The sequence below is a fragment of the Mustela putorius genome, unplaced genomic scaffold (genome assembly GCF_011764305.1).
Source record: "Mustela putorius furo isolate JIRA1106 unplaced genomic scaffold, ASM1176430v1.1 tig00000281_pilon_pilon_pilon, whole genome shotgun sequence".
Lineage (NCBI taxonomy): Eukaryota > Metazoa > Chordata > Mammalia > Carnivora > Mustelidae > Mustela > Mustela putorius.
The window spans coordinates 28822939-28892606 of NW_025421343.1; the positions used below are offsets into that span (position 1 = coordinate 28822939).

The 69668-nt window shown below is 52.1% G+C and overlaps 1 protein-coding gene across 1 annotated transcript; it reads left to right on the plus strand.

Annotated features, from left to right (window-relative positions):
• The first annotated feature begins 4367 nt into the window (after positions 1-4367).
• On the plus strand, positions 4368-29892 carry EHD3 (EH domain containing 3). Its single transcript, XM_004777918.2, has 6 exons — positions 4368-4620; positions 13585-13761; positions 16966-17063; positions 23803-24215; positions 24863-25027; positions 27721-29892. Exons 1-6 carry the CDS (start codon positions 4394-4396, stop codon positions 28246-28248), a joined length of 1608 nt encoding a protein of 535 aa, XP_004777975.2. The 5' UTR covers positions 4368-4393; the 3' UTR covers positions 28249-29892.
• The last annotated feature ends 39776 nt before the right edge of the window (positions 29893-69668 follow it).

Sequence of the window (69668 nt, forward strand, 5' to 3'; positions counted from 1 at the left end):
TTTTTTGGCCACATCAGCGAGTGTCAAGTGTTATCAAATGGTGGCGTGCATGGCGCTTCTGTAACTACTAATAAGGTCTTATGTATTGTAAATATCTTTTCTCTTTCTTTTTCTATTCAGATGGGCACGGATGCTTACGCTTACCAATGCCGAATTTATTAATCTTTTCGTTTGCAGTTTACGCTTTCGGTGTCTTGCTGAAAACATTCTTCCTGACCTTGTAGCCGTATCTATGGGATATCTATCGCAATTTTTCTGTATATCGGGTTTTCACATTGGCTGGCTCTTTTACGGTGTCTTTGTTCTATTGGTCTTTCTCTGCACCAAAACCACACCATCTTAACCACTGCAGCTTGATAATGACGCCCCTTAGGGCAAGCTCCCTTCACCTAGTTGTTTCTACTGGTGTTACTGTTTTCTCCTTCACCCTCCCCTTCTTTCTTCTCTCCCCCCCCCCCCCAGTTCCTCCTCCTCCTCTTCCTTCTTCTTCAATATCTTAGCTATTCTTGGAGTATTGTTAGAATCGCCTTGTTAACTTCCAGGGAAAATCCTATTCGGATTTTAATTTAAATCTTATCAATTATTGAATCTAGCAATTATGTTGTAAAAAATTCTCATCTTTGAGACCCAGAATCTCTCCATAATTAAACATGGTATGACTCTCCCATTGACTGAAAACTTCTTTAACATCTTTCCATTAAATTTTATCATTTTCTTGATTTCTAGATTTATCCCTAAGGTTTTTTGCTTTTTGTAAACCATATCTTTGAAAAATTCTTTTTTATAACTATTGCTAGTATGTAGGAATGCTGAACTATTACTCGGTTCCTTTCCAAAGAACGCTTCAGGACTGAGAGCCAGAGTTAGATGTGTCAAGAGGCACTCCATAAGTTTGACACTCGGGGCTGACATTCAGTGATACACAATACCACAGCTGTACTGGTTCCTAAAATATTAACATATTTCCATAATGGAATCCCCTAATTTCTTCCTTGACACTCTGGCCATCCTGGCCTCTCCCCTCAGACAGACCCAGACTTCCACAAGTTCCTCCCCAAGTTCCAGATACTACTACTGAGGTTTAAGATCTTTTCTGATGTCTATAAGATATTCATGTCAACACTTTTGTAGGAGTAATTTTTGTGTCTTCTGGCATTTTTCTTCTATTGGCTTTTCTATTGGAATGTTTTCCTTTTTCTTACAGATGTACAGTCATTAATTATGTATTTTGGAAGCTGTTTTGTTGGCTTTATGTACCGTAATATTTTCCCTCTTTTTTGTATCTCTACACCCAGCATAACATGGGGTCTTAGGCCCAATGTCCTGGGAAGGCAGGTGTCTGTTCTGATGGCTCCATTTCCAGGCCATGTGAGCTGTTATTTCAAATGTTACCTCTTGTGCTCAGACGACGGTGCTAACATAAACACCAAGGGTGAAATATGTATATATATTTTTTGAAAGAGAGAGAGAATGTGCTTATGCTCATGTGTGATAGGGAAGGGGGAAAGGAAGAGGGAGAGAGAGAATCTTAAGTAGGCACCACACCCAGTGCAAAGCCGGACACGGGGCTCGATCTCATGATCCTGAGATCATGACCTGAGCTGAAACCAAGAGTTGGATGCTTAACCAACTGAGCCACCTAGGCGCCCAACACCAAAGGTGAATATTAATCCGAGTGGTTACTCCAGCAGGAGTGTGAAGAGCTCAGAAAGAAGCAATCAGTTCCGGGGTTGAAAGAGGAAGTCAAGAGTTCTGAGCTGTAGGTATGGAGATTCTAGCCAGCACCCATGTCCAACAATCCCTACCCAAATCCCTGTACTTAACCACATGGAGCTCCCACAGCTCTCTCCACCACCACGTTTCAGACTGAACACATCGTCTGTATTTATTTTCATCGTTATTCTTTTGTTGTGGAAGTATAATTAATATCCAGGGTTATAGCATCTTCAGGTGCACAATATAATGGTTTCACAATTCGATACACTACTCAGAGCTCACCACGGGAAGTACAGTCACATGAAAAGTTGCTCCACATCACTAATCATGGAGAAACGCAAATCGAAACCACAATGAGCTACTACCTTACACCTGTTAGAATGGCTAGAATCAAAAGGGAAGAAATAACAAGTGTTGGTGAGGATGTGGAAAAAAGGGAACCCTCATGCACCAATGGTAGGAATGCAAACTGGTTCAACCACTGTGGAAAATGGTATGGTGGGTCCTTGAAAAATTAAATATAGATATACCATATAATCCAGGAATTGAACACATCATCTTTAAATGCTAAATCTGCCCTCTTCCTGGCTCCACTGACTGGCGGACCAGTGTCTCCAACCATCTTGTCTCCTGCAGTAGAAAATTCAGAATTATCCTAGACTCTGCCTAACCTTCATTTCCTCTTTCTTATTGCTTACCAGGATCTGTCAGTTCTATGCCATAAAAAGTCTTGAACACTGCCTTTTCCTCATCCTAATTGCCGCTGTCTTGTAAATGTTTCAACAGTTTCCTAACCGTTCTCTTGGCCGCCCGCCCCTTTTGCCTCTCCAGCCCCTCCCTGTCTGCTCCCAGCATCAGGGGTCCAGCCTGGACCATGTGCATACTGTGTCCTCCTCTCTGGAAGGTGGTGCACAGGAGCCATCCACCGTTGTGGGGAGGAGTTTATCACTGGCACAGTTTAGAATGCTAACATAAAGCGGATTGACTTTGAGTTGGTTTTATTATTGTGTTTAAATTCCCCACAGACGATGCCACCTACACATGGCCAACTGTTCCCACCTTGTTCTCCTTGGTGCTGCGCTGGAAAGAATATGGTCTGCCTCAGAGCTGTCGTGAAGGGTGACAGGAACACGCTTCCCAAAAGCTTAGCCCAGCCGCCTGCATCTACTGAGCGCTTGGTTAATGTCAGCAGTTACCAGTAATTAGTGCTATTGATTCCTTATTTCCTATATGACTCCTGCTCTGGCAAGCAAAGCCTTTTGCACTGGCCTTGCTCACTCCCTTCCATCCTCCCAAACCCTATACTCTAGCTACAGAAATTGTTTACTCTTCTTCCATCTTCCAAGCCTTTGCAAATGCCCAGTACGCGACCTAGAACATCTTCCCTGCTTTTCTAAGAAGTGATCATTTCAGATCCAGCACATTGTCATGCTTTCTGGGAAGCCTTGTACAGACCAAAAGAATGCCTCCTCCTCCCCACTCTGCCCTCCCCGATGCACGCATGGCCCTCTTCTCCTGGTTCTTCCCTAGGGCTCACCCAGAAAGGAGCTTCTGGAAGGGAAGGTGTGTGTGCTCATCCTTGTGATTTACTTTGTATCCACAGTCACCATAATTGTGTCTGCCCCATAATACCCATTCACCATTGTGGGAGTTTGCTTGTTTTGTCTTGTTTTACTGGAAGAAATGGACCAATGAACGAATGAATGAATGGGAATGGTTTTGACTTCACCCTAGATCAAGCAAAAAGCTTGGGTCGTGACAGTTCTGGTCATTTTGTGAGAGTCCTGTTATTGGACTCTTCTCTCCATGCCCCGAGGAAAATGTTCCCAGATGCTAGAGCACCTGTCTTCCTTAGGAACCGGCCTCAGTAACTTAAAGGAAAAGCCATTTAAAAGCAAGAGGGCGGAGTGGGTCAGCTCTGTCTTCACAGCTGTCCCTGAGAGGGCGCTGTTCCCAAACCAAACCTCCAGAGGCCGGGAGGGAAATACCCGAGCGCTCCCACGGACTCAGCATCCCTCCCTCCCAGGCTGCGGGCGCCGGTCCCCAGCGCAGCGCCTGCCCACACACATGGCGGCGCCCTGCTCAGCTTCCCGGCGCCGGGTCCAACGGGCCGGGCCGGCCTTGCCAGTACTCGGGGACTTCCTCCGCCAGTCCGCTTCCTGCACGGCTGGCATTTAAACCGGCGCCTGGGGCTGCGGGCTGCGGCTGCGGGTGCTGAGCTGTCCGCGGGCCGGGCGACGCCGCCGCCTCTCCCGAGCCGGCCGGCCGCGCAGGAGCCGAGCCGCAGCATCCCCTCGCGGCACCCGGGCCGGGGCTGGAGAGGTCGGCGGGGGAAGGTCGGGGACCCGGCATCGCACGCCGGCGTCTGGCACTTTAACTGCAGGTTTGACTTGAATTTCCAGCTCGCAGCCCTTCTGCCCTCCTCCCCACCCCGCCTCGGCGGCTGCTCCCGGCGGGGCGCCGGGCCCGGGCCCCGGGAGCTCGGGCGGGGCGCGTTCCCGCCGCCCCAGGGACCCCCCGCGCCGCGCGCCCGGCCATGGTGCGGCCGAGCCGGGCGCTCGGGTGAGGCGGCGGCGCGGCTCGGAGCGGCGGGCCGGCCCTGCGGGGCCCCTTCCCCTCCCCGGGAGCCGAGGGCGCGGGCCGCGGGGCTGCGCGCGGGGGGCGAGCGGCGGCCGCGATGTTCAGCTGGCTGGGCTCCGACGACCGCCGGCGGAAGGACCCCGAGGTCTTCCAGACGGTGAGCGACGGGCTCAAGAAACTCTACAAGACCAAGCTGCTGCCCCTGGAAGAGCATTACCGCTTCCACGAGTTTCACTCGCCCGCCCTGGAGGATGCTGATTTCGACAACAAGCCCATGGTCCTGCTGGTGGGCCAGTACTCCACTGGGAAGACCACCTTCATCAGGTGAGCCGGCCCAGGGCCCTGGCAGCCCACCCCGCCGCCCAGCGCACAGGGCCTCCGTTCAGTCCCAGTGGCCCCTCCTGCCTGGGGACACATGGGAAGCCTTCCGTGGGGGGCGCTGAAGACATTCCGGTGTTTGTGTGTCCAAAGCTTACCCCACCATCTCACTGCTGGTCCCATCCCCCACTTCCTACCTAGTGCCTCTCTGCTGGGCTTAGCGCTTGGCTCCAGAGGTCCGTTCGAAGCGTGCAAGTTCAGAGCCGTCCGTATTCTCCCCATTTTATGGATGATGAAACTGAGGCCCAGGAGGCCCGGTGAGAAAGCTCCAGGTCACAAGAGCACCTGAAACTGGTTGGGGATGCCTCACATCCTCGCTTTTTAGGAGCAAGCCGTTCATGGCCAGGACCACTTCCCTTGTCTTTTCAAAGGCCCAGCCACTCACATGGAGGCTTTTGCAGCAGAGGAGGTGGGCTAGGGCAGTGCCATGTGTCTTTCTTTTTATCCGTTTCCTGCTCTGACCAGAGCTCCTACTTACAGACTGGACAGAAGCAGTGTCAGAAGCAGAATGCTTTTTTCTTCTCCCTTGTTTGATCTTAATGTCTCAGTAATAACATTAACTAGTCTTTCAGCGGTGGAAGGGACATGGGCAGATTGTGTCAGCCGGCCCCTTGACTTGGCAGGTGAGATGACTGAGGTGGAGTGGGGTTGAGTGACTGTCCAAAGCCGTGTAACTGAGGAGGATGCCCACCTGGGATGCTGAGATGCATGGGAGGAGATGCTTGGCTAAATGCCCATGGTGCTGAGCGTGAGTCATCTATTCCCGGGAATAATGGAATCCTAGGGCTAAAGGGATCCTCAAGGGGTCAGCTTGCCCACCCTGCACTCAGAGAGGTCCGTACATCGTCCACCGGAGTGAAGACCATCTTTCCCATCTTTTCAGGACAGGCCTCTCTCCAGTCCTTAGTCCCACACGACCCTCAAGGCCAGGCAGTTTCCTCTGGCCTCATTCAAAGCCATTGCCAAGCCGCTGCAGGTGCTCCGTGGCCCTCTGTGGAGTCAGACTCCTGTAGTGTGGCAATGGGGGCGGTGGCCCCCCAAAATCAGTGGTGCGCGTCTCCGGCAGAAGGTTTTGTGCAGTGCGCTCTTGTTTCCATTCAAATCAAATCTTGTTTCCATTCTGGTCAAATATTGACGAGCTGAGCACCTGTGACATGCAAAGCTCTGTGCTTTGTTTGGCAAGGGGAGGGGGAAAGTTAACAGTCTGGTTACTGATTTTCTAGATACTAATTTTCTCTAACACCAAGCTTGTACCCAAGCCGCCTGAGAGCAGGGCTTGCGTCATGCTAACATGTCATGTCTGAACAGAACACCAGATCGGTTTTGCCTTTGTGGGGTGGACAGCCTTGGACTCAGCAGCTATGAGGGGTTGAGTGATTTCTAAAGAAGTTAGGGACTGGCGGGGAGGAGTGGGGAGCTACTGGCTTTGGATACCTTATGTTGTAAGAACGACAAGGGCTCTAATGGATCTAAAAGGTTCATATATCCTTCGAAAAATCTTGAAAATCTGTCAAAAGCTGTGGCCCTATCTTTAGAAAAATACACGTCCATATACACAAAAATGCACAAATATACATGGAATCTTAGAGCAAGAAGCCCTGATTGAATCCGTTTCCCTTAATTCATTAGGCACCCGTCGCTGCCAAAGGCACTTCTGAATTCCCTAGGTTCTGTACAAGGTTTCCTTTGTAATCCCTGTTCTCCAGCTGGCCTGGTTTGTGCCCCAGCCGGAAGCACAGGCCATTCACTGATGGCTCGTGCCCTTGTACAGGCCCTCCCTACCCTCTGGACACACCTGGGTTCTCAGTCCTAGAACATTATGTAGATCTTCTCCTTTGGCAGCACCAGAGCTTACAACTGTGCCTTAGCTCCCTGGGGGCCTTGCCTGAGGTCGGAGCTACTGGAGGCTCCCAGGAGGTGTTTACAGAATGGGAGGGAAGCTGGAGAAAGGCGAGTCTCTCCAGGGGCAGGATCCTGGAGCCGCAGACAGATTTAAGTACCTCTTGCCTGAGACGCTCTCCTGGCTTTGCCTGAGTCATGCTGGCTGTTACTGGGTCTAAGAGAGTGGCAGAGTCAAGTGCCGATAGATTACTCCTTATCTGAGGGAGACAGGAAGGCCCAGAGAGGCAGATCCCTCACTTTTTATCCTCCAAGTACAAGAGCTCTCCCTCCCCACTCCTGTAGTAACTGAATTTAGCTCCAGCATCAAAAGCCCTTCCCTTCCAGGGAGACTGCATCAGCAGGGTGGGAGGGGTTGGAGCATGGGGAAGCCCTCCAAAACCAAATTACATATTTTCCTCCTTTTCTTTAAACCCACTAAACAGCTATTTTCCCCCACTGAAAAATGTAGGCGAGAATAAATTTGAGGAAGAAGAAAAAAGAAATCACCCATAAGCCCACAACTCGGGGGAAATCATTTTAAATATCATATAAATAGAGATATTTATATATTTTATATATGTTTATCTTCCAGTATTTTTAGCTATTTTATGACACAATTGAGGTCATGCCATAAAGTAATTCTGCATGCTAATTTATCTCACTTAGAGATGGAGCATTTTTTCTGTGACTTTAAAAATCTTTGTAATCTTATTTTTAAGAACCACATGATGCTTCACTGTAGGTACATGTAATTATTTGTAACCAGTCCACTTCTTTGGAATGTTTTGGGTCCTTTCTAATTTTTTTTGCTATTGGAGAATCACTCCGAATACCCACCTCTATGCATAATATTTTTTCCACATGCTGGACTGTTTTCTCAGAGAGTCCCAGTAGTGAAATCACTGGGCCCAAGGTTGTACCATTTCACTGTGTTTTTAAAATGTTTCTACTTTTTTTTTAATTTGGGTGTTCAGAATCCTATTTCTGAGTTGCTTTCCAAGAGAGTGGGTTGATACAAGGCCCCTTCCCCAGAGTGAAGAAGGCCCCCCTGGGGGTAGCCGAGAGCGCCCTCTCCCATCCCTGCTGGTTGCCTCGAGAGCGCAGTGATTCTCACAACTCCTGTCCTGTCCAGGGCCTGGACCTGTGAGGGACTTTCCCTGGGAAACAAAGACTTGCCTCTTCATTTCCTGGCCCTTGGCCCTTTGCCTCCTGAGTACCCATACACTTTCAGTTATATGTACTTGCCACGGCGTCCATTTCTTGTCTCAGGAAGAACATGCAGTAAAGAACATTCTTCTAATAACTAATTAATGGGCTATAATCTCTGCCTGAAATAACTTCCCTGGCCCGACAACCGACAGTAATAAAATAAACAATAAATTGGCCTGTGGTGGCTGCTCCCTCCACACAGGCTGCCTCTTCAGACACAGTAGCTCTGTGTCCCTCTGGCCCTGGCAGCCTACCTCCAGCCTCTGCTCTGTGCCTCCCTTCGCTCTCCCTCTCACTGGCCCGCAGCCTCCAACCTCCCCACCTGCCCCCCGCCCCCCCCCACTCCCTTGCATGTTTGCCCCCGAACCAGGGGATGGAGTGTGGGGCCTGGGGCTGCCAGAGCGAAGCTGCTTGGGCCTCCACAGGAAGGTCTGGGCTGGTCATGAGGACCCGAGGCCCTTCTACAATGGAACTCAGACTCTGAAGTGTGAGCACGGGCTGAGGTGGGGGTCGGGGGGAGCCCTCAGCAGGCCCTTTGCACCTCCCCCACTTCTTCAGGAAGCTTTTTGCATCCTCCCACAAAGGTGAGTCAGCATTTGGCTGGGTTGTGCCTTCTTTCCTCACAACGCCACGCATCCCCCCTGCCCAGGCCTCATCCCCGGCATCACAGCATCTCTGCCATGGAAGAGTGACCCTCTAGAAAGCCAAAGGACTAGGGAAAGGGGCCGCTGTTCCAGGTAGACCCGCTGACCTCTGCAGGGTCCGCTGTGCCAGCCACAGTCCCTTTCATGCCTCACTCCTGTCTTCCTGCCGAGGTCAGTAGATGCCCTTCTCCGGTCAGGGCTGTGGTCTGCTGGTCCCTGCGTGGGGGATCCTGCCCACCGCTTACAAGACCTGAATGTTACTCAAGGGAGCAGATGGCCCTGGGCTGGAGGAATGGGTCCACCTGCCTCAGGTCTGGCTTTAGATCTGCCTGAACGTCAGGTCTCTGGAGGCGATCAGGAGAAGCATTTACTGGCAGGAGGGGGCCTCTGGAGAAAGGCCTCCATCCTATTCCCACTGACAGTGGAGAAAGGCCATGGAAAGAACCCAGGCTGGCTTAGCAGAGTCCAGGCTCTACAGTACCGGCCAAGAGGCCTCGTCCGGAAGTTGCAGCTGATCACACGCCTCTCTGACGTGTGGTTAGCTGCAACCACCTTGTAGGGTCTCTCTCCCGATTAGGAAGGGACAGTAGCAGTGTAGCATGGGCATGGCGCTTGGGGCTCCATCATTCACTCTTCTCCTTCTAGCTGATTCTCTAAGCAGAGTGCAGGGCCGGGAAAGTTCTTATCCAGCCCCACCGCAGTTGGGGGGAAGGAAAGGGGAGGGATGTGAGAGAGGCCAGAATCTTGCCTTTACCACCAAGGGCTGGAAGCGGAGTGGGAAGGGGGAACAGTGGGCAATGCTGGGTCAGTGGTAGACTCGGTGGGTGGCCTGTCGCAGGGTGGGGGCAGGAAAGAGAGGCTAGTGGGGGCCTTGGCAGCCTGGCTACGGGTCTCCTCTGTGCTGGGGTCTCTTTGTCCCGTGGCAGAGGCTGCTGGGTGCCAGGGACAGTAGTGGCTGCTCTATGGAGCACAGAGCCGATTCAATCCTCAGCATGGCCTTCGAGGGTTTCCCATCTTCTATCTCACTTTGTGATTATGGGGTGCTTCCCGGTGTCCCTAAAATCTCCTGAGACAAGTATTACCCAACAGGGCAAGTATTATTTTGGTTTTTAAGATTTTATGTGCTTGAGAGAGAGAGAGAGCACACGCACACAGGGGAAGGGACAGAGGGAGAGGGAATCTCAGGCAGACGCTCCCTACCCCCAGTGAGCAGGGAGCTCAAGGCAGGCTCAATCCTGAGACCCTGAGATCATGACCTGAGCTGAAATCAACAGTGGCACTGAGTCCCCCAGATACCCCAGTATCATAGTTCTGACCCTGTTTCAAAGCTAAGAACCCCAGGCTTGGAGAGACCAAAGATACAGGCGTACAACACAAATACCTGTAACAGAGCGGAAAGTGACCCGTGCCTTTAGGGTCTAAAGAAATGCAGACCGAGAGCTGCAACCTGAGGTCTGGCCCCGCTGCTGGGGACGCAGAGACTTTAGAGAACGACGGGCTTCAGATTCTTGGCCCCACACCTTTCCCCTGGGTGCTTAGGTTGCCAGTAATGCAGGCCGCATGCCGAGATTGCCAGCCAAGCAGGACACCGAAAAATGAGGAAAATGTTAGAAAATAATTTGCTTTGTAAGATGTGAAGAAAAATTGTCATCATGGAAAAGCCAGAAACGCATGGGGCTTCCTGACACCTCTATTAGGGTGGAGTATTTATTAATTTTGCTTTGGACGGCCTGGGGTGGGGGGGCCGGGGGGGCGGACCCACATCTTTTCCAGTCTTAGGCCCTCTGAATATTGTTCTTCGGCCGCAGAGCTGGGCAGCCTCTGTGTCCGTTGGCTCAGCTGCAGCGAGGAGAGTAGTGCTGCCGTCCCCTGGCGCTTCTGGGACGGATGAAGTGAGGGAATTCGGGGGAAGGGCCCGGAGGGACACCTGCCACACAGCGGGTGCTCAGCCCGCCGTCCGTCCGCATTCTCCTGTGTCCCCATCTCAGCTGTTCCCACCCAGGCTTGAATTAACTTTTCCTTTTTTACCCCGCTGTGGGAATGTTTTTGCCTGGCAACAGAGGCGGTCTGTGTCACTCCCCGTCGAGAAGCAGCCCTGAGATCCCTCAATGGCTTTTTCCTTTCTGGACACAGTGGTGGCTTTGATAAGGGGGCCCTCGGTGTTGCAAGCCCTACCCAAATGTCCCTGAGAATTCACCAAGCCCGGGGTTCTCTGCCCGGCCTGGCTGTGTCCCCGGACCTGCTGGGGGCTTTGTTGGAGTCTGTGTTTCTCCAGACCCATGTGTGGTCAGCAAATTGCAGGTCACGTGGGTTTAGCCAAGAGGCTCGCTTGGCCGCCTGAGGCTGTGGCTGCAGAATGTCCTGGAAAGTGGCCCCTATTGTGCCAGGAAGCGTCCCCCTTTGTTCATCTGCTGGTACACCGTGTCTCTCCCGGGGCCGGCATCGGAGGCGCCCGTGTCAGGAAGATATTTCGTCACTGTGTTTGGCCCTCTGCAGGCTGGGCATTCCTGAGGCTGTCTCAGGCGTGTTTCTTTCCACTCGTCTGTATGTCAGCTGTCCTCAAGGCCTTTGATAACACCCAGCACCCTGCTCCAGGCTCAGAATTCACACTTGCTACACACTCTGCCAGGAGGGCCCTGCAAAGGCTCTCACCCAAGCACTCGCAGGACAGGTGCGCCCTCCACCGCCACCCCAGGCAGGAATGGATGGGGTTTCCCGAGCACAGCTGTGATCTCATGAGGCAGCTGCACGTTCCAGGAGGGGCCTTGGAGAGCCAGCGGCCCCGGGCCTGCTCTGGTCCCCCATAGCAACTGCTTCTGTGTGCCGCAGCCCCCTCCTGGAGACTGAGCTGTGAACCCCAGTGGTGGGTGTTTATGGAGATGAGTACATCCCTGGGTCTGTGGGCACTGAAGCCCAACTTTCCCCCAAGGCCTGGCCCCCGGCCAGCCTCCTGCCAAACCATACTCCTCTGTAGCTTTCCTGTCCTACTTCTCCTTCCGGTCCCCTGGGGGGCTCAGCCCTTTCCCATGTCCTGGTCCAGGGACCCGAGGCAGGAAAGAAGACAGTGGATGTAGTGGTTCAGAGTGTGAACTCTCAGGTCTAAGTGCCGTGGTTCGAATCCCTGCTCTGCTTTTCACTGACTGCATGTCTTGGGGCACATTCGTTGTCCTCTGACTCCTCCTTTTTACAGTGACTGGTCATCTTGGGGCTGGTACTGGTTTCAGTGCTTAAGGTCTGTAACTGGACCCCTGGAACACCCTATGAGGTGGGTCTTCTTATTAGACCCATTGGATGAGAAGGATCATAGTGCTCACATCTGACATACAAAGATGAAATGAGATAATCCCTGGAAAGTCTAGAACAGCGCCTGGCCCATGATAGGTGCTTAAGAAATCAGAACTGTAATCTCCCACATCGTGGAGGAAGGCAGTGAGGTTCCCTCCTGAAGGGCATATCCCTCATGGTTAGAGAAACAGGTCGCCGGCCCTGGGCCGCTGAGATTCCCTACTCCTCCACGGAGGCCCTGAAGGAGGCGTGTTTGAGAAAGCCACACGTGCTGTCCTTTTTTCTCCTCACAATCCAAGTGCCAGCTTTCAGAGTGGTTCTCTGGGGAAAAAAATCCTGCCCTCACTCCTGGATTAGTGGGCCATCCTCGAGGAAGATGGGCCTCCCAGGGCCACTGCACACCCTCCAGTGCGGTAGGAGGGACGTCCTGGGCAGCAGCCCCTCTGCCGGCTCCTTGGGGAGGGAGCCCATAGCAACCCCACTGTGGCTTCCCTGTGCCTCCCAGTAGACGAAGGGCTCAGAACACTTCCTGAAGCACAAGCAGGACATCGCTGAGCTTTAAGAAACCCCCTCAGGTCTCCTCAGCTCCCTGCCTTTCAGGCAGAGCAGGGCTGGAGCTCCAAGGCCCATTCTGGGGAAGCAGAAGGCAGGCAGAGAGCTCAGGCCCTGGAGTCGTGGCCTCCAGTCCCAGCTCTGTCCTGACCGGCGGGACTTCAATCCACTCACTGTCAGGACAGAAGACCGCTGAAGGGCCAAGGACTTGGGGTTAGACGGATGGGGATTTGGGTACCCACTGCCCTACTAGCTGTTGAACTTGGAGAAAGGCACATAACCCTACTACGCCTCGGTTTCCTCAGTACCCGTGCATAGGGCCACTGTGAAGCCTGAAGAAGATAATGTTCTCCTAGTGAGTAGTGTAATGTCTGGCCGGTGGAAATGCTACTGTCCGTGATTTTATCAGTGAGATGGGAAGGTTGGTCTAGAACAGGTTGTCAACCCAGGCTGTACTTTAGAATCAGCGAAGGATTTCCTAGAAAGGACCAGTGGCCAGTCCTCCCCGCTGTCCCCTAGCCAGCAGAGCAGGGCCTCGGGTTGGGAGGGCGGGGAGCTGGGTACCGTTAGCTGAAGCTGCATGGTAGCTCCTGTGTACCGCCAGGGCTGAGGACCACTGGGCCTGGAGGCTTTCACTTTCCTTCTCTCCATTCTCCGGCTCACCCTGTTTGCTCTAAAAGCAAACTTCTAAAAGGGGCTGTGGAGAGGAGCTGTGGCCTCAGGCTCTCCTTGCCGAGTCCTGGAGAAGAGCAGAGAGAGGCACCTGCCACCCCAGGTCACAGCCTGGTTCTGATGCTGGAGGTGGGACCCACAGTCTTAGATGGGAAGGAGACTGACTTTTCATGGTGTGCCCTTCACTCCATATGATGTGGGAACTGTTTCTGTATTTTATATTAAATGGCTGACTAACCACATAAAGAAATACAGACCTAAGGCAAGCCAGCAGCATCTCTGGATGGTCTCACTCTAACCTTGTGTTCATGCAGGTACTTGAGCAGGCGACCTGCCGTTGTCAAGTCTGCTGTACTCTGTGCAGAATTCAGTCTCAATCCGTGCTTTGTTGCTGAGCCCAAATCCTGCTTCTCCCTGCCCCCCAGTGACTGATTCAGGGAGGGGGAAGGATAAAGACCAAGAAGCACAGATTAGGTATTTTAAGTTCAGCTCATATCTCACTTCTTTCACAAAGGTCTTTGGATTCCCCATCCCTGGAAATCTGACACTGCCGTGAAATGTCACGGCTGTCCCTCTGCCCCTCTGCCGTGACTCGCATGGCCGCCTGCCCGCGCGGCTTTGCTTTGCAAACAGAACCCTGCCTGATGACTGCGCTCCCTTCCGCCAGGTACCTCCTGGAACAGGACTTCCCCGGCATGAGGATTGGGCCGGAGCCAACCACTGACTCCTTCATCGCTGTGATGCACGGACAGGTGGAGGGGATCGTCCCTGGGAATGCCCTGGTGGTGGATCCTAAGAAACCTTTCAGGAAGCTGAACGCCTTTGGCAACGCATTCTTGAACAGGTGTGTGCTCCGAAAACACTCAGCCTAAGTATTCTCTTCTCTTCTTCTTGGAGTTTGAGAAGGAAGAGAGGAGGTCTTGGGAGGCTCACTGCCTTCTTCATATCCAGAGTCTCTTGATTGCCCCTTTTCTTGCTGGGAATGTAACTGAGTGGGTCACCACTGATTAGGGATGCAGGAATCTGGGCCAGTTCCTCGTGATTGTGAAGCTGGGAAGGGTACACCGGTTAAATCACAGCCCTGTCACTGCACCTCCCTCCAGTAAAGCAGAGAGGGCTGTACTGTGTCATTCCCAGCTCTTGTCTATCCAGCTGACAGCTCAACAACACAGGTGCGAACTGTGTGGGTCCATTTATACACGAATATTCTGCTGTGTGGGGTGGGATGGGGGATGACGCTCCTCACCCCCTCGTTGATCAGGGATCAGCTGTACCACAGAGGGAATTTGCATCCAACCGGAAGGAAGTAGAGGAAGCTTCCTCTCTATTTCTGGACATTGTCCTCACTGGGTGGAAAGAACCCAGGGCTGAAGGTGGCTTGAGTTTGTGCACAGCCTCTCCTACTAAACTCACTGTGTGACCTCGGACAGGTCACCTCTCCTCCCCTGGGACGAATGCACACCGCAGACACCAGGGTCATTGGGTCAGTTTGAGGGATGAAAGCTATAGGGAGTGCGTGGCACTTCCTCGTTATTACTCTGCTTCACCAGAACACAGGCTGCCCCCCGATCCCCTTGTGCTAGATGGAGCCACACCACAAGCTTGCATGGGCATTTCATCTATACAGTGTGAACAACTCTCTAATAGGAGGTATTTAGAGTAAAGGCAAAGAGGATGGGCTTTGGCATCAGGTGGTCCTGGGTCAAATTCCTACCACAGAGCACCGTGGATCTTCGATTATCTAATGTCTCCATGCCTCACTTCTCCCATCTGTGAAATAGGGTAAGAGAAATATCCTTCTCCAAGGCCAGAGGACTGATGAGGCCTCTGTGGAAAAGTTGGCATTGGACATGGGTGTTCAATGATGAGTGAAATGAGGCTGAGAAGGTGGGGGAGAGGGGAGGTTTCAGGCAGAGAAAACTGGGAGGGGGAAAAAAAAAAAACAAGCAGAGAGGAAGGAAAGAAAATGGCTTGCTGCAGGAGCCCTGGGAGCAGAACCCCCAGCGCTGTGAGGCTCGGGCTATTCCCTGGCAGCACAGGGGCTGAGCAGACAGGTGTTTAGACGGGCGTGGGCGTGTCCGCTGGTAGGAGGGGGCGGGGCGGGGCGGGGCGGAGCTCCACGGGAGCCACACCCGGACATCTGGCTCCCATCTCCTGCTGCCCAGAGGTCCCCTTGCAAGCACGCTCCTACCACCTTAGCTTCCTCCTTCAGCAAATGCCCTTGCCGCCTATTCTAGAGAAAACGGAAGCCGGGATCCCTGGAGCCCCTGAGTTGGGTTTTCATCCGTGCATGCGCTGAGGTCACCTGCCCCGTCTGCGGAGAGCTGCATTCTCTCTTTCCCCTCCCGTCCCCACAGGTGCTGCGGGGCCGGCCACTCAGGGACGTTCCCTTGGGGATTCCTTCTCTTTGTGACAGCGGCACCTGCCCCTGCCCCTCGCCTCCACGTGGGAGTGTTTCCTCTTGACAGCCTCTCCCCCCAACCCCAGGCCCCACGTGGCGGATCCTACTAGCTCTTCCCCGTTTTCACTTCCCTTCACAGCCAAGTTTCCAGACATCACCTCCTCACTTCTCCCTGTTCCTCATCACAGATTCCCCGTGAAGGTCACCGGACCTCTCGGTGATGAGCAGCGGGTACTTTCCACCTTTTCCTTAGGCCTTCTCTCTTTGCTGTCAGTACCTTTAGAGCCCTGTTCCCTCTCAGCTCCCTGGCCCTCCTCCTGCCTCTCTGGCCAGGCCCTCTCCAGCTTGCTCTGTCCCCTTTTCTCTATGGCTCCCGTGACCAGGTGTCCCCTTCAGTGGGGTCCTCCCTCAGCCCCCTCCCGCTGTCACTCCAGGAGCTCAGCCTGAGGGAAACCTCAATTACAGCCCTGACCCAGACCCCAGCCCCGTGCACCCACCACCTGGTCACCAAGTGTCCAAAACCCAGGTCAGGCCAGTTTCAGCAAAATGAGGAATTTTCCACAGAATACTTGAATGGCCCATAGAGCCTAAGAGCTAGAAAGAGGCTGGGCCTCAGGAATAATGGGAGCCACGGGCCTCGATAGGACAGGGGCTTTGTCATGGACTTTCCCATCCCATTACCCAGTCCAGCGCCGGACACGGGGCATGCCCCCCACCCACGTGACGAACCAAACTGGGCTCGCTGACAACCATCCTATTCGACTGAGTCACTCTTTCGTTTAAAATGTTCCTCCACCTAAGTGGGTTTCTGTTGCCCTCAGTATAAAATCCGAATCTCTCAAGGCCCTCACGAGGAGGCTTGAGGGGCCCGGCGTCCCCACCCAGCCCCACCCTGGCCACTCCTCTGGGCAGCCTTCCCTGACGCCTTCCTCTGTGCGTCACTGGCCCCCTCCCCCCCCCCTTGCGTCTCTGCTGCCATCTCGCTGGGCACCGGAGGCCCAATGTACCTCCTGAGAGAATAAGATACCTTATTCACCAAAAATGGCATCTAAGAGAGAAGGCTTGAATTTAGAAGGACCTAAGTTAGGTTTACCAGTTTGTATTTTGAGACTTTAGGATGTAACCCTAGAAATGTCTCCTTTAATGAGACTCAACCGCTATCTTGACCATAGGGCGTCTGGAAGCCCAAATAAATGTTCCTCGGTGGCATGAACCATTCATCAAGGCCAGCTCCCTGCCTCCTCCTCCAGGAAGCCATCCCCGAAAGCCGTCTCTGCACCTTGGATTTCCCGAGCCCTTCACTGACCTCCCTCAGGGTGCAGGTCCCATTTAACCTCATATCCTGGTTGCCCGTGCACACACCTCCTCTCCCCACCAGGCTGGGCTCATTGGGGGCGGAGACCGAGGTTTGGACACAGCAGGGGTTTACAAGTGGAGGACCTCGGAGGACCTTGGAGGACCTTGGCTGCCCCAGGGTCACCCAGGGAGCTTCCACAAAGGTCCTGGGCCTGGTGCTGGGGCTGAGTCTGGCCCAGAGCCTGGGCGTCTACACTGGAAGGCAGCAGGCTTCTGTACCTCCATTCTGACGAGGGAGGGTACGTGAGAGCCAACGAGTGGACAGCATGGGCTTGCTCTCGCCCCGTGCAGGTTCGTGTGTGCCCAGCTGCCCAACCCGGTGCTGGAGAGCATCAGCGTCATCGACACTCCGGGCATCCTCTCAGGGGAGAAGCAGAGGATCAGCCGAGGTAAGCAAGGCTCCTGCTAGGATCGGCTCTGGCCCTGTGCTGTGTTCTTTCTGGTATGTTCTCTTGCCTCCAGCCTATGAGATAGACCACCACACCCCCAGCCCAGGTCCTTGTTGTACCTTGATGAGCAGGCACTGCCTCTTGTGCTGGGTGGAACAGTCCTAGGCAGGGGGCCGGAGGAGAGTTTGTGTCCACTCTCGCTCAGGAGACAGCTGGCTTCTGTCTTCTCACCTGGAAAAGGAGACATCAGCATCTGCCTTACCTCAGCGGGTGTATTTATTCTCCAAGAGGCACAACTGGGGGCCAGACCCTGATTGGCTTCTTGCAGTTCCGACAATCCCCGGGCTGGGGAGCTTGCCGTCTGCAGGGAGGGCGAATGCCTGCCCAGGAACGTGGGGATGGGAGCACGCTCCGGGGCGTGAGAGTGGGGAGCGGGGTATGCAGCAGCACTTTGAAGGCTGTTCTCTCTAGATGGATAAGGGGCGACTGCTCACCAGAGAGGTCCCTGGGCAGGGCAGCAAGGAGACGGACCGCTGGCGCCAGACAGCCAGCAAGCTAAGCCTGCCTCCGTCATGTCCTCACTGAGTGAGCTCGAGCAGGGTTCTTGACTTCAATGATGTATCTGTAAAACAAGGGGAAATGATTCTGTCTACCTTGTAGGGTTGTTTGAGGATGAAAAGAAATAATAGAGGCAGATAGCAAGCTCTGCCTGGCACATAGCAAGTGCTCAGTAAACATGAGTAAACAGACTGTCATCACTGGTCTTCTCTAGCTCCAGAGTCTATGATGCTATCCAAAACTCAAGTCAACACCTGGCCCCTGACTTGAGCCTCTCGGGCCACAGCCTGCTGTGTGCCCTGGGTAGCCCCCTGCCCTCTCTGTGTCTCTGGCAAGCAGAGCAGATGAAGCTGTGCCCGCCCCAGTCCTGGAGCCAGGAGCTGGGCTAGAGCCAAGTCTGCACTCAGAAGGCAGCCTCTGGGAAGGAAGGGCTTGGGACTGGCAGGTTTCTCTGGGCAGTGGCCTTAAGTGACGGCTGCCTCCCGCATGTCCCTTGGTCCCCTGTGCTCTGCAGCCAGCCCAGATCTGTCCTGTGGCATGTCTGGGCCATCGTGGTGGGGCCCGGAAGCCCCTTCCTCCAAGGGTGTGGCCTGCATGGACAGGCACCCGCTGAAGCCCAGGCTCCTGAGCCCCAGGGAGGAGAGCCCCCTGCCTCACGGGCAACAGGCCAGGGGCTGTACTAAAGAGGCCCAAGCGCCCCCCATGCTGGCCTGGGGACAGGCCTGTGGTGTCGGAACTGGGCCACCGTGAGCACCCCTGCTGGCTGCCTCAGTTTCCTCCCTGAGGTGAGCAGCTCTCTGTAGTGGCAGCACCAGGCTTGGCCCTGTGGGGACTCAACATGGCTGTGTGGGTGGGGGCAGCCAGGCCTGGCAGCAGGTAGATAGAGAGATGGTGGGAGAGGCCCTCAGGTCTACAGCCTGCTCTGGGGCCTGAGGACCCTGTTCTGTCATGCAGGAAAGACAGAGCCTGTGCCCAGGATGTGATTCACAGCAGGAGGGAGGCAGGGTGGGCCAGGCCCCAGTAGGAAAGCTCTGCCTCTCCCACCTGGGGACACCTGGGACAGGAGGGTAAAGAAGGCAGCCAGTCAGGAGGGGCCTGTGTTAACACACCATGTCATCGGCAACAAATCGATGGAGGGAGTCTGGGGAGCCTGGGCTTGGGCTCCCCACCTCTGGGCTGTCTGGTGGTGCGGGGGCTGAGGAAGAGCTGGTCTAGAGACAGAAAACCCACGGCCCTGGAAAGACAGGCCCGCCTGCCCTCTCCTTCCGGCCTCCATGAGCACCATGGTGCTTGGTCCTAACCCTGTGGAGGGGAGGCCGGGTGGCTCTCTGTCCGGCTTCTATGTGTTTCCCTAAACACTCCCTCAGTCCTTACCAGCCCCTCGCCACCACTGCCCCAGGTTCATCTGGGCTCCCCCTGGTTTAGACCTAAAGGAGCTTTACTGCTTCACACTTGGCAGCCTGGGTCTCCTTAAGGAAGCCTCAGGAGAGCCACAGCTTCTCAATATGAACCACCTGGGGGTGAGGGGAGGCATTCTGCAAGGCCCTGCAGTCTGACAGCTGGGTCCAGAGAGCACTCTGGCCTCTAGGGCCTCTACGAGCACTGGACTATGAGTTCGGAGCCCTGGGTTTTAGATGGGTCCCAATAGGTCACATTTTCTCCCTGAGCCTATGTCTCCTTATGTAACAAGGGATGATGGTACGCATCCCATGACTGTGAGATTTACAGATGGTAATGGAAACACAGACATCATATCTGAGCCTGGATCACAGTGAGCTCCCTTCTTTCCCCTTTATCTGCCAGCCAGGGTTGCCTGTTGCATAATGGCAGGGTAATCAATGTGAATGGCCTCCCATGCACTTGTACAGTGCACACCCTGTGCAGCTGTGTGTGGCAGCCCTGCTTCCAGGGACTTTGCCCTCCTCAGCTCCTGTCCCATTCTATTCTTTTCCTATTCTTGTATCTTCTCTCCTACTTTCATCTTTGGACCTCAGGGGCTGCCCTTGGCAAATGGGGTGCTTGGTTTTCTTGCCTGTCCTTCCTATCACTTCCTACCCCACACAGACCTCTAGAAGTGATGGGCCCATGAATGGTTACATAAGCCAGTTTATTCTCTGCCTTCCAAAGTTCATACTATAAATGCAGCTGCAGGCAAGAGCAGTCTGTGATGAAAACCAGGGCTGGGAGCTGGGCACCTGCACCATATCTCCAGCCTGGGGCAGTGCTCCCTCCCCCCACCCCCGCACTCCAAGGAGACTGAGAATGGAAGGCATCAGACACCAACAGGTATCAGGAAAGTTTCCAGTGTGCAGAGCCTCTCCCATCCTCACTCACCTTTGGCCAGAGGACCTGGCAGTTCCAATTTCTACCTATACACACATATACCTTCTTATCTACGCACGCCCATACCTTCCTCCACACGCCACCCCCCACCACACACACACAAGGGAATGCATAGAACCAAACGCTCTCTGTATGGCCTCTTGCCTGGGGCCCTCCGTGCTCTGAGTTTGGCTGCACCACGGATTTGGTGCTTCTTCCCCACCTCTAGCCATCTCGGACAGGGCAGGGCCCCAGGGGGAGTCTGGCCACTGGGCTCTGTGCGAGATCACCAGGTGGAAAGGCGTGCAAAGCCTGAAATCCAGCCCTCTCTCCATCGGCTGAGTTTCATGCCAGGCACAGTGCTGTGGCTTACCAGCAAAAAGGGGCCACGTTATCAAATCTGGGTGCATGGGCACCCCAGAGTGCCACATGCTGGAAAGTGAGCTGCTCCCAAGGCCTCCCCTGGGGTCAGGCTTCATGAGAAGGAGCCCCCAAGCCTTGGGCTAGAGCTGGAAAAAGTGTGGTCCTAGAGAGGGTGTGACCTCTCTACCCAGGCCTGTTGGAGGGGGTTCTAGGGAAAGAGAGGAAGCAGGGGACATCCGGGAACCTGAGTCCAGGACGTCCCAGGCCAGCACGTGTCTCTGGAAGAAGATGCACAGGGAGGGGCAGCACAGGGGCAAGCAGCCAGTTCCTGGAAGGGACAGGGTGTGCCCAGGCCCCGGCTCATTACTGGGAAGAAGCAAGGATGCAGCAAAAGTGGGAGGGCTCCGGAAGCCTGAGTGTCCTCACACTTGGGAACCATATTTCCTGGCTTCTTCTTGGCTGGAAATCCCCACAGGCCCCACCCTAGGAAAGCCACCTCTTGGGCATTTGCTCACATCCCTCCAAGGAAACCCCTTCCCTTACAGGCGAGCTCAGTGGGGCCACAGCAGTAAAAACCACGCCCAGGCCGTAAAGCTGAGATAGGAACTCGGGTCTCCTGATTCCCAGTGTAGTGGCTTTGTAGCACATTGTCATCTCCTGCCCAAGAAGAGTGCAGGGAGTTGAATGAGGGCAGATGCCAACCTACAGTTCCCCTGGGGAGGCCTTGGAGGGTCTGGGCTGGTCCCTGCAGCCTCATGTCCCTGGCCCATCCTGGGACTCTCATCGGAGTGGGATCCACACTTAGGGACACCTGGGCCCTAACTCTATGCTGCCCACCTATGGCTTTGTGGGCACCACGCGCCAGGGCAGCGAGAACAGCGGGGTCCTAACACCCGTCACGAGGGTTGGCCGGCAGCCTTGTGGTCCTCGGAGGCCCATGATGCATCTGTCAGGCCACTTTCAGCGTTACCTCTAGGAGGCACGCAGTATGATTTGCTCCCCCAGTCATCTGAACTCTTCCCACACTTTGAAAATCGATGCACTCTTATCTCTCTTTTGCTAAGATGTCTTTAAATCTCGAGAGAGAGCTTTTGGGGTGAGATGGGACCTTTCACGCGCTCCAGCATCTGGGCTCTAGCCTCACACACGGCTCTGCCTGAGAAGGGAGTGTGGACAGGAGGCAAGGGTCGAGGTTCCAGTCCCACCCATGGGAGCTTGACTGGCTCCTAAGCTCCCTGTCCCCTCCCTGCCCTGTAAGACAGGCGTGCAGGCTCTGAGGAGGCTCAGATGGACGGTATGGCTGGAACTACAAAGAAACGTGCTGCCAGCTCCCTTGCATTACCCTGCACGCTGCAGGAAGCTGGGGGGTGATCCAGGAGTGGCCTGGCTTCTTGTGTTCCGCTCATTGATTTCCTCCTGCCTGGCATTGCTTAGAAATGCTTCTTTCCAGTCCTCTGGAGCCTGGGGGTGAGTGGGGAGAGCCTCAGATCCCGCAGGCTGCCTGGTCTCTGGGCCTGATGCCTGCAGACGGGATCTCTGGGAGCCCGCAGACTGGCTACCCGAAAGCCCTGGGCTTCCAGTAACTCGCTTCGCCGCTCAGTCTCTTGGGGCTGGAGTCTCCCTCCACCTGCTAGTTCCTACATCACGAGCCCTTGTGCCGCTGCAGGTGCTGAGGAGTTCCTGCTGGGGGATCTCCGAGCCATTCCAGAGACCACCTTGGGGAAGGGAGCCTGTTGCCCTGGAAGTGAGGGCAGAGCCCCCGGACTGATCCAGACTCTCCCTCCGCTCTTAGATCCCATCGCCATGGCTCTACCACAGATCCCTTATTGGTTGGGGGTTAGTATCCCCACCGTACAGCTGAGAAAGCAGAGGTTCACATTTGCTAAGGCCACACAGAAAGTAAAGAGCCACCTAGTCCCATGCCCTTTTCCAGTCCGTGCCTTTCAGACGCTCCCATTCCTGGTTGTGCATAAGCCCAGTCCGGGACACAGTGACCCGTGCTGGAGGCTGCTAGGTTCTAGCCAGCTGGGCGCAGGAGGCTGAGCTTCAGAGGAAGCCCACGACCTCCGTGCTCCATCCTCAGGGCCCTCACAGCCAAACGGGGGGAAAAGGCGCCTGGCATTGCTGACTTGGCGCTTCGACAGCACCTGTCAGAGCACACAGAATTCACAAAAGCAGGAAGATGAATCGGAAGTCTCTGTGCTTATAAAATCCCAGAAAAGCTTCCCGGAGTTGTCCGCTGGACCTCAGGCAGGAGCGGACTTCACACAGGCACCCCGAGGTGTTGAAGTCAGAGGCCCCCAGCCTCCTTTCTCCCTGTCCTGCGAGGGCTTCCTTGTGTGTCCCCAACATCCATCCTGCCGTGCTCTCCGCCCTCCATCGCTCGTCTTCAAAGCAAGAAGGGAAGCGCAGAGATCTTCCAGTCCAGCCACCCTGCTTTGACAGGCAAAGAGACCAGGGACCAGAGATGAAGTCTGTTTGCCCAAGAACACAGAGCAAGTTCATGGCCGAGCAGAAACTAGAAGTGGGCTTCCCAGGCCACTGCTCTCAGGAGACCCCTTCAGAGCACATCCTGAGAACACCGAGGGGCACGTCACCCAGCCAAGGGGTCAGAAATGGGCCGGAGGCGGTCCTCTTCTGGTGACACTGACCTGGTGCTGCTCTCGCCCCGCCCCCACCCCGTCAGCCTTGCCCCTACTCTCCCCGAGCCCTCACTGCTGAGCCCCTTCTTGCATGGCTGGCGCCATCGGGGATTGGAGAGAGTTGGGGTTGGGGAGGAGCTTCTTTTCTCCACAGCCTCTCTGGCCCCTTTGCTTTCCTGAGCCCATGGAGGGGTGGTAAGAGGGCCTGAGCTGGGGTTTGGGAACACAGGAGCTCTGACCGTGGTTCTGCCCCCTCCCCCCACATGGCCCCATTCACGACTCTTCACCCTGCCTCTCTTACAGGGTGCTGTGGGGAGGATGGGAATGAGGCTGTGATGTCGTCTCGCCAACCAGAGCAAGTTCTGAACTTGGGGTTGGAGAGCAGTACCATGCCCCCAGGGCCGCCTCCGACAAGCAAGATGGTCTTGGCTGAGTCACAGTGCCACAGTGCCTCCCTGGCACTGACCGAGCCCCTACTTTGTTGCTGGGCAGAGACTGGCCCCGAGGCACTTTCCTGAGCCCCATCCCTGAATGGTGAGGGCCCCTCCGCCCGAATAAGACGACTACATGGGGTTAATAGCATGTTAATAGCAACTACGTGCTGGGCTCGGAGTGTATCTGGCTCTTGGAAGTCCATGCATTAGGTGCTGTTACTCTGCCAGCTTACAGGCAAGGGCAATGCTGGCTCAGAGACACGGAGTAACATGTTCAAGGTCAGTGAGCCTGTGGAGGCGCGGGGATCGGAACCCAGCTCTGACTCCCAAGACCATCTTGTGTCTGCGGTGCTGGCTGCCTCTGCCTGAACCCCTCCCTGCGTCCCGAGGCTCCCTCTCCTGACCATCCCTCTGCCACAGGGTACGACTTCGCGGCTGTCCTCGAGTGGTTTGCCGAGCGGGTGGACCGCATCATCCTGCTCTTCGATGCCCACAAGCTGGACATCTCGGACGAGTTCTCCGAGGTCATCAAGGCCCTCAAGAACCACGAGGACAAGATGCGCGTGGTGCTGAACAAGGCGGACCAGATCGAGACCCAGCAGCTGATGCGGGTCTATGGGGCGCTCATGTGGTCCCTGGGCAAGATCGTGAACACCCCGGAAGTGATCCGAGTCTACATCGGCTCCTTCTGGTCCCACCCGCTCCTCATCCCTGACAACCGGAAGCTCTTCGAGGCCGAGGAGCAGGACCTGTTCAGAGATATTCAGAGTCTGCCCCGAAATGCCGCCCTACGCAAGCTCAACGACCTCATCAAGAGAGCCAGGCTGGCCAAGGTGAGGCTGTGGCCAGGGAAACGCACGGGTTGGCGGTGGGGGAGGGTCAGCGCCGAGAGCAGGGGGCCTCCACCCACAGCCCTGAGCTATCACCTGCCCTCCTGACAACCATCTAGAACCCCTGCGTCGAGGGCACCGGCTGTCCCCACTCGGGCAGCCGGGGGCGGGATGGCCTAGTGGTTATGGTCACAGGCCCGGGTACCAGGCGGCCAGATTGGAGCCCACCTCCACGGTTCTCCAGCTGTGATCCCAGCCCTGGCGAGGTGTCTCTGTGCCTATCTCCGCAGCTCTGCTGTGAAAGGGTAGGAGGATAAAGTTAAAAAGGGAACGTAGCAGCCCCCATCGCAGTGTCTGGCATCTCAGAGAGCTCTGGAAATGTTAGCTGTGGTCATCTCCCTCGTCACCAGCCCCATCAGCAGTATTCCCATGCCTAGTACTGCCTTGACCTTAACCTCCCCGTAATCTCGCCCTTACCTTGGGATCTAGAAAAACAGCTTCAGGCTGGAGGCCACAGGGGAGGGCGAGGCAGTGAGACAGAAGCAGAAGTAGCAGCAGCAGGAGGAGGGATCCACGGGAAGAGATTGGTGGGAGGCACCCCCGGAGGAAAGGCCTGGATCTGAAGGTTTCTCTCCACCCCTGTGTCTCAGGTTCACGCGTACATCATCAGCTCCCTGAAGAAGGAGATGCCGTCAGTGTTTGGGAAGGAGAATAAGAAGAAGGAGCTGGTGAACAACCTGGCTGAGATTTATGGCCGCATCGAGCGGGAGCACCAGATCTCACCTGGGGACTTTCCCAACCTCAAGAGGATGCAGGTAACTAGGGTTCAGGGGCTCTAGGACAAGGGACAATGTCATGCGAGCTGGCCGAGCAGCCCGACAATGGAGAAGGCCAGCCTTGGAGGCTCCAGAAGGAAGCTGACCCAGAATCCGAAGGCAAAGAGATGGCCCCAGCTCTGCCCTCCCTGCTGGACTGCCACTGGCCAGCAGGTGTCCTATCCGGGCCCGGGGAGAACACGGAGCTCCAGTGCTCCCAGTAAGACAGGGGCAACACAGAGCTCCAGTGCTCCCAGTAAGACAGGGGCATCCATGATGTTTGGGGCCTGATACCTCCAGTGTACAAACCACCCCCCATCACAGCCACCACAGGCTTGAAGTCCCCCATCATTCCATGCAAAATGACATGTCACCTGACATGGGTTCTCTAGACCCTCAAGTGTTTACATTTACCCCTGAGCCCCAACTTGGGAGCAAGGTGGGATACAAGCCATGGGGAAACAGAAGTCTGCACAGTGTCTTGCCATCCTCAGGGTACACCCTGGGCCTCTGTCTTGGGCCAGAGGCCATAACACCCGCTTTCTCATTTTATTTTCCAATACAGTCCTTTGAGGAAGACCTTTTCATCCTTTTACAGACGAGCAAACTAAGGTTTACAAAGGTAATTAACCTTTGTAATTAACAGCTGGCAGTTTTCTGAGAGTGGTGCTCATTCAAGTGCTAATAGAAGAGCCAGAAGCTTTCCCCACAGTCCAAGCAGGAAACCACCAGACTATACCAACTGGATCCTCTCTGAACCTCTGTCTCTTCTTCTGTAGCCTGAGACTCCAGAAGTACGCACCTTCTTAGATGTTATGAGCTTCCGTGAGATAATATTTGCAAGGTGCTTAGCACAGAGCTTGGCACAGACTATGCGCTCAAAAGGCAGGGTCCAATTTGGTGAGGGGTCACCACTGGGGGAAGCTGGCTAGTGAACACCAGGGACTTCTCTGTATGCACAATTTTTGCAACATCTCATGGTCCTATCATTATTTAAAAATAAAAGGTTTCTAAGAAGTAGGGCATTTTTAAAAATAGCAACAGGTGTCGTAGTAAGATTGACTGTACTCCTGTTGCTGATTTGGATCCTGGACTTGGGAGCTTGTTTCTCAGTTTAAGACCGGAGGTTCAGAACGTCAGTGGAGTCGCAAGTAGGCATTTTTAGTTTCTTATGGGCTAAAAGAGAGAAAGAAAAAAATAGACATTCAAAGTACGCCTTTGTTCATGTATCCGTTCATTCCTGTAACCACCTACTAGGGAGCCAGTTACTGATTTCAGAATCACTTTAACATAATTCAGGTTCGCCACTCAGCTGTGGCTTGGAATACTTCCCACTTCTGGCCCCTCCTTCTGTTGAGAGCGTCATGATCTGCAAGCCAGCACTGGGGAAAGAAAACATTCGAAAGGACCCATATGACCCCACTTCTAATGGGAGAAATCCTTTCTCATCTGTTTGCCAGTCCCGTGTTAGGATCTGTTGTTAGGGACGCTGAACCAGTCACATAAACAGCCATCCTGGTGGGGCATATGTGTGGGGTGACGGGGATACCCACCGCACCCCCTGGAAGACATTAGGATACCTGTTTGGCAGCCCACCAAACACCTCTAGCTGTGGACAGGCTGGGAGAGGTGCCAGGGACCTTGGGAGGTTATGCCCCAAGGGCAGGAGGAAAGCACACCACCCCCTCCAGCCCCCACTCCCTCCCAGGTTCAGCCCTGCCTTAGAAGGGAGGTGAGAAATGCACAAGCTAACATTCACTCTTGAAATGTAGCTGTGGGTGTTTTCTGAATTTTTCTGCAGTGAACTCGATGTGCTTGTCCCTGAGGCATCCCCTGTACCCAGTGTCCTGAGATGCTGTGGCCAGACCCAAGGCTGGAGCAGAGAGCTCTCACCTTGTGACTGAAAAGGCCAGGGAGCTGGGTGTTCCAAACCCGGGATCTCTCAAACTCACAGAGACGTGCAAAGGGGAACCCATTTCTTTTGCCATGTGGAGTGGCTGTCGGGGGACGCTGGGAGGGGAGCTCTTACAGAATCTGCATGCCTGCCTGCGCCTACCGTATCCGGACCTCCAGGAGAGAAGCCGATAGTCAACAACTCTCTCCACGTAATTCTGATGAGCATCCTGAGTTAAGAATCACTGGTCTGGGGATGAGCTGTGGCTTTTATTATGACTGGTGTTCACTTGCCTCTGCCTCGGTCTTTCCTTCCCTGAATGGGGACAGAATATGGTGTTCCTCCCTGGGAGGCCCCGCGGAGCAAAATCCCCCAACGAGACACATGCAGGGCACTTAGGAACAGCCCCAGAAAGAGGTACACACCCCAGGCTCAGAGGCCAAAGCATTCAGGAACTGCCCTTCAGTAGCCAGAACTAGCGAAAGAGACATTTAATTATCTTCCAGAGCATGAGAGGGAATCCAGCTAAATGGAGCAACCGGTATTGGTTCAATTTCTTTCTCCTCCCCAGACCCTGCACCTGTTCTCTCCTGCAGAAATTCCACCCGGAGCCAATGTGCTGTTTTTCTCTCCTCCTCTCTCACATCCTTCAGTTATTTTATTATTTTGTGATTGGCTTTTTTAGCCTCCAGGGCTGGGAACATTCCAGCGTTCGCAGAAGGCAGCATCCCCAGCAAGGAGAAAGCTCTCCTTCCCTGGTGTTCTATCTCCACTTTTTCTTTTCTCTCTCTCCCCGCAGGACCAGCTGCAGGCCCAGGACTTTAGCAAATTCCAGCCCCTGAAAAGCAAGCTGCTGGAGGTGGTGGACGACATGCTGGCCCACGACATCGCCCAGCTCATGGTGCTGGTGCGGCAGGAGGAGACGCAGCGGCCCATCCAGATGGTGAAGGGCGGAGCATTCGAGGGCACCCTGCACGGCCCCTTCGGGCACGGCTACGGGGAGGGCGCCGGGGAGGGCATCGATGATGCCGAGTGGGTGGTGGCCAGGGACAAGCCCATGTACGACGAGATCTTCTACACCCTGTCGCCAGTGGACGGCAAGATCACAGGGGCCAACGCCAAGAAAGAGATGGTGCGTTCCAAGCTGCCCAACAGCGTGCTGGGCAAGATCTGGAAGCTGGCTGACATCGACAAGGACGGCATGCTGGACGACGAGGAGTTTGCACTGGCCAACCACCTCATCAAGGTCAAGCTGGAGGGGCATGAGCTGCCCAACGAGCTGCCCGCCCACCTGCTGCCCCCGTCCAAGAGGAAAGTGGCCGAGTGACGGGCGGAGGAGGTTTGGAGCAGGCAGGGGCTGGAGGAGATAGGAGGGCAGGAGACACACACACACACACACACACGGACACACTTGCACACACAGATTTTGAAAACTGCACTGCAGCTGAGAGAGGGGCAGGGACCCCCAGGCTTCCAGGCTGGGCTTTGGACACATCTCCAAGTTCTTGGCATTGGTAGAAGCACAGGAGCGCTCCCAGGGCCTCAGGCTCAAGCCCAGGTCCCCATCTGTCTTTCCCTCCCCTCTCCCACCACCGGGAGACCTGCTTTCTCCCACAGAGGCAGTTTGCTCACCCACAGGGGGCCCACCTGCCTCCAGGCTTGGAGCAGATGGAAAATGCTTCTCGCTTAATAGGCACTGCATTGTTTCGGGTACTGTCTCCCCCTCTTTGGCTTCCCAGTGGGAAGCAATGCTCCAAGGCTGAGAGATGCCAAGGGAAGGGCTGCTGTTGGGGGGTGGGGGGGGGATTGTGGAAGGAAGCATCCTTGGCCAGGTCTGGACTTGAAGAGACAGGGCCCTGAGCTCTGCGCTTCCCCAGGTTCAACTCTGCCTGCCGGCACAGACCAGTCCTTGACCCCTACCCCTACGTCATGTCAAAGAGTCCCAGACCCAGAGAGAAAAGAGAACAAATTGGCAGGAAATAAGGCAAAAAAAAATTGCCTGAAATCCTCAACGCAAAGCCAGTCAAAGTGGCTTTGTTCCACAGATTTTTGTGAGGTTTGTGTGTTTTCTGCCCAGCCCTGATGTTTGGATGCTCAGACTCTCCTGCCGTTGGTCCGCCCCCTCCCGTGTGCCAGGAGCTGTGGGAGGCACCTCACATCCATTATCCCCCTCGGCCCTCACCACCCCCTAGGAGGGAAATATCACCCCCCCAACACACACAGACTTCGCAGATAAGGAGCTTGAGACTCAGGATTTGAGGTGACCTTCCCAAAGTCACAGAGGTCACACATACAGAGAGAGGACTCAGACCCTTTCTTCTGCTGTGGGGACGCTCGCAGGATCCCAGCATTGCTAGCCGCTGCCCAGCCACAAGGACAAGCCGAGCAAGCTGGGCACACCACAGCCTCCCGGGGCAGGTTGCAGAAGGAGGAGGGCCAGCCAGCACTCCGTGGGCCGTCAGTCTGGCCATCTGTCACATCCCAGAAGCAAACCGTGCCGTCTGGCTATGCAGCCCATGTTCCTAAAATCACAGAAGTCTGACAGCGCCGGCAGGAGGGTGGGCTGGCCTGCGGGAGGCTGCTTGTGCCGGGATGGTCCCAGCTCTAATGCGACCACCAGCCCTCATCGCGTGGGCCTCGTGCAAATGCTCAGAAGGCTAACGTGAGGGGTCTGAGGTCTGGCTCCCGGCCGGAGCCCTGGCGACTCAGCTGCGTCCTTGGGACACCCCCCACCATCCTCAGTGCCCCACGCCCTCCTTCGCCGTCTCTCCCTTGGCTTGCTTTGTGGCCACTGAACCAATCACTTTGTATGCTCTACTCCTACTGTGATGGAAAATAGAAACAAGTATAACTTATTTTGTATCTATGTTCAGACTATATAGAGAAAATTCTATGTATCTATCATGTGCTTACTACTGCAGTGCGTTTGTCCTTAGGACTCATGGTAATACAGCACATTTATCCTTTGGTACCTGCTTGGCCGCTGAGTGTCATTCCGAAGGAGGCCGAGGGAGGTGGGCTCTTACTCGGGGTTCTTGGTGGCATTTTTGGCGGAGGATCTGGCTGCCCGCAGCCAGCATCCATACCCAGCATCCCCTTGGCCTGATGCCTCCAGGCCCAGGAACTCTCCAGGCTGTCCTCATGGAACCACCCCTTCCTACCACTCCCAAGTGGAGAGGGTCCCCAAACCTCTGGGCTCCCTTCTGCACCCACAGGGTTCACTTTCTCGTGAAATGAAGGGCAAGGGAAGACCAAGGCCAAGAGGTCTCACGTCCCCTGAGCCGAGTGCTAAGCCCAGCAGAGGGACCATTTCTCAGCTCTGTGCCATTCCCTGAGACGAACGAGAGCAGGGAGAGGAAGTTGCTGTCTCTTTAGAAGAGAGAGGTGTCCTTTGGTCCCCTCTCCCACCACCACTCTGACACCTGCACAACTTCCTGCCCCACTTGTCCCTGCCTCTCTTCCCTCCCTCCGAGACTCCAGCCTGGAGCGATCTGCAAGGCACAGGAAGGTGTGGTGGCACTTTTCCCGTCTCTCAAGAAAGAGGAAGTGGTGCCTGAGGCTCCTCCATGGGCAGGGAACAACGGAGGGACACTTTCCCTGGGGCTGTCCCTCCTGCTCTTGCTGCCTCAGCCTCCTGACCTCTTACAGGCTTTGGGAACCTGGGGGCAGATTGTGCCTCTGCGTGGGAAACATTTAGTGTAGAAAGCAAGGACCCACATGGTGGTTTCACAGGCAAGAATCCCTAGCGACTCCACTGTCCTATGGCTCCTTCCCCCACATGACTCCGTTGGGGCCACAGAAACCATCAGATCCGAAGAACAACACCCTTCACCCCTGCCCCAGCAAATCGTGCCCCTGGTGCCTTAGAGTTAATTCATGACCAAAGTCTAGCTGTGTACAGGATGCAGAGGACATGGCGAGTCATGGGAGGGCCCAGGCCTCAGCTGGCAGAGTGGTAAGAGGTCGCCCTGTGTCACCCCACTTCCACGGGTCCCCTCTGTTCCAAGAGCCTACATTAGGTAGTCGAATCAGCAGAGCTATGTGGAGAGAATAGGCTTGCTTTGATTTCCCTAGGAGAGGTTAACTGATTCTGTCTGTTGTCAATCCTTTATTCTTTCATTTGTGCATCCATCTACCCATCCATCCATCCATCCTTCCATCCAACCTTCCATCCATCCATCCACCCCTCCACCCATCCACCCATCCATCCACCCATCTACCCATCCATCCATCCATCCATCCATCTTTCCATCCAACCTTCTATCCAACCATCCACCCATCCACCCATCCATCCACCCATCCACCCATCTATCCATCCATCCTTCCATCCAACCTTCCATCCATCCATCCACCCCTCCACCCATCCATCCATCCACCAACCCATCCATCCACCCATCCATCCATCCATCCATCCATCCATCCACCCATCCACCCCTCCACCCATCCATCCATCCATCCATCCATCCATCCATCCATCCATCCTTTTTTTTACTCAGAAGACACTGAGATACTCCTGTAGGAAAGGCCCTAAGGTAAAGACAGAGATTCATTTTCTGACCTATTCAAAAATACTTAGTAAATGCCATCTGTGTAGCAGGGATAATTCTAGATGGATCAAATCAATTCTGGCTCTGAAAGAGCGAGTGGGGGAAGTGAGGCATTTATACAAACGTTGATAATGCAATGAGGGACCCTGCCAGAATAGGGAGCGGGGGGGGGGAGGGGCGGGGGGGAGCATAGGCCAAGCAGGGACTCAGGAGAGCAGATGGCTTCCAGCTGGGGAGAAGGTGGTCAGCACAAGCCTGCGTGAGGCACTCGGGCTGAACCCGAGAAACCATCTGGGCTGTGCCTCTTGTGCCAATCACCTTCCTTCCCTAATTCAAAAAAGATAAGCAGGGCTTTTATACAAAAGTAAACATGCAACATTCCCAGCCCACAGAGTCATGACAGACTGAGAACCACAGATGTATTTGAGGAAAAGCACGAGGAGAATTTTGCCTCTGGGGACCTTGCCTGGTTTTTCACAGGCCAGTTTCAAGTAAAAATGTCATCAGTATCTTTAAAGCTGAATTTGTCAGTGCCTGAAGGAAAATGGTAATTGGTTGAGTGGCCCCGCTGCAGTGATGGGGTTGGTGTAGGGGCCACAGTGTAGGGGGCCCGGACTCTCCCATCCACCCCACAGCAGAAGTAATCAGTGCTGTTTGCGGCATTTTGGTTCTTTGGTCCCTTTAGCACAGGGATGATTGCAATTCTGCCCCCTTGACGCGAGGCAAGCTGGGAGACTTGCTTTGGCTACTGAAACATGAGTGTCAATGACAAGTCCCTTCCTTGCAGAAACAAGTGTGGGCTTGCCACACTCTGTTTTTCGTGCCTCACCAAGAATGCACTTGGGAGCAGGTGTGAAGGTGGAGCCGTGGCCAGCCCAAGGCCCTGGGGCACTCTGAAATTCCTTACCAGTCCACATTGAACAGGTGGCAGGAACCAGGGGTCAGCCCCCGTCCTGTTAATGCTAAACCGATGGCCATGGGCTACTGATCCCATTGCATAACCTAGACTATCATGACCAAAATACCTAGGAAGTTCTTCCAGTGGTTGAGTCCCCTCAGTGGGTGTAAAGGAAAGAAAGTCTGGGAGACTGACTTCCTGCCTTCTTAACGACCAAGGTCACTGATGCTGAAGGCATGTGAGATTTGCACAAAGACCATCATGGTCTGAGTCTCGTTCTGCGGCGTCTCAGAACACCATGGAGGGCCCTTCCACGGGGCTTCTTAGGCCGGGGAGCTTGGCATTAATGAAGTCAAACACGGATGGGACTTCCCTTTCTCCCGTGATGCTGTAGATGCCAGGGACTGACTGAGCATGTGTCTCCCTAGAGTTGGACAAAGACACACTGCAATTCTCAGACTCCCCCCTTACAACCACATTCAGGATAGGATTTTAGGGCCTGCCAACCAGACAGATTCATGGGACAGTTTGCTAAGGCGGACTGAGGTAGACCCCGCAGCCAACACAACAGTTTCCCAGCTTCCCAGCTTCCTTTCTGTGCTCGAGAAGCTGGAGGTCTTGTTCGTGAGGTTGGATGGAGCAGAGACCCATAGCACTAAGTAGCACGGTAAATAGGCCACATACCCCCTTGGGTCTGCCCACCTAAGCACAGTGCCTGAGTGCCACTGTGACAAGCAAAGGGGCCCAGGAAACACTGAAGTGGGTCTTACCGGATAAGTGAGGAAGAGCTGGTAGGGCAGGGCTCTCCAAGGGGATGATGGCTGGGGAACTTTCAAAGTAATAATCCCTTTCGAAGAACCCAGAGGCTAAGTGCCCTTAGAACACTTAGAACATTCTAGAAAAAGGAAATGTTAAAAATGGAAGTTCTGCCTCCTCACTCAGAGTTTCCCAAGGCGCAGGTCCACACCCATGCCTCAGGACAGAACTGAAGCCTGATGTGGGACCACGGCCTGAGGCCATGTGAGACCAATGGAACTGAGTGTGGATGCCTGCTGCCTGATTTCTAGCTCAGGACGAGCCGTGTGCCCTCTGGGCCTCTGCTGACTTTCCCCCAAGTGGGGGTCATCTCCATCTTTTGCAAATATTGTGAAGATGCTGATAGAGGGGACAATTTACCAAGAACATAAACACTGCACGTGTGAGTTCTGTCGGGAGGGCGAGAAGAGGCTCGGTTCTGGGAAGAGGCAAGAATCCCATCTACAGGAGGGAAAGCCCTGGAAAGGCACAGAGGGAAGAGTATGGAAGATCCAGGAAGAGCGAGTGGCCTGAATATGCTGGCCCAGCGGGTGTTCTCTGTGGGCCCCTATGGCCCCTGCACAGCCCCAAGTCCCTGCCTGGCCCCCCAGCCACCATGAGTTGGTGCCGACAGCAGGCTCAGAACCCTCAGGAAGCACCCGTTGGGGAGGGTCTGGAGGGAGGTGGCGACATGACAGCCCGGCTCCCATGCAGACCACCTAAGACTTTCTTAGGTAGTAGATGATCCTCGATGTCCTGAATGCACCATCCAAATGGCAAACGTTTACCATCATCCACAAAGTTTCAGAATCACACCGTGGTAAAGGCGAAGGCTCCTTTTCCGCCAGCCACTGTCTTGTCATAGCATCTCCCAATTTCTGTTTGAGTAGCCACAGCCAGCTCAGTGTAGATAGATGACCCTCACTGTACCCCGACCCATCTCGGGGTAGGACTAAGATTTCGTTCACCTTTGAGAGAATCTCAGACAGATGGACCCAATGATGACCCCGGTGAAATCAGGTCTCCTTACTCCGAGGCCGCTGTCTCTTTCAACCCCATTCCTCCTGCTCTCCTTCCCACCCCAGGAAGCCAGAGGACCTCCCTTCCCCTGACTCTGTCTGCCAGCCACACTCGCACATACACAAGAATACAAGCACACGCACACACCATTCCCATCACGCATGTCTCCCCATCCCACGGAGCTGGGTCTTGCTAAGCTGACCCAAGGAACCAAGAGTCGGCTTGTGTGACCATGGGATTAGAGGCTGTTGCCGCGACTCTCTGCTCACAGGTAAGTCACAGCAAGGAATGGAGCAGAGGCCCAGTGGGAGGGATCCTGGCAGCCCAGTGGAGAAGAAGGTGAGAGGTTCAGAGTCAGGCAGGTGTCGGGGACAGGCCACCCCGCAGGCACGGGCTCCCGTGTGGGTGGCCTGGCCCTCTGGATCTTATCTGCTCCCCAAACGTCTGCACAGCTTTCTCAGCAGCACAAAGTAATTCCCCTCATTCCAGAAAATCCTACTCCTCAGGAACGTGGCCGGGAACGAAATGCTAGAACTCACTGCAGGGAAGTCAGCGGAGGGCACCCCCCCAACCCCCCACCTCCACCCGGAGCAGCGTGACTGTCCAAGCCCCAAACCAGATGTAACTTGTCCTCTCGCTACCCGGGCGTGGCCTGCAGCCGCAGGAAGTGAAGCTGGAGATAACGGGAGCCCTGAACTCTGCAGCCACATTTCCTGGAACTTCTTGAGATAAAGCGAAAATAAGCAGACTGCCTTCGAGCTGCGGTGCTTGACCAGATGGCCCTTGTCAGCCCCGGGGACTGACCCAAGAACCTCGACCGTGGGATCCGGGCCCAGGGGTGTGTGTGCAGGAAGCCCCACTGGGTGCGCCATGCACTTCAGCCAGGCTGGCTGGAAGCCTAACGAGGAAGACCGCTCACGGCCGTATTTGCCCAGACTTGATTCAAACGCCGTCCCCAAGCAAACGCGATCCCCAAGCAAATGTGACACCTCTACTGCCACCAGTGACCTCTCCGTCCACAGATCTCTGGGGCTCTGGGATCTCCACCTGCCTCCTGCCACCTTACAGCTCTCATCACTCGCCCTCGTATCTAATTCACCATCTAGACATTATGCTCCTTAAGGGCATCGCGCTGGTGCAGCTCGGGCCCTGGGCGCCTTGCTGTGCCACCGAAATTGTCCTCATTGGTTACTGCCCCAGTCCGAGCAGCGCGGCCAGCAGCCAACCTCACCCTCAAGCCGTCTCCAGAAACTGCCTTGGGCTGCAGAAATCTGCTTCCGCCACAGCCACACCCTCTTCCTGAGGCAGCTGCAGCCTCCAGCGGTGGGTGAGGAAACAGAAGTCCTGCGGCCCTCGTCCCAGCCTCGAGCAGTTCTGAGGGGCGGTCCCATCTCGGGTGAGCTGAGCCCTCAGTGACCGACCACACCACATGGCAGCCTGACTGCTCCCCTACCAGCTCTGTCTCCCTCCCCTCCCCTTCCCCAGTGCTGAGCCTGAGAGCAGGAATGCGCTTCCCGCACGCTAACATCCTCACCTCAGAGCTGGCTTCCGGGGCAGCCCCCCTCCAACAGAGGGCCTGGTCAATAAATACCATCAACATCATGGAATGGCCAACAGCTTCGTGATAAATCCCATCAGAGGGCAGCTCATGGGGGCGAGTCAGCTGACCACTGCCAGCAAGAGCCATGGACTTACCAGGAAACACGCACCGTGTGGCACCAGACCCTACATGGGAGAAGCTGGAGGCGTCCGTCGGACCCATGGGAAAAGGCAAGGATGGGCCCGGAGGTACACCTCAGGCAGTTCTGGCCGGAAGGCTGTTTCATAGTGATGGATAAGAAGGACCACAAGATCCTTATTCTGGGCAGAATGAGACCATTTTGCTAATCACCCTCAATCTGTCATTTCTGCTATTCTTGCCGAAAGAAAGTATCTTGCATTCTGGGACATGCCACAGCTTAGAGAGAGACAGGGAGTGACAGTTGAGGGAGCGAGAGTATTCCTTCCTTCCTGGGCTGCAGCGCCTGCCTGAGCTTCTCGGGAAGTAAAGCATTAGAGAGGCGCCTCGGTGGTGCAGTCGGTTCAGCATCCAACCTGATGATTCCTGCTCAGGTCATGATCTCAGGGTTGTGAGATCGAGCCCCGTGCTGGGCCCCGTGCTGGGCCTGTAGTCTGCTGGGGAAAAAAGAAGAAAGAGGAGGAGGAGGAGAAGAAGAAAGCATTAGAGGGAAGGATGCTTCCTGAGGAAGACGCTGACCCAAAAATGCAGTTGTTTGGATTGCTGCTTACAGCAACCCAAATGACCGCATACTGAGACCAAAATGTTTCCACATCTGGTATAAAAGCCCTGGTGATGAGTTGGGCTTTGTTTTTTTATTTTTTTTGTTTATTTTTTTAATTGCAGATCAGACTCCTAGGTCAAGAAAGATCAGTGAATGACCAAGAACAGGAACAACAAAGGATCTGATGGGGATCAGACCTCCCTTAGCTGCTCGCCACATCCAGTGGCCATAGATCGGTGGCAGCTGTGGGGAGACCAGCGGAAGGACCAGTGGGACTGCCAGGACCACTGGCAATACTCTATGCTACTGTTCACACAATTCTATGCTATCCATAATTAAATTTAATAAACCAGACAGATCTTATTCCTTGTCCTCCATCATTTTATCATCTTTGAAAGAAGTGGAGACAAACAAACCTCTTGAGACATTATCAAACAAAGAGAAGCTCGGATATCATGAAACTCGGGTGATCCTTACAATAAGGCCCCGGGGGCTGGAGTGGGCAGAAGGGAGATGGAGCAGCCCCGTGGGATACGGCTTCATGGGTGCGCTCCTCAGAGCAGACAGCTGGGCTACAGAAGCGCAGGTCTTGGAGCTGAATAGGCCCTTGGAAACCATCATGTCCCCCAGCCCCAGACACCCACCCGGGAGTTCGGTCTCCTTATGACCATTCCTGGCTGCCCACGTGTCAGGACCTCTTTCTCTGGGATCCAGTACCTTCCCATGCACACAGAACTGCATCAGAAAAGAAAGTAGGGCCAACACATTTGTCAAACCCAGAGTCTATCACACTGAGAGGGGACACTGATGCAAGCTGTGGGCTTCGCATGGTGATAATGGGTCCCCTTGTCTCCCCCAGTGTAAAATTAGACCCCCCACCCCCCGCTGTGTGGTATGCCTGCGTGGGGATGGGGTCTATGGGACTGTCTCCACTTTCCTTTTTTTTTTTTTTAATTTATTTACTTATTTATTTATTTATTTGACAGACAGAGAGGGAGAGCCCACATGCAGGGGGAGTGGCAGGGAGAAGGAGTAGTGGGTTCCCTCTGAGCAGAGAGCCCGATGTGGGACTCGATCCCAGAACCCTGAGATCATGACCTGAGGTGAAGGCAGAGGCTTAACCCACTGAGCCACCCAGGCGCCCCTCGACCTTCTCACTTAAGCAGAATAAAATCCATGGATAGTAAGTATTGTGAGAGACTAAGTTCTGAGCTGGAGGAATTTGGGTCTAGGAAAGAAAGAAGATGTCAATAAATACTCATTTAATTAATTATGTGCAATGTCCTCATCTTTATAAGGGCTGCTAATCTGGGGCACACAGGGTTCCCATTGTGCCCAGACGCCCTTCTTGTCACCCTACTTCAGTTCCTAGAGGGCCTGCCTTCTGCCGTGGTTGAACTTTGAGATCAACTAGTCCCATCACTTCCCTTTGTCGTTGGTCTCATTTGATGGAGGCATGGAAAAAAAATAACCCAAGATGACTTATTGTTGAAAGAAAACGAGATAAGTTTCAAGAAGGGAAAGAATTTTTTTTTCTTTACAGCTCAGGAAATACAACTCTCTAGATAAGTTTAAAAAAAAAAGAAAAGACTCTAAATTTCTTCCAATGCAAAAATACCATTTCTTTTGAAAACCAAATGTATCATTCATGTGTCTCCAACTACAGTCGTTTTTTTTTAATGTGTTGTTTTCTTTTAATTTTTAATAATTTTAAATTTTTTTTCAGATTTTATTTATTTATTTGACAGACAGAGATCACAAGCAGGCAGAGAGGCAAAGAGGAGGAAGTAGGCTCCCTGTTAAGCAGAGAGCCCCATGGGGGACTTGATCCTAAGACCCTGAGATCATGACCCAAGCCAAAGGCAGAGGCTTAATCCACTGAGCCACCCAGGCGTCCCTGTTTTTTTTTTTTTTTTTTTTTTTTTTTTTTTTTTTTTTTTTTTTTTTTTTTTTAAATAAGAAGTGCAGATCTGGGATGGGAGGGGGGTGATTAATTTCAGGCTGCTCGCTTTCTCTGTGAGCATTAAACAAGCATGAAGAGTAAGATAATCCTTCTCATGCCCTTCCCCTGGCTCTTCCCACTGCCCCCAAGGGCTTCTTCCAAAGTTATTTCAGTTATTGTAGTTCTGGCCCTAAGCCAACATTTTTGGCCAAGTACGCATTGGGAGCTCTGTACTGTCCACAGGGTTTCTGCACCCATGTGTGGTTGTGTGTGTGTGTGTGTGTGCTGTTAACTCCTCTCATCCTGCTCCTCTAGTGGTACAAAACCTTTGGAGAGTCCTTGGGAACAACTCTGCAAAATGCTGTACCAGAACCTTCTTATCTAGTGCTTTGGAAAGACAGCACTGACAAGGGCTGAGCAATCTGAAGACTGAGGACCACGTTTACATGGGGTCAAACAGTCCCCTCTCAAGGCCACCAGGCCCAGCAAGCCCTGCCTCTGCAGCATATCATCTGGACGGGTAATTGACCTCCTCTTTGAACCACATCTGTAAACCACAGATAATTAAACCCACCGTCCCAGGTTGGCATGAGAATAAAACCAGACCCAGGGTTGGCATGAGAATAAAACCAGACCGTGTCTGCAGTGAGCCCGATCGCCCTCCCCCATTCCCCTCCCCATGGCTCTGGATCATGTCCTCCAGACGCTGGCTGCCAACATGCTGCCCCAGCAAGCGGCCAGGGGATGAGCCCAGGCCGGTTGTCTCCACTTGCCCCTCTTTTTAGCCCCAGTCATAAGTCCACAGTGACTCTCCCTTCCTCACACTTGAAAGCATGCATGAACTCAGCATCTCATCACAAAAGACTGAGCAGCTTATTAGGGGTCTCAAGTGTCTTTGTTTTGTCTGCCAAGCAAAATATAAGGTATCAGAAGACAGGCTTGGGGTTCCTATTCCTACTGTTCCCTCCCAGATGACCTGGATGAACTGGGGCGATCCACTGGTGTTTGGTGCTGGACAGATTTGCCTAGACCCTGTGAATGCAGGTCCCGGAGGGCTGCTGTTGGAGAAGAATCCACCCTGATGTGGCTGTGCGGTTCACAGACAGCACTGGGAGCCTAAGGTTTGGTCCCCTAGAGGAGAGATAGCTGGTCCTCCCCGACCCGAGGCTCATGCCTCTTCTGTCCCCTGAACAAATCTTGGAAGGCAGGCATGTGCCTGATGTCAGCAGTTGCCCTTCCTCACTGGAGTCTCCCCTATGCCCACCAGATACCCCAAGACCTACATAACCTCAACTTCTGTAATGATCACTCACTTTTAAACCAGTTGTGAAATTCACCTCCTTGAGCACTAAAGCCTTCTATTTTACTTTCCAGAAGTTCTTGGTATTACAGGGGAAGGGGGGGAGTACTACTATCCTGCACAGTAATAGTCTGTAAATGCTGATTCCAGGAAGTCAGAAGCCCAAGCTGGAAGCCCAAATCCACCACGAGCAACTAGTTCTGAGCCACTAAATAAATAGCAGTATTCCTCACCTATAAAATAAAGGTAATAATGCTTCTACCACCAGAACCACTGTAAGACTTAAAGTTATTAATGATCGCCAACATTTGTTAACCCATACTGCGTACAGGCTGGGCTGCTTACAAGCATTTCATCTGGACCCCAGAACAGCCCCTTAAGATAATCACTGTTATGACCGATGAGACCATTAAAGGGTAAGTTTCCGAGTTACTTGCCCAAGCTTGGCATCCATTACGTGGCAGGGCCAGAAGAAGCAGCAAGAAGTCTTTTCAAGAGTTATTATTCTTGAGTTTACCTTGTCCTCCCATCTGTAATTGGAGATGTCTCAAAGATTATATATATATATATATATATATATATATATATGTATATATACACCTTCTACCTGTTTTATATCCAACTGTATGGTTTTTTAAAACACAAAAAAAAATTCCTAATAGAGGAATGAAGGGCTGTTTGTTTTTTAAAGGAGCAAAGGACACAAACTCTTCATGGAAATAAGAATTAGGATATAAGAAATTAGAGATTACTTATATACTGCTCCACTAGAGACAAGAAAAATAGACAAATTCTTCTTCAAAGTCCTTTCTAGACTTAACAACGCTGGTACTAAAAATAGCTTAACCGTTCAAGCTGTTGACCTTGTTCACGTCTGCAATTTCTTGTGATCAACCAGCTCATTAGCTTCTGACCATCATCGCTCACTAGAGGGCCACGCTCTGCCCCTGAATTCCAGTGGAAAAATGAATGAGCCCATGATGAGTGAAGAGGCCTTTATCAGCTAGGAGAATTGCTGTCCACGTGAACAGAGCTCCCAGGATTTGAGTAGCTGGTTTTCCCCTGTCCCCATCAGGGTCCTGATGGCCCTGTGAGAGCCTTGTGATTAAGGACTTGATTAGCAGGCAGGGGGGTTGGAGGGAGGTACAAAGCAGGTGAAGAGAGAGCCTTTTCATGCCGCTGTAAGGAGGAGAGCTCTTCTCCCAAGTCAAGGACAGGATATTTACAAACACTCTCAGAATTCTTGCCAAAGATATATCCAGATCTCCTTCTATGCCTTTGGGTGGAAGGATTCCAGTCCAAGGTTGGATGATAAGGCTTCTTCCTCCTTATTTTACATAGCAGCTGAAATTCAAAAGCTGTGTACTTGAACCAAGGTTAGCCACCTCTCATGAAAACCTGAAAAATGAAAACCTCTCTAAATGGAGCCCATAGTCTCTGGCTCTTCTCCACCTTACTCAGTCTGTCTAATGGATTGCCTTCCCTGCCTGACTCTTGTAGGCGTCTGTGCAGATCAGGGAGGGCCCAGCCCAAGACATGAACCTTGAGGACTGTTGCACATGGGTAGAGAGAGAGAGCAGAGGCAGCACTCATGCCCTCGATGGGAGACAGAGAAGCAGCTGCTCCAGAGCTAGAAGGAGAACATGGAAGCCCAGAACCCAGTGGTTATCAAAAATGAGGGCTGGTGAAGTTTGAAAGGGAAGGTTCAGGAGTTGTCTAGAAGGTGAGGGAACATAATGATATGGATTCCAAGTAGAAGTCCAGCAATCCACAGATGAGAGTGGACTAGGAGCTCAAGGGGAAGCAGAATTGCTTAACAAAGAGGAGTCACGGGCCTGTCCGTAGGTTAGGAAGGAGTCCGTGGAGGGAAAGATGACCTACAATCTTCAGGGTGACCGACCATCCTGGTTTGCCCAGAACCGAGGAGTTAACTGGGATGTGGGAATTTCAGCGCTAAAACCAGTAAGATCCCAGGCAAACCCGAATAAGTCTGCCATCATACAATGTGCAAGTAGACAGTGTGGGGACAGAGAGAGATGATGGCAGGATCCTGGAAGAGGGAGAAAGGCTAACTCTCTATATACCAACTTTTATGCCACCAAGAAGTATCTTGGTGCCGAAAGAACACCTAGTTTTGCAGATGAGAGGAACACATCCTCAGTTGCTCAGTGAGTGTGGCGCAGACCTGAAGTCTTGGTCTCCTTATAGACTCTTGCTTAACTCCCTCTGCTATCTAGAGCCTCTGGTCACTGACCTTCCAGCTCTCTGCTCTCCAACTCAAAGTCAAGCTCTCACAGTTAAGCTGACAAATACAGCTCTCTGGAGCTGAGGCCCCAGGCCAGGCCTCTCCCAAATGCTGCATGGGTGGGAAGCACTGAGGCCTGCAACAGGTGTGAGAGCTTCCTAGAAAGTCCCCTTTCTCTCCCTCCCACCTGGACGGAACCCACGTCCTCAAATCCCCCTTTGACACTGCGTCATACCCAGCCTCCCCAATCCTGGGCCTACTTGTTTCAGTAGTGGCTTCACAGGAGCAGGGTTTAGGCACCCAATTCCTTTCTAGGCCATCTTCTCTTAGAATTTAAGAACTTCTCCAAAATGGACAAAGCTCTCCCCCTTATATCTGGCAGAAGGTAGAAGCAAAGAGGAGTCTTGAAAAGATGGAGCCAGGAGATGAGGGAGTAGCTGCGGCTCTGGGTATTAGCCACATCAGACTCTGGGTAGGTAATTCAAGATCTCTAAGCCTCTGTTCCCACATCTGTAAAATGGGTATATACTGCCTACCTCCCAGGGTCAGTCTAATTGAATTAGGGGGGTAAACAAAATTCTTAGTCACACTCTAAAGAATTGTAAATTCTTAGATGTTCCATAAATAAGCTAACAGCACAGAAGGTAATACTCAAGTTAAACAGACATACTGGAAAGCCAGCAGTAATCATTTCTTGTGTGGAGGAAGAAATGAATGGATCAGCATGGAACTTCTAAGGCCAGTCAGACCTGCGGAGAACCTCAAACCCAGCCAGTGTCAACCTGGGCACCAAACAAGGGTGAGTAGTCCCAAGTTCACGAAGGTGGAAATTTAAAGTAAGTCAGAGGTGCGAAAGCAGAGAAGGTGGCAAGACCCCAGGTGCTAAGCCCTGGCCGCAGAGGAGGTGGGGTGGGGCATGAGGGGAGGGGGCTGGGCCCCATCCTGGCCATGAGAAACCTCCCGGGCATGAGGCCAAGCAAAGGGTAAGCCTCAGCCTGAAGCATCCTAGAATCCCATAACAGAGGCCGTTGGAGCCAGAAGTGCTTCAGACTTGAGTGGAGACAGGTAAAGCAGACAGGACTAAGGCCACAGTCCACTGGCTAGTGGAGAGCTGGAGAACGTGTGTTCTTTAAAAGGAGACGTTTAAAAAACAGTTAAAAACAAAACCTTTGTGAACCAAATAAATATGGATGAAGAAATCGGCTGGGAGAGTAGAGCCTGCCAGTTTGAGACAGCCCAGCTACTGGAAAGCACATCTTCCGACCATAAGGAATGTACTTCCTGATGACGGGGGAGACGGGAGGGTCTGTGAGCAAGGCAGATGGACATTAGGCCCAAGAGGTAATGAGACACTGAGACAGACCAGCTAGATGAGTTTGCTGGGGCTGCCATAATGGACTGCCCACAGGCTGGGTGGCCTAAACAACAGAAATTTCTATCCTCAGAGTCCTGGAGGCTACAAGCCCAAGATCAAGGGGGCACAGTTTCTTCTGAGACCTTTCTCCTTGGCTTATCTTCTCCATGTCTCTCCATGTGGTCTTTCCTCTGTGTGTCTCTGCATCCTGATTGCTCCTTTTTTATAAGGACACCAGTCACACTGAGTGATCTCATCATAGGACCCATCATAGGGCTCACACTAAGGATCTCATCTAACCTTAATAACCTCCTTGAAACCATATCTCCAAATACAGTTAGATTCTGAGGTACTGGGGGTTACACTTCAACATATGCATTTTGGAAGGGACCCAGTTCAGGCCAGAACACTCGCCCTTGGTAAATACCAATGATCCTTCCAAATTTTATTGAGATGTGTTTTTGGTGCTATAGAAACCGTCAAAAGAGCTTATAGGAACAGAATGAGGGAGCCTAGGCATAGGATGTCACAACAAAACTAAGATATTCAACCTGCTTTCGCCTCACACCTTAATCCTTTCATTCAGGAACTATTTCGGGGAGTGGAAACGACTCTATTCCAGACACTGTGGCAGGTGTCGTGGACGCAGTGAGGAGCAAAGCTGACCCGGCCTGGGCCTTCTGGTAATTCAGAGTCTACGGAAGACATTATTCTTCTCGTTCCAAGCTTTCCTACTTATGTGACTTAGACCAGATTACTTAGCCTCAGTGAACCTCAGTTTTCACATCTGCGAGATTGGGGAAAATAACCCCCATAATTAGCGAAGACAACATGACACGTATAAAGGGTCTGTTAGATTTTGTGGAACTCATGTGTCCTCAGTAAATGCAAACCTTCTGCCCTAAGTCATATGATATCAGATTCCTCATAAAATGATACATACTGAGGAATTAAACTTTTCAAATTTGAAATGGGACATCTTTATTTTGCCTAAATTTGGTACATCCCATTCCAGGGGCGAGATGAAAACAAGACCATAACTTATTAGTGGAGACAATGAACACGTTATCAACAGAAATACACATTCCAAGATAATGCAGGCCCCACTTCCCAGAGTCCGGCTTATCCCTTCCTTGTCTAACGCGGTGTGTGAGGAAAGACTGGCGCCATCTTGAACCATAAATCATTTCCAAACAGTTCCTGGAGGGCACAAACCCCCAGCACAGCACCTTCCACGCAGCTAAAGAATTTCCTGCCAAAACGGATAAGAATTTCCTGTTTTGCTTTTCATTATTACTTTAAATAATCATACTCAGAGTCTGGGATGATCACGAGCAGAAGGGGTGGAGGGGCGCGTCACCATCTTTTCTAGATTAACTCGGGATGATTGCTTTAGAAGCAGCAAGTGGAAACCTGGACAAAACACACAAAGTGACGAGTCAGGAATGAGAAGGAACAGACCCCCTGAAACACGGGCCTGCCCTGGGCTTGGCACTGGACTTTGCCCATGCCTTTGACAAGGACTCCAGACCAGGAAGGAGTACCGTCCACGTCACATGGCCTGATTCTCACTGAGAGTTCAGGAGGGACCCCCAAAAGCCCTTGGGTTACCCCTGTCCCCTCTCAGGAAAGCCCCAGGTGACCTTCAGGGCATTGGCATGTGCTCCAGTGACACAGGATGGATGGCTGGAGGATCCTCTCTGGGAGGTTCTGGGAATCCTGGCCTGACACCCAGCAGGATGGCTCCTGCCCACTGACACACCTGACAACCATCTAGGGCTCCCCACATGCTCCATTGCCTTCTGCCTTCCCTGGAGAAAAGAAGAGAGACCCCCTGGTTTATCTCTAGCACTGAGTGCAGCTCCCTACCTCCCTCACACCAGACCAGCTGCCCAACCTGACTTCCTTCTTTCTGTAGACACCATCTTCCTTCCAGTCATATAAATTCAAAATCTCCTGCAGACCTTTATTTCTCCCTTTACATCATCAGCTGTCACCCCCTTATCCCACTTATACCCACCCCAGTGGCCTCCTACCTGGTCCTCCCAACCCTGATGCCATCCTCACCCCCTCTCCTGGGGCTTCTAGTACCATCCCTACCCTTCTTCCTAAGCTCACAGACCTCTCAGAATTTTCAGAGCCAAGCAGCTAAGGCACACACCCTTCCTCCTGGCACCCCAAGCTCTGAGTGACCTGGTCTCGAATTTCTCTCTGGTTATTCCCGCCTGGTATACCCACCCTTCAGCCAAATCAGGCCGATTCCCATTAAGTTAGCATTCTTCTTGTCCTTTGCCACACCTCTGCTTCTGCTCCTGCCACCTCTTCTAGATACAAAGCTCTCCACACTCTGCCTCCCAGAGTGCAGCCTCCTCCAGGAAGCCTTCCCATTAAGCCCACTGTGGGGTAGTGCTCCCGCCCCAGCTGTCCCCCACAGCTCTGCTGTTTTGTCATAAAGTAAGCACCCTTCAGGGTGGCAGGATTACTTTCCAGTACTTCCACTCTCCTCTCCTCTTGGCAGGTGGCGGATGACCTTGTGACTTACTCTGGCAGACAAAACGTAAGTGAAAGTGACGTGTGTCAATTTTGGTGAGAAGCTTTAAAAGCCAGTGTATAATCACCACGTTTTCTTTCCCACGGAACAAGTGTCAGGACCCTCCATCAGTCTGCGGCCTCGGTAACCTGCCAGGAGCACATGGTGTGAGCAAGAAATAAGCCTTCCTCTCAAGTCACTGACATCCAGAGGTTGTTCGTTATCCCAGTGAAACCTAGTTTGTCCCGATGATTAGAACATGAGACCTGAGAGGCCATTTAGCTCCATCCGCTGCTTTACAGGTAAGGAAACAAAGGGTTGAAGGAAGTAAAATGACCTGCCCAAGGTCACATCACTAGTAGTGGCTCAGATCTGGCACCAAGTCCCCCTCACATCTGGCCCAATACGTCTCTCAGGACACCATCCCGTAGGATCCTTGAGACAAGAACCTAAAACAGTGGTCTGGGCTCCTGGCCCCACCCCCCTGACTTAGCTTATGTGATCCCGGGTAAGTCATGCCTGCCCACAGGCCTCTGTTTTTCTTCTTCCAGAATGATAATATGGGACAGAAATCGCTCTGAGGCTGTCTTGCTCTGTGCCTCTCTGTGAACATGACCTGCCCCACAATGGTCGTTATGGTGCTTCCTGATGTGCTGGTGATCCCTGGTGGTCTCAGGCATATCCTGGCTTTCCCATGGGAAGGACCGTGTTCATCGAGTGGGGCAAAGGCCAGGCAGGTGCGCTGACCCACTCTCGCATCTCCCCATCTCCTGGGTCCTCATATGTTGCCCATGGGGAGGAAGGTATGTTTGACTCTCACCTCCCATACCCTGCCTTTAGCTGCCCCTCATTGAATTAACACTTGCAGACCTCAGCTGATGCCATAGAAGTACAGGCTCTTGGTGACAGGTGCAGCCCACAGTGAGAGGCGTGGGCTTGCTTTACCCTGGGTGTGCTGCTACTGTTTTATCCTATCACACCCCCAATTCTTGAGTATTCTAAGAGCCTTCAGCCTTTCCACCTGGCCATTGGGTTTCTGTCTAGGATTAGCTCTTAACTCCTTTTCCTTTGGGTTTTGCTCTTTCTTTAGGCTGCCTCTGCATGAAAATAACCAATCTTTTATTTTTATTTTTTTAAGATTGTATTTACTTATTTGAGAGAGAGAGAGAGAGAGTTGGGGAGGTGGGGATCTGAGGTGGAGGGAGAAGCAGGCTCCCTGCTGAGCTGGGCTTGATCCCGGGTTCTTGGGATCATGACCTGAGCTAAAGGCACACGCATAACCAACTGACCCAGGTACCCCAAGAACAAATTCTTTAGAAGTAAAGACATGTATCAAGGTTATAAAATGTAACAGACTATCCCTTCATCCTGGACATCATGGCTAATGTTGGGGCTGCCCCCCAGCCACTGACCACCTGCCTGGCCTTTTTAAGGGCATAGTCAACCCCAGAGCAGGAAGGATCTCAGAATACGGGTGTCTTCTTCTTACTGAGGGCAGTGAGGACAAGCCAGGAGCTGGCGCAGTGCCTGTCAAGGCCACCATTTTCCCATCAACACCAGTTTGCAAGGACACCGCTGGGGATCAGCTCTGTAGAGGACATCAGAATGACGACAGGGGAGCTGCCAGAGGAAGGGGTCCCTGCAGCCACCACAGCCTCTGTGAAGCTTCCCGGCTACCTAACACCAACCAGACAGCTTACCTGACCAGACTGCAATTGGAAAGGAGCCTAGAAGGTCTAGTTCAACCTGTCCATGAGAAACCTAGTCCCGATCACGTATATATTTCTAAGGTTCTAATCGCCACATTAGTATGAAGAACTAGGCCAGTGAAATTAATTTGAAGAAGCTATTTTATTTAACCCCTTACGCCCGAGCTATTATCATTGCAACAAGTAATTGGTTCATTTAGGATTCACGAGAAAGCTTACATCCTTTCTGGGAGCTGTCTTCGAAATCCAGGGTGTGTCTCACGTTCGCAGCACATTACGGTTTAGGCGAGTGACATCCAGGGTGCTCGCGTGTGACCCTGGCCTCTGGACCAAGAACACAGGTCCTAGTCCAGCATCTTATCACCACAGATGAGGAGACTCAGGCCCCAAGATGAGAAGCAAACTCCATCAAGATCCTGCTCTGGAAGCAGCCGTAAAGCCTAGGTGTTGTGCAGCATTCTCCCTGCAGTAGCTAAAACGTAAGCCAAACCAGAACAAAGCAAAAATGCCACGCGGCAAGGAAACAAAATGTTGGTTTATACAATGCCAGACAAAAGGCTAAGGGTGCATTAGCCCGGCCATGAGGAGTCATGTGACTTTCAAGTTCAAGTCAGCCCCTCGATGAGTTTCTCGCCACCCTCTGCATTCTCTGCGTTCTCTGAGTTTTCGTTCTACAGTGAAGGCCATGCAAAGGCAGCCACCCTGACAAAGATACCGGCGCTCCTTCCAGAAGAAAGGAGCCCACAGCAGCAGCCACGGCATCTGTGAGCTTTGCTTTGGACCTGTGGCAATACGTTGAACAAAGCGAGGGTAAAGAGAAATGGGTGTGGGTTCCAGAATCATGCTGATCCGGGTTCCAATCCCCAAGAACCTCTCTGAGTGTCTGCGCCTTCCTCTGTAAAATGGGGAAGGTACTGATGCTACCTTCCCTTGATGGCTGCTGGAAAGATCCAAGGGCTCTGCCCGGCCGGCACCCCCCAGTATGTCCTCAGCATAACAGGCATCAAGAGAGGCTGGCTTTCCTTCCCCGATCTCCTCGAGGCTGGTTTCTCACAGCCAATCAGTGCCATTCTCCTAACTGTTGCGGGGAAACAGGTCCTCTGACTGAGGGGTCCCTCTTGGTCAGGCCCCCTGAGCTGGCTTTGGAGTGAGGCCCACTGGAGCTGGCTCGGCTTGTCCATGAGTGCCTCTGCAGGAGCTCCCCGGGCCTGACCATGACCAGCATAGAGCACAGCCCTCCTACAGCCATGTGTCTCCCTCACGGCCCCAAACCCACTGCCTGGGGTCAGAAACAAATCCTGTGGGGAGGTCACAGGCCCTTGTCTCACCATGCTGTCGGGGCCAGCCTCGGAGGGTGCAAACCTGGGACCGAGGGCTCTGAGCAACCACCTCTTCTTGGAAGGGGAGCACCTCAGTGCGAGGGGGTGGGGTACATCTCGTGCCCCGCAGGGATAGAAGAGTGTCCCTCTCTCTCTCTCTCCCTGTGGTATTTTTAATTCTAACATCAATAAGAATAGAATTTCCTGTTGATCTGATGAGAAATTCCTGTTTTCCCAGGAAGCAGGGCACCCCAGCCTGGGGTACATGGGCCACGGGGGCCTACCAGCCGCTTCTGACATGGATGATTAAAGGGCCTCAGTTCACATTCATTTATTTTTAAGAGGTAAAGACAACTCATCGCAAGAAGAATCACAGGGTGTGATTAATCGTTTCCTACCTACATTGAGGACCTTGGCTGGCTTTGAAAGACCTCTTTCTGGTGCTTCCCTGAAGCCTGGATATTTTTAGTTGCCAGATGCCCTTCGGTCCAGACCTCTCAGACGGAGCTGTCAGACCTCACACAGGGAACACGGTCCAAAAGGGCAGGCAGCACCTCCCCAGGGCCTGCCGGTGCCCGGCCCCAACCTTCACCCCAAATCCCTGGTTGCCCCAACTTCTGCTCTGCTTCTAGGATAGCCCCAGAACCTTTGATGTCAGAGCCCTGGCTGTGCTTGCTTCTGTGCAAACAGGGCAAAGAGTTTGCCTCTGGTGGACATTTGAGGTTCTGGGCCCTCCCAGCACCCACTTCCCTTCTGTCAACAGCTCCCTTATTGGCATTTGGAGAACCACCTCTTCTCCCCTGTCCCAGCCCCCTTCCCCCATGCAGGCCTGATGGAGCATCTAGCCCTCCCATCATCCAGACCCTCTTCAGGGATCAGAAACCTTGAGTCGAGCCAGGCAAGGAAGAAAAATGACCCCAGCTTCTTTGCCCCAGAAGTCAGTCCCGACCCTCAGCCCTTGGGTGGTCCCTGTCCTTTTTTTTTTTTTTTTAAGATTTTATTTATTTATTTGACAGAGAGATCACAAGTAGGCAGAGAGGCAGGCAGAGAGAGAGAGAGAGGAGGAAGCAGGCTCCCCGCTGAGCAGAGAGCCCAATGCGGGGCTCAATCCCAGGACCCTGGGATTATGACCTGAGCCCAAGGCAGCGGCTTAACCCACTGAGCCACCCAGGCGTCCCGGTCCCTGTCCTTTTGAGGCAGAGTGTTCATTTCTCCAATTCTGTGGGCTCCCCAGCAGCCTTCTGAAGATTTTCATTTTCTAACACTTGCAAATAATGTCCTGTGACTAACACGCAAGTGTACGGGGCGGAGGGTGACCTGGGAGTGTCAGCTTGTGTGTCTTCTAACGGAAATAACAGTCACAGGACGAACGTGTGATCCTTCGCTGCTTGAGAAGCTCCCACGAAAGACAGGTCTTGCAGCCTTTCATGGCCCTGGGGACAGGCCTGCAGGGGTCACAGCACATTCTGAGAAGGGAGGAAGCTGAACTTCAAACACCTCCCCGGGTACTCACTACCCAGCCTGGGAACCACAGGACCATTCCTTAAAACACCGCCCTGCTTCCTGACCTCAACCTAGAGTGCTCTCCACCAGACCACACTGTCTCTCCCAGGCCTCTTGAGCTGAATCAGGGCCTAGCCAACATGTAGCTGTTTCTGCCTACTGATGCCTGTGTCCTGGCTCATCAGTGTCTGAAACTGGGCACCTAACCTCTGAAATACATTTCACAGTCTGACTTGTCCCTGCATCGAAGCAAAGTACACATAAAGACATGGCATCAGAGTCATCTTCCAAATGTCACCAGGATGGTACATGTGTGTTCCTACTGACTATTCACAATGGCCAAATTGTGAAATGGCCCAAATGTCCAGTAACGCTGAATGTCTAAACAAATTCAGTCTAGCCACACAACGGATTATTACGCAGCCATTAAAAGGAATGAAGGACAGATGCATGCTACGGTGTAGAGGAAACGCAGAAACACGCTGAGTCAGAGATGCCAGATATGAAAGGTTACATATTGTCTGATTCCACTTATCTGCAATATCCCAGAGAGATGAATCCATAAAGACAGAAGACAGCCAGTTACCAGGGACTGGAAGGAAGAGGAAATGGGAAGAAATGGCTCAACAGATACAGGGTCTCACTTGGGAGTAATAGAAAAGTCTGGAACTTAATCAAGGTGGTAGTTCCACAATATTATGAATATTTGAAGTGCTGCTGACTTGTTCACTGTCTGATGGAATTCAGAAATTCATCTTATGTGAATTTCACCATGATAAATCCTGTTATAAAAAAAAACCCTTTAAGTCAATGAAATAATAATAAAACTCGTTTGAACAAAATAAAAAAATACATCATCAGGACCCATCCCTTCCTTTTTGTTCCTATTCATCTCCCTTTCCTTTCTTTCCCTTCCTTGTTGACATGTTCACCCTCACTGTCATCATGGGGCTCCCTCCACCCTGTTTTTTTGTTTTTTGTTTTTTTTAAAGATTTTATTTATTTATTTATTTGGCAGAGCGAGATCACAGTAGGCAGAGAGGCAGGCAGAGAGAGAGAGAGGGAAGCAGGCTCCCTGCTGAGCAGAGAGCCCGATGCGGGACTCGATCCCAGGATCTTGAGATCATGACCTGAGCCAAAGGCAGCGGCTTAACCCACTGAGCCACCCAGGCGCCCTGAACATTGATTTCTTAATTAATCTTCTATTATATTCTGATCGACCCTAATCTTCTAACATACTAATCTCTGTTTCAAGAGTGCATATCTTTTGTCCTCAATAAAAGCATAGATTCCGGGATGCCTGGATGGCTCAGTCTTGGTTAAGCCTCTGCCTCCAGCTCAGGTCATGGTCCCAGGGTCCTGGGGACAAGTCCAGCATCAGGCTCTCTGCTCAGTGGGGAGTCTGCTTCTCTCTCTTCCCACCTCTCCTGCATGCTTGTGCTCGCTCTGAAAATAAATAAAATCTTCAATAAATAAATAAATACAAGCAGAGATTCCTTGAGAGGAGATGACTGGTCTGCTCTCCTTTCCCCAGCCCTGCCTAGCAAGATGCTGAACAAGCAGGAAGTGAGTGCTGCACCCTGGGATCTGGGAACTGACATGGTCTTAAAAGACTGTTCTCATCTAGGACCAGATTCCTACAGAAACTCTCCAATGATCACAAGAGCAAACAAGAAAGAAATAGATTGTTTCAGCTGACTTATTACTTCCCATGCTTTCTGTCCTTAACTATCAATCTGCGATTTCTCTGAGGAGGAGAGAGTTAGTTCCATTCCTTCCAGGGTTTTGGCTCTTTAGAGCTCCGGAGCGGACAGTCATGGCTATCGAAAGTTGGTCAGAGGACACAGTGCACTTGGAGGTAACCCAGGTTCACAATCCCTTATCCTAAACCCTGGAAACCAGGTGCATTTCAGAATTCAGAATGCTTCAGACGTTAGATGGGTAATGCGGCGTATGTACAGCGTGTCACATAACAGCCCCAGTGAGCTCCGGAGCCCTGCCTCATTAGCGTTTCTAAATATAGCTCTGCGCCACTTCACGATAGGCTTTGCTTCCAAATGAGTTTTGACACCAACCATGCAATTTTCAGAGCTTTCTGACTTCAGAACTGTAGATAACAGACCATGGATCTGTAATAGATAGGAATGATTGTGTGCTTATTCTCTGCCAGCTCTGCTAAGTGCCTACTGCAAGGTACCTCATATAACCCACCAAGAGCACCAGGAGGCAGGCCCTCACTTTACTTCCATTTCACAGATAAAGACACTGAGGCTTTAAGAGCTTGCCTAAAAAATCACGCAAAGAATGGGCATTGGAGAAGGACTTCATGGGTACTTTTGGCATCATCCCTCTCCTATGGGTGGTCCCCTCTGGGGGCATCTATGATGGTGGGGACCTGGAAAAGGCAAGTGACTCTCTTGGGGTCTGTAGGCTATAGACCTGAACATGTGTCACCTGAGGGCACAAAGAGGTGGGTCATCAGGTCTTGTAAGCAAGAGACAAGAGACTATCAGCTACCTTCTTGAATCAATTCAATGTCAGGTTCAGGGACAAACCTTAGCATTGACCATGAATGAGACACACGAGACATGAGCATATCCTCTCCTGGAGGGTCTGCGTGGTGCTGTGGGATTGGGTCAGACCGTGGGGGCCGAACCCTTTAAGTTGTTGGGGGATTCTGGGCACACCTTGCTTCCTTGAACAACTTCAATTCCCTCTTCCATAAACTAAGGTTTCAGGATGCTTCTTCACAAGACTGTCGTGAAGATTCCATGAAACAATGCATACAAGTGCAGTGCCCGACACAGAGTGGGCCCTCAATATTAGCTCCAAATAAAAGCACCTGAGAGAAGAATATGGGAGAGTACACTGAGAAAACCACAGAGGGAGGGAACCACAAGAGGGAGGAAATCACAGGTCTGATCCTGTTCAGATGTCCAGCTTGAATTCTCTTGATGCTAAAACCACCCTGTGGCATGGTTCTTTACTGCTCGGTCACAGCAGATGGATGGTTTGAGGGGCAAGAGCACTACTATCAGGGCTGAAGGGAGGCAAGCATGTCCAGGACAGTGTGTGGAAAGAGGGTGCAGCTGCATCTCCCTGGCTGGAGGGATGCCGTGGGCGGGAGCAGGGCAGCCCCTGAAGCCAGCCCTAAGGCCCTGTGTGTGATCCCGGCCTCTGAACAGCTCTGAAGCCTAGGGATGGGTCACGACGCCTCCAGGTCATTCTACACAAACGTCCTGGGAGTGCCTTGGCTGCCCATGATGTTCCTCCCATACCCCTGAGAAATAACAGCCCGTTCTTGCAGATCAAAGTGTGCCCTTCCCCCACAGCACGCATATGTGTGTTTGGCCATCCGGGCCAAAGAGAAAAAAATTGTAACTGTGTGGTGGTGAATGTTATAGACCTATAATGGTGAGCACTGTTCTGTGTGTGTGTGTGTGTGTGTGTATAATCATGTTGCACACCTGAAACTAATGTAATTTTATATGCCAACTACATCTTAAAATATCTAAAAATAAAGTTCCACTAGGGGCATCTGGCGGGTTCAGTCAGCTAAGCACCTGATTCTTGGTTTCAGCTCAGGTGATGACCTCTGGGTCCTGATAGGGAGACCCGCCTCAGGCGCCACGATCAGCGGGGAGTCTGCTTAAGATTCTCTCTCTCCCTCTACCCCTCTATCTGCCCCCACCTTCATCCTCTGCCTGTCTCTCTCTCTTTAAAATAAATAAATTTTTTAAAATCTTTTGAAAAAATGAGGTTATACTAGCATCATAATAAGAAAGCAAGCAAGGCCTTGAATTTGATCAAGAAAAAGAAAATAATCCCAATGTAGGGGGAAGAAAATAACAACCACAAGTGGAATAAATGAGGCACTGACCTCTAGCTTGATCACAACACCGAAAACTACTGAAGTACCATATGGTGACTAACAACATAATTTACAAAAATTCAGAAAAAAAGTATCCAACCACATGCACACGTGCACACACACACACACACACACAAGATGGCCATCTGGGGCAGCCTGAGTGGTCACCCCACGACTGGTCCCTGAGGCCATTAGGGGCAGGCACGATACACCTGAGGGGCTGCCAGCAGGACCCTACGCCTTCCCTGGAGTTTGCCAGGGCTACCACTGGAGCCACCTGAGATCTAGGCTAAATTCTACACCATTCTCAAGGCCGTAGAGACTTCTTTTCCTTCATAAACTCCCAGCCAAGCGCAAGCAGCAGCTGAAGGGCTCAGGGAGCAAAAAGTTTCACAAAGACACGCTGTGTGACCCTTCACGGCTAAGATTTACCATTCACCACCAGGCCCCCAGGAGAGGACAGCGATCGGCAAACAACGGGTAATTGATCAACGTTTGCTGAGCCTCTAGAGGAAAAGGACCTGCCCAGACTGGATGTGGCAATGGAGGCTCCGCTTCCTGGGAGGGACTGGCCCCCCTTGCTCTGCCCCTCCTGGTGGCAGCCCCCTGCCTCCAGCAGGACCAGCAGTTCCATGAAGCATCACATCAGATGCCTGAGGTGAGGGAGAAAAGGAGCCGGAGCCCGAGGGGTCTGTCCGCACTGGCTGGTCTGACAGGACGCTCAGCAGTGGCCCATCAACTGCTTATTTAAAGCTCACAATGTCTGTTCTTGTTGCCCAGACAGACCTGCTATTAGGAGCTTTCCAGACCAAACCTCCGCTGCTCTGTAGAGCAGTAATTAAATCAGCAGATCACGAGGTCTGCTGTCTGTTCTTTTCACACCTGTCTGCCAACAGCTGGGTTACTGGGTAAAAGAAGACCTTGGCTGGGCCCAGACTGGTAAGCATCCTGGGAAAATCTCCAGAGGCCCGAGGCCGGTGGGGAGGGAGGTGGTGGTGGTCAGTCTGCACAGGCCAGCCTCTAACACCAATGACAATGGGCTGACAGTGCCCTGGGGGCTGCCACATGGTCTGGGGGAGCCGGGACGGGGGCTGGGATGAAAGAGGCTCACACACCGACCCAGCAACAGACGACTGCTGTCACTCAGGAAAAGCTGCCCACTTCCTAAGGATTCCTAGGCACCAGAGGCCTCTCCGTCCCTCAGATCCCTCCCCACGTGGCCCAGAGTCCAGCAATTTCCCCAGGCAGAGGAAAGCACAGCAAGGCCACAGGACACATTCTGGAACTACCCTGCAGACTGGGTAGGGCCAGAGGTGGGTGACAGCCCAGATGAGACTCTGCTACCGGGTTGTCCTCCCTCCCTGGACTGTGTCCTGGGTTCAAAGCACCAGGAACGGGAAGGAGAACCCCCTAGACTCCCAGGGGCTCCTCGCAATGGAGGTCAACGTGTCACTTTCCTCTCTGAGGACCCCTGGGGCCTTCTCTAAATAAAGCCTGGAATTCTTGCTTCACTAACGGTCCAAGAATAAGAGGAAAACTACCCTCCGAGCCCCACTGAGCCCTGCTCCATTCCAGGTCACATAAGCGCTTGATGACAGAGCATACCCAGAGCCCTTAAAGGGGCCCCTTCCTCACCAGAGCCCGGCAGTGGGCCAGGGTCCCAAGGCCAAGAGCAGCCCCTAGAAGAGGAAATGAGGCTGCCTCTGGCCATCTCCAGTGGGGCTGCATGCCTCTGCTCTGAGGACCACAGACAGAAGTAGATCTGCGGGCTGGAAGGCCCTAGAAGAAATTATATGGGAGGTCTGTTGATTCCTCCTAAGAAAGAAACCCAACTAAAGTCTGTGTATGTATTTCCCTCGGAGCTGAAAAAGCCACTGAAGTAAGCAGCAGAAAAGTCTGTATTACCACTAAGTGGGGGAGTTTGTATATTTCCTTCCCCAATGCCTCCTCCATGACTCTATCTGCCAGGAGCTTCCTTGCCTTCTCAGTGTGAGGCCAGGCCTAGGTCTGTGTGGGTAGGATAGAGTCAGCCCTGGAGAGAGCCTGGGGCCAAGGAAAGTTTCTACTCTGGGGAGCAGGCTGTGGTCCAAGGCTACACCCCACAGCTGGTGTGTGTGTGTGTGCATGGCAGGGGGTCAAAGTCTACACCCCACTGCTAGGGTGTGGGGGGGAGCAGAGTCAGAGTCTACACCCTAATGCCGATGTGTGTATGTAAATTCATAAGCATGTGTGAGAAAATCTGCATGTGGTGTGTGTGTGTGTGTGTGTGTGTGTGTGTGTGTGAAAGGGGAGTGAGAGAGAGAGAGAGAGAGTATGAATGGGACTCACTGGGGGATGGGGGATACACAGACAAGCAGGAAGGCAGCCTCAGCCCTGCAGAAGGGAGTCCTGGGGAAGGTGCGGGGTTGGGGGGGGTGCAGCGTGGGACTGCCTCGAGGATGCCACACTCCTGGCCCTTGGGCAGAGGGAGCGTGGATCAGGCCGGCCCACTCCTCTGCATGGCCCCAGCCCACCTCTGCCCAGAAAACGGCTGCTGTGGGAACAGCTGCCTCCTCCCTGAGTCCTGGGGATCAAATGAGCTCCTCAGTATTATAGCTGGAAATGCCTTTGAAACTACAAAGGGCTATACAGACATGTGAGAGCATCGCTCAGCAAACGGCTGAGGTGCTGGGCTCCCTAACTGTCCTCGGGGTGCCTGCTGGACACACAGGCCTCTGTGTCCAATCAGACGGACAGCCCGGGGCTCCTGGGTGGCTCACTCTTGATTCCAGCTCAGGTCAGGATCTCAGCATCGTGAGTTGAAGCCCTGTCTCAGGCTCTGTGCTCAGTGGGGAGTCTGCTTGAGATTCTGTCTCCCTCTCCCTTTGTCTCTCTCCCTGCTTGCCCGTGTATCAACTCATGCCCCCCCCCAACAACAGTAAGTAAAATCTTTGAATGCAATAACCTCCCCCCTGCAAAAAATCAAGAGCCATCTGTATGGTCACCCTAAATGCACCCACCATCCTCCTCATCTGGTCACCTTGAAACTCACAGATGATAATGAACATGTGAGTGCTTTGAACACTGGACTGGCCGCTGCAGGTCTGAAGCACTGTGTGTGCGTGGGGGTGGGGCGGGCCTTGCTGGAGCCAAGAGAGACCACCAGCTTCCACCCTTTCTCTACCACTCAGTGCCCTTGGGTAAATACTTAACTGTTCCTCTGTTAAAAGGGAATGGTGGGGCACCTGGGGGGCTCAGTCCCTTAAGCAGCTGCCTTCGGCTCAGGTCATGATTCCAGGGTCCAGGGATCAACTCAGGCTTTAGGCTCCTTCCTCAGCGGGGAGCCTGCTTCTCTGCCTGCCAGTTCCCGTGCTTGTGCTCACTCTTGCCCTTACTCTCTCTCTGACAAATAAACATAATCTTTAAAAAAAAAAAAAGAAAAAGAAAAGAAAAGAAAACCAGGAATGGTGACCCATGCTTTGGTCTCCTTACAGAGTTTTTTTCCTTCTGTATGTATGTGTGTGTGTGTGAGAGAGAGAGGGTCAATGAAAATATATATTTGGAAGCATTCTGAGGTGGGTCCATTGAGGCCAAGAGGCTTCCAAAGTTCTTACCTCTTTCTTGTAGATAGAGAAGTTAAGTTAGATTGAACCTAGGGCCATCATTCCCAAGCTCAACCTCTTTCCATGCCATGCCAAGCAGAATTAAGGAATAAAGATAACAGTGACACAGGTTATGAACAGTGATCACCATTGCTCTGGAAAATACCTCAGGCCACCTGGCACTTCTGTGCTCATTAGAGATGCCCCTCTGTGCTGACGGGTCACGGTGTGGCCAGGACAGCAAGGTCTCCGTCTCAGACCCCACTCACCACTCATCCCCTCCACCAAGCAGCCTTGGACAGTGCACAACTCATGCAACTTCTCATTGGCAGTCTTGATGGTTACGATCTTAAGTTTTGAGCTCCTTTTCTCCAGAGGGATGGCTATGCACTCAACATCTTACTGTCATCCAGGTTGTCCTTCTACACAGAGTAGCAAAATCGGTGGGTAGAGGGTACATTTTGGCCAGGAAAGAGAGGTGACAGCCTGCCAGACAGACAGACATGTGCAGCACACTCCACCTTTCCTGAGAGAACAGGGAAGCGAACAAAGAGAAGAAAGACTAGAAGGAGAGGAAGACCAATGTGGTCAGGATTTTAAATCAGGCACGCTCTCAGCCCACAGAGGAGATCTCTGTCTGTCAAACTTCCCTCGAAACAGGAGACAGAAAGGAGTCTTAAATGTTCCCAGTGTCTCCAAAGGGCCTCTCCATCGCTGTTGCAAGCTTCCCCCCACAACCAGGAGATCTGGCCAGCCCAGAGTCGCACTTCCCTGAAGGCGAGAAGAGCTAAGCCTGCTCTGGTGAGAAGTGAGGGAAGCCCGGGATCGCCTTTGCCCCTTCTCTGCATTTACACACACCCCTTTCTTGAGGGTGTGGACCGATGTCAAAGCTGTTTTTTATGCATCTTGCCATGGTGAAGACATGACCCAGGTCCTGGGGTTCACAGGGCTCCCTCCACTCTCAGCAGCTGCTGGAGTAACTGAACACAGAGCAGAAGTCATGTAGTACCCGGTAGGTGGAGGCAACCAGCAAGGCTCTGTGTGTTTCCAAGCCAAATGAGTTTCTAGATCAGAGGGTCAGTAGGTAACCTGATAAGAACACAGAGTTTTGAGTCAGTTGACCTAGTTTCAGGTTCCCACTCAGCTACTCACCCAACCAGTTGGTGAGCGAGTTAGCTAACCTCTCTGAGCCTACTTCTTTATCTGGAAAACAGAATTAATGGCCAACCATGGACTCACTGTCAATTAAGGTAGGAAAGACTACAATGGGAGGACAGCACGCAAGTCAAGAACAGGGTGTCCTGCATTTGGGTCCCAGTTCCATTGTTCACTAATGCTGGGACCTTAGACAGGTGCTAGCACATTTTTTTAAAAAATATGGACTCTAGGGGCACCTGGGTAGTTCAGTGGATTAAGGCCCTCTGCCTCTGGCTCGGGTCATGGTCCCAGGATCCTGGGATTGAGCCCCGCATCAGGCTCTCTGCTCGGCAGAGAGCCTGCTTCCTCCTCTCTCTCTGCCTGCCTCTCTGCTTACTTGTGATCTCTGTCTGTCAAATAAATAAATAAAATCTTTTTATAAATAAATAAATAAATAAATATGGACTCTATCTCTTAGAGCAGTCTTCAGGTCACAGTAAAGTTGAGTGGAAATGACAGAGTTCCATATCCCACAACCCCATCACCTCCAAACAGCCTCCCCCATCAGAGCAGCACATTTGTTACCATCAGTGACCCTACACTTACACATCGTCACCCAGAGCCCAGAGTTTACCTCATGGGTCTCTCCTGGTGTGGTACATTCTCCAGGTTTTGACGAATAGATACAGACACATATCCGCCATTATAGTACCGAATGGTTGCACTGCCCTAAAAATCTTCTGTGTTCCACCTACTCATCCCTCCCTCCCCCGCAGCCCTGGCAGCCACTGGACTTCTATTCTCTCCGTTGTTTTTTTCCGCCATGTTGTATGGTTGGAATCGCCCACTACATAGCCTGACCAGATTGCCTTTTTTCACTTAGTGATGTGTATTTCAGGTCCCAACGCGTCTTTTCATGACTTGATAACTCATTTCTTGTTAGCACTGAATAATATTCCACTGTTTAGATAGACCACAGTTTATTTATCCTTCCACCTACAAAAGGACATCTTGGTTGCTTCCAAGTTTGGGCAATTATGAATAAAGCTGCGAAAAACATCCATGTGCAAGTTTTTGTGTGGACAGAAACGTTCCACTCATTTGAGTAAATACTGAAGAACACCACTGCTGGGTCATATGGTTGCCCTCACTCTCCGGAGCCTCATCTTCCTCATTGGGAAAGTGGAGAGAACACAGTCCTTCCGGGTATGGTGAAGGTTTTTGAGCTGATACGGGAGAAGTATTTAGCACAGCGCCCAGCACGTAGGCTGCGCTCTGCTTATGGTTGTCCTGCTCAGGTGAGGACAGCAATACTGACGGGAGAGAGGCAAATTCAAGCGCGGACTGGAGGAGAGGACACTGGGGTGTCTTAGTCATGGGTCATCTGTCCGCAGTCCAAGAAGACACAGCGCTACAAGGACTGCTGCCAGGCCAGCAGAGCAACCCCGCCTCCATTGAGGGCGAGTATGGGGGTCTCCCATGGGCCGTGACCCCAAGTGCTGCAGGCCTAAGCAGCCGGAGCTGGGAGGGGACGTGGAGATAAACCCACATCACTGGCCCCAGTGCCGTGGTCTCTCTCAGGTTCCACAAGCCAGAACCCCAGGGCATTGTGGACCCTCAGACATCTGCTGTGCTCCCCTGAGTCCTCCTCGACTTCCCAAGCCTGCTCTCAGGCAGCCTCCCCCCTCCCCTTCCTCCACTTGACTCATCTGAAGCTGAGCCCTGCCCATAACCAGAATCTCAGAGGTGACAAAAACAAGGCTTGTTTTTTTTTTCTCTTTTCACCTACTTCCTGTGTACTCACTTCATTGTTCCCAGAATGACCAAGTCACCAGGAAGCTTTGCTAGCTCAGATTTTTTTTTCTTGTTGTTTTTCTTTTGCTTCTCTGGAGACAGGCCTCCTTAGGGTCTAGACTCTACATGAAGCGTGAACCCGTGGTAGTTCTTTGGAACCCACTCCTTTGGGATGTCTTTGGAGACACTGAGGGAGGACATGGGACTGAATGACAAAATGAGCCCCCCGTGTGGTGTGTGGTTTCAGAAGGCCGTGTGTTCTTTTCTGCAGAAGGGACTGGAGCCCCAGCACTGGACCATGCTAGCTAGAAATGATGGTTGTGCTTTGCTGTTTGTTTGTCCCTCTTCCTTCTCCAGGCTACCATGGAATTATTAAATGGACTGAGTCAGACTCAGGCCTAAGCCTTCTGGGAAGCTTTGTTTATTCAGCCCCTGCCCCTAGCTCCTGACTTCACCTGTTGTCCAATGGGGTCATTAGGCCGTCCACACACCCTTCTCTTCTTCAACCCTCCTCCGTGTCCTCATGGACAGACCTCTGGGAGAAGTGAGAGCCGCTCTGCCCTTGTTCTTGCAGCAAAGCCCTTTGGAAACTTGGTGTTTCTGCCCGTGATGCTTACAAAGCAGGCACACGGAGGAAGTTGCTTAGGTACTGCCTGGTTTAGGTACTGCCCTAGCCACATCGGCGGGGCATCCAACAAGGGAGTGTTTGACATCATGACCTCACTGATCTCGTCTAGAACCTATTTTAAATACTTTTCCACGTGACCCCAGCACTATTCAGTAGAAGCTTCTGTAATGCTGGAAAAGTTCTCTAAATCTTCGCTGTCGGATAATGGCCACCGGTGGCCCCACGTGGCCACTGAGCACGTGACATGTGCAGTAGGCAAGCAACATGATTTAATTATTTCATTTAATTAATTAAAATGTATTATTAAAAACTGTAAAAATTATTACTGGTAAAAAATAATTATCTTCATTTAAATTGAAGCAGCTGCAGCGGCCACGGTATTGGACAACACAGATCTAGGAAGCCAGAATCTGTGGGTTCTGTCAATTGTTTCTGAAAATTATATCACAAATCCACCCACTTCTGCTCATTTCCGTTTCCCACCTTAGGCTGAACCACCAGCAACTCTTCTTCCTTGGTTTCTCTTCTCCCTCTTTCACCTCCTATAATGACTTTGCCCCAGACCAGAGTAATTTTCTTAAGACATAAAATTGACCAACATATTCCTCTTCTCAAAACCCTTCAACGTCCCCCTCACAGTAAACCTGAACACCCACCTAAGGCCCTCAGGGACTGTACTCTGAACACCACTCCCTTCAGGCCTCACAGCTCTCGCCTCCCCCTTGTACCCAACACCTCAGGCTTCTAGAAGCTGCCAAACCCTTCTTGACCTCAGGGGCTTTACATAAACTTTCCCTTGGTTCTAGAGCTCTTCTGTCCAAAGCAATGGCTTCTAGACACACACAGAGATTTTTAAATATCTTTATTTAAATTAAATAAAATTAAATAGGATTAGAAATTCAACTCCTTGGTCACACTAGACACATTTCAAGGGCTCCATTGTCACTTGTGGTTTGTAGCTACCATGTTGGATTGCACAGACATGGAATATTTCCATCCCCACAGAATTAGCGAGGCGAATTCCTACCAAGATGTCAAGTCCTACCTCAGGTATCACATTCTTACAGAGGCCTTTTCTGGTCTCTCCGTCTAAATTAAGAGCTCCTGCTGTCTTTCTTATAAACCTGTAATTTTCCCTTTTTGTTCTTACAACTGTTTGCAAAGTTATAGTTACACACACAGTTGTCTGATGTATACGTTTTCTATCAAAGTCTCAGAAAGTACCTTTTCTGTTTACCAGTCACCTACACTTATCTCCTCCCACTCAGCTCCTCACACTCAGCAGGAGCTGATCCATGCTGGGTGAATGAATGAAATAGTGAACAAATGTTGAATGGAGTAGTTCCCAATCATTTACTCACTGGACAAAGCACCAGGTAAAGAGCAAGAGCTCATGAACTGGGATGAAGTCTATGAACTCTATGAACCTGGGATTGAAATCCTGACTTCCATACTTATTTTGGCCAACTGGTAAACCTTTCCATGCACCATCTCCCCACAGGTAAGAGGGTATGATGGTGAGCTGTGAATGAGGTAAGTAATCAAGGTTGTGTGTATTTCTTTTCCTTTACTACTTCCCCTGTTTCCTTCCGGCCTTTTCCACGGTCCTCTTCCTCTCACGTGGCCTCTCTGGCCTTGACCTCTAAGTCTCTCATGCCTCAGTCCCACCCTAAGTAGGAGGCCTTTATTTCTCTCTAAGCTGCTACTACTCATTGACCAACCACAACATTCCTCTCACAGAGAGAGTCTACCTTGTCTGAGCCCTTCCTCACCGCCTTCCCACCTTCGGCTATATGCACCAGCTGGACCCTCCCAACCACCCAGAACTCACACACCCATCCTGGAGATGCTCCCAGAAGAGCAGGAGGACGCAGCATCTGGCCTAGAGTGATACCAGTCAATCCTATTTGTGGAATACCTCCATCAGCTTCCCTTCCAGGACTCATTTAAAATGCAGATTCCTGGGGTGCCTGGGTGGCTCAGTGGGTTAAGCCGCTGCCTTCGGCTCAGGTCATGATCTCAGGGTCCTGGGATCGAGTCCCACATCGGGCTCTCTGCTCAGTGGGGAGCCTGCTTCCCCCTCTCTCTCTCTCTGCCTGCCTCTCCATCTACTTGTGATTTCTCTCTGTCAAATAAATAAATAAAATCTTTTAAAAAAATAAATAAATAAATAAATAAAATAAAATGCAGATTCCTGGGTCCCGATCCTGACTCTTCTAATCTCCGCAAGGGGGACCCTAGAAGCTGCATTTTCAATAGCCATCTCGGGCATCTCTCCTGCTCAAGGCGAAGCCTTGACGGTATATAATATTTAGTCCCATGGAGCGCTGGGAGGATTCTTCTGATAGGTCACTTACCGATCCCTCTTTTAACTTGGATAAAATTTCATTTTATCTCAAAAGATGTCTTGGCAAATACCTACCTAGGAAGTTATTAAGTGAATTACTAGTACTTGGGACTTGTAAACTCATGTTAAAAATCTACTAAGGTTTTAAAGTGGGCCCCAATTCTCTGCTCTCCCAGGGAAGGAGGCAGCCACATGGACAAGGCCATCCTCTGGACTACCAGAGGCCTGGGTCCAAAAATGTCACTGCAAGTCCCCAGTGAGTTGAGAAAGACTTACTGCAATCAGAGGACTACCCCTGCGGTCTTGAGCTGGTCATGGCTTCAAATTTGTTCTTCTTGTTCTTTGAGGGTACCTTCCAGTTGGTTCACCTTTGCTGCTACACAGGGCTGCATGGTGAGCCCTGTAGTTTGCAGGGGTGCAGGTTGATATCAACACAAGCGTGGCCTAGACAGACTCAGAAGCTAGACTTCACAATGTGCAGCTTGCTGTTCAAATAGGAATAATCTTAGAGCTAAAGCCGATGTGTATTTATATAATCTCTCCAAAATTTACTTTAGATGAATATTTCATTGTTGTAACCAGGTTCATTTTCCATGTGGCAGCAAAAAGGTGGGGCTGGCTGGCTGCAGGCAGGGTCATGTGACCAGCACTGCGCTGCATGTGGCTCTGGAACTCCTCCTTTTTAGCTGCTTTGCACCCCAGTCTGCCTCTTCAGGGTCAGAACCACCAGGTCCCAGGCTCCTGCCTCACCCCCCTGCAGAATCTGCCTCCATTGACCCCTTTCCCTGGTACCTACCCCAGAAGGGCACAGTGCAGCAGTCCTGGATGGGGGTTTTCTCAGGAATAGCAGTTAGAAGCATCCCCAGGCCCCAACTTCTTTCTCTTCTTCCTGGGGGCAAGCCCTTGACTCTTCCCCACCCTGCCTAGGAAATTACAGAGCAAAGCAGCAGCCTCAGATCCCTGGAAATGTTTCAGGAATGGCTCCCACATGTGGGCTCTCTGTCCTTCGTCAGACACCACACCGGGCTGTTACATGGGATCTGAAACCCTTCCCACAGTCCTGGCCTGCGAGGTGGTGCTACATCTCCTTCACGCAGATGAGGCCTGAAGATCCGAGCCCACGGAGCTGAGCTTCCCCACGGGGAGCCAGAGGTCAGCCCCTGGACAGCCCCGCCACCTTATCCCATTTGTGTTAACTTGCACAAAAATAGCCAGATCCTGCTGGTTCGCAAATGCAGAACACTTAAATTTTTTGCTAAATATTGAGGATCAGGGCGCCTGGGTGGCTCAGTGGGTTGGGCCGCTGCCTTCGGCTCGGGTCGTGATCTCGAGTCCTGGGATCGAGTCCCACATGGGGCTCTCTGCTCAGCAGGGAGCCTGCTTCCTCCTCTCTCTCTCTCTGCCTGCCTCTCCAACTACTTGTGATTTCTCTCTGTCAAATAAATAAATAAAATCTTTTAAAAAAATAAATAAATAAATAAATAAATAAATATTGAGGATCATTTTTATACAGGGAAATGCATAGCTCTTAATTGCTACAGTTCCTGGGTTCTGATAGATGCGTAAGCCACACCCCACTTCCAACACACACGTGCGGAATGCTTCGTCACCCTCCAGGGATCCCCGAGCTCCCACCCGGAGGAACACATTTAACTCTCAGATCCTCCGTTTTGTGCAGGCAGCTGGAAGCAAGGGAGGAGAAAAGAGAGTAGCAGGAGCTGGAAGCCGGCCAGGAAGCACAAATATTGTCACTGTCCTCGTTACCGCCCACAGCAACTGTTTGTCCGTCCTCCTTCGGCCTATCAAAGCAACATGCCTTTGCTGTGTTCTTCCCTTTCCTTCCAAAGGAAACAACTTGCAAGAGATGTCCTGGGAAGCTCAGGCGTGTCTCCCTGGGGGTTCCGCTCACCAGGACTCAGGGCCTGCCCAACCCCCCACCTCCCAGGGGCTCACACCCAGCTGAGCTCCCACAGTCCTCCACAGCGCTCAGCTGCTGCACTGAGCCAGCATCTGCCCCCCCCCCGCCCCTCCATGCTACAGCTCCAGGGTCCCCAGAAGAGCCCTCCAGGACAGCTGGATAGAGGGATTGACAAACAACACACCTGGAGACAGCCAAGAGGCCCGGATGAAGAAAGTGAGCAAGGGGCCATGCACCCTAGCAGCTGGGACTGCACCCAGGCACCCCCTGCAGACCCACAAAGGGTCTCATGACATCCTGGGTCACGTGTCCATACAAACTACCCTTGTTGTGTTCATCTCAGAGTTGTTGATGATAGTAAAACAGCTAGCCCCCGAGCCAAATGTCAACATCAGGGGACTCCTTAAATAAACCACAGTGCCACCCATACAGTAAAAGACCACCTAGCCCATAAAAATATTGAGGGAGACTATTAACAGACCTGGAAAGCTGGGTGCATGTATCGGTAACTTTTAAGGGCATCTCTCAAAACAACATAGCATTTACAGTTCTGTCTGAGAGCTCGGGTGATGGGTGCTTGTCACATCCTTCTGATTGCCAGGACTCTGTGCAACAGACATGTAATAATACATAAAAGGTGCCCAGCTTTACGCTCTTCAATCATGAGGAACAAAGCATACGCAGGAAGTATAGAGATGCTACAACAGCAATTTCACCCCAGGGCTGAGGGGACGGCCCCCCTGCACTCCCCATGCCCTCGGGGCAGGGCCGCCAGCCACTCGTTCAGAAGGTCTCACTCTGCCCAAGAGCCTGCACATGTATCTCATCGTTTGGAAAAAACTGGCCCGTTTGCGCCTGAGAAAAAGCCAGCTGTGCTCACTGCTCCGTGCACATGGTCTCCTGCCTCCTGGGCTGGAGAGCTCTGGCATGGCCCAACATAGGTAAATTCTACCCTCCTGAGCTAGGCGGGTAATGGCTCACTCAAGACACCCACGCCCTAATGCTGGATCCTGTAAATACATTCCCTTGCAAGGCGAAAGGAAGTCTGCTATAGACCCCGAAACAGGGAGACTAGCTTGACTTCTCTAGGCGGGCCCAGGAGAATCATAGGAGCCCTTAAAAGCAGAGAGCTCGAAGGCTGCTGGTGGGGGAGGGGTGTGTGCTCCAGCTGGGGTCAGCAGAGATGTGGCAAAGAAGCCTGAAAAATCCATGGCATGAGCGGCACTCGCCTCCCACTGCTGGAGCGGACCGCATGTAAAGCATAAAAGGGAGTGGGGTGGCCTCTGGGAGCAAAGATAGGCCCCCAGCTGACAGCCAGCAGGGAGACAGGACCTCGGTCCTGCCACCACAAGAAACTAAACAACTTGAATGAGCTTGGGGGCAGATTCCTCCCCAGAGCCCCTGAGAAGGAATGCAGCCCTGCCAACACCCTGATTTTGACTTTGTGAAGCAAAGCAAAGGACCCAGCAGAGGCGCGCTGTACTCACACTTTGTTCGGGCTTACAGAACCGTGGGGGCACTCACTCTCAGCAGCTTTCAAAGAGGTGAGGTGGCATTACTACCTCCAGTCCCAGGCTGTACCTTACAAGGTGTTGTCTCAAGGCACTAAACTTGTGGGCAACAAGGGAAAACGAATACACCATCCTTCAGCACCAGTACAAAATGCCACTTCCATGAAGCCTTCTCTGATTTCTCCATGGACAGGTGAGGTCCCCTCTGAATTCTCAAAGCATTCTGCTCCTGAGTTTCTTCAGTCAATACCATGATCTGTCTGTATCAGGGGAATATTTCTCCCACCAGACTGCGTGCTACTCGGGGCGGTAGCTGAGGATTCTTCATCTTTATTTTCCTTCCAGGGAAGAGCACATACAACATATGTAGTCAGTGTTAAATCTTTGTTGGAAGGATGTCTCCTAATCTATATGGGCGGCTATTATTTAATAAAATGAACTGCTGTGGTGATGGACCCTAGAAGTGTTTGCAAGTATATGAAGATATAGCTGACTGATGGCGGAAACTGACAGCGTAAGAAAAGCCAGAACGTGCAGAAGTGGGATATGGTAATTTTTGGATGCTTGGAATCTGAGTGCTCTGGCAGTTGGCTCTGAGATGTAAATTCATACACAAAATAAACAGGACTGAAAGCTGGGATTGAAAATGTTTTGGAATATAACCTCTTAAAACATTCAACTTCTGGCACCATGAAGTTTTAATTAAATGAATGTTCTTCTTCTGCTTGAAATGGTTATAAATGTTGTCGAATGGGTAAAATGATGGAACACCCAGCTGAGCTCAAGAGAAGGAAGGGGAAATCCCCAAGTTCCAGAAAAGAAGAGGGAACTCAGAGTCCGAATGTCTAGAGCGCGAGCTCCCGAAAGAGCTCCTGTCCCCATCAGTGCAACCGCTACCAGAAGAGGGAGCCTCGGCTAGCCTTGGTCTCTGAGTGACTGTTTCGAGGACCCCCCCCACACATACCAGCATCCTTCATGCCGGCACTGGAATGAAGAAGCAAGTGGATCCCAAGCTTAATCAATTAAAAGTTTCTCCATACCTTAAAACAAAAGACTTGCACAGAAGAAAAGCAGCTGCTGAGACAGAAGGTATGTTCCTCGCAAAGGAATGGCTGTTGGACTGACATCAGAAAGCTATGGTCCCAGGACGGGGAGAAACCAGCTGCCACCTACTGTTCCACACCCAGAGAAGCCATCCTCTGAGGAGGAGGGAAAGTAAAAACGTTTTGACAAAAGCCAGAGCTGACCATTCACAAATTCTGACTGGAAAACTGCTAACAGATGTGTTTCTGATTCAAGGAAATTGAACCCAGAAGGAAGGAGGGGGTTATAAAAGCACAGATGAGAAAAATAAAGGTAAACATTTGAGTATAGCTAAGTACGCGGCTGCGCAGGCATCACAGAACCGACGACTCCCGAGAGCCTTACAACAGGTGACACCCCGGCGCCCAGGGTTGAAGGCAGAGCTCGGAGCGCATGTCGTCCAGGGCTCTTCCCCTGTGTGGTGAGAGCATGTAAACGTTAAATAAACGCAGGCTTTGCTAAATACAGTGGGCAGCTGGAAAATGTACCAATGACTGTTACGGAGTAGAAGGGAAATGCAGATCTTCCAAATTAGCGGAGAACACAGGGAGGGACAGGCAGAGAAAACTCGACGCCAATGGAAGACCGTGAACAAAAGAGAGCGTGGTCAGTAGAGAAACACCAAATGGTGTTGTTTGTAATCAGGAAAGACTGGAAATAGCATGAACAACCCTTAGGAGAGGGATGAAAAAATATATTTTGACAACTACGTTTACAAAAACACAATGTAACCAACAAATGACTGAACCAGATCAAAGGGGCCAAGATGGCGACATATCAAAAGAGTAATAATGTTGAGGGACGCCTGGGTGGTTCAGTGAGTTAAGCCAGTCGACTCTTGATTTCAACTCAGGTCATGATCTCAGGGTTGTGAGATCGAGCCCTACGTGGGGTTCCTTGCTGGGCATGGACTCTGCCTGGGGTTCTCTCTTTCCTTCTTCCCTTGCCCTTCTCCCCACAAATGCACATGCACACATGCAGTCTCTCTCTCTTGAAAGGGGGGGGGGTGAGGTAATGTTGAAAGAAACTCCAGTTGGAGAATGTTATCTCCATATGATATCATGAACATAGTTCATGATAGCTTATGAAAGCGTACAACCTGTAATGTTTAGTTTGGTGAGTTTTCACAAAGTGACTGGCCCTTGTACCCAGCACCCAGATTAAGACCTAGCACATTCCCAAGCATCCTAGAAAGGCACCCTCACTCTCCTCCAGGTACTAGCCCCCTCCAAAGATAACTACTACTGTAACCCCCTAGATTAGTTTTGCCTAGTTTTGAATTTATACACATGGGCTCATGCACACAAGAAGTCTGCACTCACTTTGTGTCTCACCTCTTTCCTTCCATATTATGGGTGTGAGTTGTGTCATTACTGAAGCATGAAGCTACACCTTAGTCACTCTTGCCTGGTTTCAGGTCTCCTGCATGGATA

Bases quoted from the DNA above. Each gene is read 5' to 3' on its own strand.
- EHD3 (XM_004777918.2), top strand. From the start codon at position 4,394: ATGTTCAGCTGGCTGGGCTCCGACGACCGCCGGCGGAAGGACCCCGAG. The intron at 4,621-13,584 runs GTGAGCCGGCCC...CCCTTCCGCCAG, and splicing joins GGGAAGACCACCTTCATCAG to GTACCTCCTGGAACAGGACT. The intron at 13,762-16,965 runs GTGTGTGCTCCG...CGCCCCGTGCAG, and splicing joins GGCAACGCATTCTTGAACAG to GTTCGTGTGTGCCCAGCTGC.